This window comes from Salvia splendens, chromosome 14, assembly GCF_004379255.2.
Source record: "Salvia splendens isolate huo1 chromosome 14, SspV2, whole genome shotgun sequence".
Taxonomy (NCBI): Eukaryota; Viridiplantae; Streptophyta; class Magnoliopsida; order Lamiales; family Lamiaceae; genus Salvia; species Salvia splendens.
Genome location: NC_056045.1, coordinates 17490823 through 17562480, shown reverse-complemented (window position 1 = coordinate 17562480; position 71658 = coordinate 17490823). Strand labels below are relative to the sequence as shown.

The following is a 71658-nucleotide window of genomic DNA, read 5'->3' as shown; positions in this document are numbered from 1 at the left end:
GCAGGTGATGTCCTGTTTCTCTTCATGGTTGGAAACCGGATCATTCGGCTGGCCAGGAAGTGGTTCTGGTTGGGCAAAGTTAGGCTCCTCCTCTTCCTCTACTTGCTTCCTGAACTCAGTGCCTTCGAACTAAGGAAAACAAAAAACAACAAAGAGCTTATTTACAAGATTTAAACTAAAATTCTTAAACAAACCTTGAGACGTTGTGCTCATCTATGTGTTCTCTTGCTCTGGTAGTCTTCGACCCACTTCAGCAGGGAAAACGTTCGATCCACATAGACATGGACATCGATTCTGTACTGATGTTGCCCTGAGCTGTCTCTCAACTACAAATATAGAGAAGAAAATATTAACAGTATATACACCAAGGTGTCTTGCAACAAATGTAGGGTAAACACCATCATCCCCGGCAACGGAGCAATTTGAAAAGTGTGTCTTTTGCTCTCCTTCATTCTCATTTTCCGTTTATCGTTATGGATTCCTCAAGTTGGATTGTCAAGCTGATCAAGCTGGTCAGGGGCGTGCCTTCTACCTGCGAACACAGGTGAGTGGATCCAGTGGAGATTCAGATTGATCAACTTAACTTAATCCGCCTTGAGTGAGATGAACAGGGTGACGCGAAAGTGTTTTCAAAATCTTAACCCACAATACTATTAACTAGTATAGGGAAGTAAGGATCGATCCCATAGAGATGATGTGTTTGACATTGATTGCGGCACGAATGGGATGGCTGCTGCCACGCTTCACTACAGTGGGTTAAGTTGGAACACTTTACTTGAAAGACTAAACTAACTAAACTGAACTGTTCCATTTGCTAAACTGATTAAACCTACTTAATCAACTCATCCTATCATTTCCTTAAATGGACAAACAGAATAAAGCGATAACTGTCAGTCTCCTGCAAAACGTACGATAAAGCAACACTTCCTTAACAACTTCATCTTCTTCACAGAATCAACAAGAAAAACAGAGTAAAGCAGATCTGAACTATTACTAGTAAACATCACTCCTAAGAACTTAACTACGTTCACGTAAACAAGAAGCTAACCCATAATCATGCAGAAATCCAAACTCATCTATCAGATCAAAACGTCTTAACACATTTCATCCATAATTTTCCTTCACAATCAAACGACACATAAATCAAAGACTAAGATACATCAGATCAAACCGCAGCAAACATTTGAGCTAAGACATACATCGTGAATAGAAAATCAAACAGATCGGAGAGATTATGTATAACAACAGGAAATTCCAACGAGGAAATGAGATCATAATACTAAAATTATTGAATCTGAAAGTCATGAGTAGCAACAAAACATGGACCGAAAATAACTAAGAAAACAGGAAACTGTTTCATCTCTCCAAGTGTGTATGCAGTGGAATTAGGAGTGCGGAGTGTTGGGAGCTCCCATTTCAGCTCTGGAAGAGAGCTGAAAACTAATGAGTGTCATCCATTCCAAGCTGCCTCCTTCCTCGTTCTCTATTTACATTTATAGGAGGGCGTGAGGTCTTGATCCTTAGGGCATTTGTTCTCTGAAAAGTCTGCTTTACCCTTTGCCCTTGGGGATCTTTCTTGTGTGGTGCATTAGTCTTCTAACCAGGTACTCCCACTGCATGCCATTTGATCCAACTTGATCCATTTATGCAGCGAATTTAACTCCTTCCCCTCATCCATTCGTACGCCTAGTTGATCATCTTAGTTTCTGAAAATGGCGGACTTTCATACACACTTGGCTCAAAATTAATCGTTAGTCACAAAATTTGATGTAGTTTTATGATAGAACACATGCGTGAAACGAGCCTCATCAGGCACACTTATAAACTTCGTTATAAATTTCGTTGAAATATGCATCTCTCGATCTCACACTGAAATTCGCATACCTCGATGACTTCCCGAACTCTGCCACCACTAACGTCTTCCTAATGGCTGTTTGCGAGTCTTGGATGTGCGATTGGATCCACTTTCGCACGAACTCCGCCTCGTTCGTGCCGCTAGGAAGCCTGACATATCATGTTATGTTACATCTCGTGTTTCACTATACTATTTCTATTTCTATTTCTAAACTAATCTTTTGTTCCTATCTTGTCACATTTTAATCGGACACGTATTTTAAGAAATGTAATGGAAAGTGGGTTGAAAAGTTAATTGGAAAGTGGATCCTACTTTTAAATACTCCTTCTGTCCCACTCAAGATGTCTACCTTTTCTTTTTAGTTTATCCTATTTAAGATGTTCATTTTCTATATGAGGAAACAAATTTATCTCTCCTATCTCCTCGTTAAAACACCCAACTACCTTTCCTCTATTATATTACACTAAATAATTCTTTCTAAAACTCGCAACTACCTTTCCTCTCTTTACTATATTACACTATTAATTTTTCCTAAAACTCTGTGCCACTCAAGATTGTTGACATTTTGAGTGGGACGGGGGTATTATTAGTTTTGCTACTAAATATGGTAAAAATGTGAAATGCGACGAATTTTGTGGGACGAATGAAATTAGAAATATGAGACAAATTTTCAAGGACAGAGGGATTAGTACATACCATGGGTCGGTCAGGGTAAAGATGAATGGTGGCAAAATCCACTTGGGGAATGCGGTTGTTGGAGACGAAACCGGTGCCGATTCCGACGGGATTGTTTTGCTTCTTCTCGGGCGTAGAATCGCCGTAGAATCCTTCCAATCCGATGCTGAGGAGGTGCTTCTTGTCTATGGATTTCACATGAGCTGGCATTTCCGCCACCCACTCCTTTTCATCTTTATTTCTCGTCATTACTCTCCAAATCAAATGCAATCTATCATAAAAAGTCGAAAACTAACGACTCTCTCTCATATTCATAAATTCACAGAGGGCAACACTAGTTACAAGCAACATGTCCTTTTAATAAATACGTATTCATTATGCTTAATTAATGTCTCATTAATACGCAATCAATAATTAATTAATAGGAGTACTTGGATAATTTTTTTCTTAATTTTCTAATATATGTATTACAGTAAAATATATTGAGGGGCAGAGAGTGTGACTTGTAACGCTTTTCCAGAGAGGTCGGATGAGCAACGGGGTTCGTTCATGAGCTCCCTTGCAAGTATGGTCGAATCATCTTTGAAAGCTACGCCACTTACTGAATTCATTCTTGTTACCACTGCCAGCATATTTTAAGACCCAAAATGCAATTAATTATTGTAAACAGGTACTCCCTCTCCCTCTCCCTATGTCCACCATTTAAAACCATTTAAAAGAAGATCATTTCGAACATTGATTTTAAAAAATTGCTGGACTCAAATTATGGAGCGTAAAGGAAGAAAGTAAGTTTAAAATGAGACCTATTTATATACTCTCTCCGTTCCATAGTAATAGAGACATTTCTTTCCGTCACGAAGATTAAGAAAAATGTGTGTAGTATATTAAAGAAAAATATAATAAAGTATGACAAGGGAAATAGTAGAGAGAAGAAAGTAAGAGAAATACAAATAAGTGGGAAGAAATGTGTTGACTTTTACTAAAAAGGGAAATGACTCAACTACTATGGAATGTACCAAAATGACTCTACTACTATGGAACGGAAGGAGTATTAGTTTATAATGAATTGTGAGTGTAAAAATTAGTGGAAAGTGAGGTCCATAAACAAAAAGTGGAAAAAAGTGAACAATCAAAAATGACAAAATGGTTCTCTAAATGGTGGAAGAGGTGAGTATTTAATATGGAAGGAGAAAAAATGAATTTGATGGAGTTTACCTTAATATAATTTTTGAAGTAGCCTTTAACAATAGGATTAGTGAAAAACTCATCATCATTGTTCAATAAATGTCCTTGCTCCCTAGCCCATTGAACATATTGCTTTTTCCCTCCATAACCATCCCAATTGTTCACCAATGTCAAGATTAGATGAATCCCATGTTTGCTGGCTTCTGATACAACATAATCCAATCCCTACACAATACACTCATAAATATATATGGAAAAACAGATCTATAACGACTTTGGCCTGCTCTGATATTATATGGACAAAAATGTAGGTTTTCAACGATACCTTAAACATATCCTGGTTATATGAGCCGGGAGATGTTTGCAAGGGTTTAGCGCCTCCGTCGTTGAAAGCCCAAGTCCTTACGACGTTCATGCCATATTTCGAAGCCTTGGCAAAGGTTTCGGACACCTTCTCCCTCGTGGAAGGATCGGACGCCATGTACATTAACCAATAAGAATTGAAGCCATTCAAAAAAGAAGGCCTTTCCATTCTTGATGAATTTCTTACCTTTTGTCTTCATAAACTCACCGCCTCCAACTCCAACTCCTCTTGCCTCGCCACTTACAATGGCTGCAAATGCAAACACTAACACAAAACCCCAACTCTTTCTCCACATTTTGTAACAAAATGTTTTCTCTTTTTCTCATCAATACATGGGAAATTTGGTTTATTTATAAAAGGGAGTTGGATTGGTTATTATTGTTTGCAGCCTATTTTTCGTTGTAATTGCTTGTGGAGATCGTGTAATTATTTTTCTTTATATCTATCATCTATTATATTAAGGAATTTGATATTGCGAAGCCATCAAAATGGAATTTTGCATTTCCCACTCCTCGTCGTTCCATTAATTAACGTAATTAATATCTATTTCTAAACATATTATAAAGTTGTTTCCTTATATTTTGAACATATATTTATTTTGCAATATTACTCTATAATTATCTCCAGTAAAACTTCTAGTACTCCCTCCGTTCCTTATAATTTATCAATGTTTGACCCGGCACAGGTTTTAAGAAATGTAACAGAAAATGAATGGAAAAAGTAAATGATAGGTGGGTTCTATTTTTATATATTAGTTTTATAATAAAAATGTGAGTGAAAGAGCAGGTTTGCGTCAGGTGTCGTTCAAGCCCAGGTGTATCCTACTGATCAGGATAAAACAAGCCCCAGCTAATCCTGAACCTGGTATCAATAATCCTCAACCCACTTCTACTGGCTAGTATAGTGGACGTAGGGGTCGAATCCCACAGAGATGAATGCGTTTTGGGAATTGTGATGATATTCTGGAAAGGTTTGGTTAGCTACCACGCTTTGGGTTGAGACTTATCTAGGCTGGAATTTAAGGTGGTACTCTACTGACTAGGAGGCGGGAGAGATGTTAAACAGACGGTTGTGTACGTGTGAGTGGGGAACATGATGTTTCATAAATAAATGTAGAAGGTACGAGTTTACTATAAAAGGCTAAACAGAATATCAGAGGAAGAGAGATAGTTAGGTGACTAGACCTGCAGATCTGAAAAGTAACAGCTGAAAAGTAAGGATAAAAGTAAAAAGTTGTTAAAAAGCAAAAGTGGTCCCAAACTTGGATGGAGATGTTGTCTTCTTCAACATAAATCAAATCAGATCAGCAAAACCAGATTCATCACCATAAAAACACAGATTAACAACTTCAAGAACACAGATCTACAATTAAAACTTCGAATCAAAAGATCGAACACTGAAACTGCAATTATGCTTACTGGTCAACATGCAGGGTGGCGGAAATCACATAAACTGGGTTTCGCACTTAATTAATTCAGATCTAAAATCTAACCGCTATCTAGACTTGCAAACTCAGAGAAATTAACTTCAGAAGTTAAAACATGCGATTTCACACTGGAAATTACCGTAACAGCTAGATCTAAGCTATCTAGGCAGAAAGAAGCGAAATTAAACATGAACCAATGCTGGAAAACAACTTCATACTCAATAAAACGTTTGGATCACAACTAATACTTCAAAGTAAGCAATATTTAAAGTGCAACAAATCCAATCCTAAGAAAACAGAATGCGATTAACTAAGAAAGCAATAAAGATTGTTTGCCACTCCGGGTGATGAAACTGTTGACACTGCGAGACACGCTGACTGGAACGAGAGAATGGAACTCCGGCGAACTGATGATCTTCAAGTGACCATGGCTATAGCGAGGAACGAGAATTACGAAGGATAATGCTGAAGGAGTGATCTACCGAAGAGAGATTGCTAACTAAGCGTAGGAGTTAACTAATTAACTGATGATGATTCTCTCTCCAAGTGGCTTCCTTTTATAGGGAGGCCTCCCTTGATTTTTAGGGTAGACTTCAAACATGAAATGACTCTTTTGCCCCCTTGCTTGCGGCTGATCGTCCCAGCTATCCTTCTTCTCCATCTCGAGCCTTTTTTGGCATGCATACTGGTCAGGATAGCAACATCCTGACGCCCTTTTCGCCTGAAGTATCCGAAGCTTTGCCTACTGGCTAGAACACTCAACCTGCACACTTAAGCAACTGTTTTGCAGAATATATTCTAATTATGCACATTATACTGACCAGTAACCAAGGCCTAGAATACGACTTATCAAACTGCTCACACTTACCACATGCTTGTCCTCAAGCGTGAAGAACAAACAAAAATACGTAAGTCGAATTCTAGCCTGGTTACTCCCCTGACCGACTCTATCCTACCCTAGGCTCTAACTATGACGCAAAGAAAACACATAACAAAGACAAACACATAAAAGAAAACTAAAACATTTAGACACATTAACACAGTAATTGGGCTATATTTTCAACCATCCCTCCCCTCAGGATCAGGTGCAATCCGGCCTTAGACAGCCTTGAACTTCCGCCCCCCTTTTCTCTCCTAGTCAGTATATTCGCCCGTCAAGATCGCCCAAACTTTCAGCCAAACACTAGGTTAACTCAGTCACTCATACCTCTCCGGGAATGTTAGGACTATTCTCTCTAAACGCTAGACCACAGATGCTTCGGACTTAGATCTCACGTGCAGCTACTGGAGGGCTTTAAGGTTTGTAACGGGGTTATTGGTTGTAGTGTTTGGGGTGGATGTTCCTAAGGCTCTAAGGTTCAAAAATTTCCACTTTATTTGGTCCGTGGGAACTGTGTGTACTCGGGCTCTTGGCTGTCACCTCGGCTTGGCTGGACTTTTTCTGAAGTTGCTTCCCAACTGGTCAGTAGCGTCTTGTGGCTTCTCCACCCTTATTCCTTCTCATTCTTTTTGTGGTCAAGTGTTTTCGACCATTTTCTTTACATTTTTCTTCTTCCCTTCTTATTGTTTTTTTGGACCTGGAATGACTTCCTGGTCGATTTTTTTTCCTTGCTTCTCAATTCTTTCGCTCCAGTTGGTTTCTTTATTGTATGTCCTTAGGGCTGGCAATTTTCGACACGACACGATAATCTGACACGAATCCGCACGAAATTATTAGGTTGGGGTCAAGTCTTATTGGATATGTGTCCTTATCGGGTTGACCCATTAAGAACCCGATAATTTCGGGTTGGGTTCGGGTCGGATGCGGGTCGGATACGGGTAACCCATTAAGAAATAATATTATTATTTTTATTATTATTTAAAAAAATATATATTACTTTAATGTTTTAATTTTATATAAATTAGGTTTAAATAGTATAAAACGGATTTTAATTGTGTAAATTAGGTTAAAAAATTAAGGTTTAATCGTGTAATATCAGGTTTTAATCATGTAATATCAGGTTCGGGTTGTTATCGTGTCGTGTCAACCCATATTATATCGTGTCGATAACGGGTTCGTGTCGGGTGTGGGTCGTGTTCGGATTTGAAGGTAGCAGGTCGGGTTCGTGTTCGGATTTACAGTTTCCTTAACAGGTCGGGTTCAGGTTAGGCCTTATTGGGTTGGGTCATTATTAGGTTGACCCGATAATGACCCAATCCGCACGATTTGCCAGCCCTATATGTCCTTCTGGCCAGTTGCCTTCTTGCCTTATGCCTTGCACACACAATTCCAGGGGCTAGGGGTTATATATGGGTATGTGTATGGCTAGAAAGTGGGGTTCTAAGGGTTGGAAAATAAATATTTTTTTTTTGGGGGGGGGGTTTCCTACTGCCTTCAGTGTTGCTACACGCAGTCACTTCACCCTAGGCACCTTGTGGCAGCCACTCTTTTCTTTTATGAATTAGTGGAAAGTGGTTCCACTTAAGGCTTATAACTCACATTTTAAGAGGGCTTTCATGTTTGGCTCTGAGGATGGGCTTTTCTTTCATACTCGCATCATCTATCCTGGCTAGGAGGTACTAAGGGGGGTGGTTTCTGTTTTCCAGCATGTCGTATCTCCCTCAATTCCCCTCACCGTCAGCTCAGGACAGTTGAGTTTTAAGCCCAATCAACACACAAAAGAAAAAAACTAGACCTAACAAGACACTAACACAAGCACAAACACAAACCACACATATACACATACATCATACTGGCCATTGCGTCCCCCCTCCCACTTCACAAGTGTCTGCCCTCAGATAAGGCTGTGAAGTGGAAAAGGTAATGGCCAGTATGTTGACACACAGACAAAACAAGCACAACGACATACTAAAACTGAAAACTTCTCACACTTAGACTATAGAATAGGCTAAGTGGGAGAATGTAAAACCTAAACAGAAACCAACAAAACGAAATATGTATATACAACAAACTCCTCACACTTAGACTATATAATAGGCTAAGTGTGAGTTGACATGCATACGAAAAAGAAAACAGAAAACACAAACACATGCGCCAAAAATAGCAAACCCTTTTTACTTCTCACACTTAGACTATTGCGTAGGCTAAGTGTTATGAAAGGGGTTTGCTCACGTACTACACAGATTATACTACCTAAAAAAAACAGCAAAACACAATTAAAATACGAAAAACTAAAAACTGAAAATAAAAAGAAAACTAACTGGTCAGGTGGGGTGGTGGTCACTTGTTCCTCCTGCTCCTTCGCGGGGCAGGTTGTGGTGCAGGTGGTTCTTCCGGTTGTTCCTCCTCATTCTCGGACTGCTTGTTCCCAGATTCTGTCGACTCTTCGGCATCTCCTTCATCTTGTTTCGCTTCTTCTTTCTGCTCTGCTTCTTTCGTCTCGGGAGTTACTTCCTCTAATACTCGTGGTTCATTAGTTCGGCCTCCGTGGCCACTCGGTCCAGATTCACGGACCAACTTCCCGGTTCCCAACTCGTTCAAGATTCCTTCCATCACAGTTGCCAAACGGCTTAACTCCGCTCTTGCTTTTCGATTCTCTTCCGCCAATTCTTCCACTGCTTTTTCCAACCTCTCCTGCCTCTGCTCCTGCGCTGGTGTTCCCTGGGCTACTGTCGCTTTCCCTGTAGGCATAGCTTCTTCTCCCATTGCATAGAAACGTGGTGCGCCCTGCCTCATGTAAACGGTGTTTGTTCGGACGAACAAAGGTGTATCAAAGAGACCAGGAGGATCCACCATGATATGGTCGGATAAGTCTGCAGCCTCTGTGATGATGATATTGTTTCTGACGAACACTCCCAAGATATGGCAGAGAGTGAGGTTTCTCGCTGGGTGGGTGGCAATTAGATGGCATTGGTACGCTGTCCAGAATCCTAGATGTAATTTCCTTCTGCACTTTGCGCACCACAGAAGGTATAACTCTGTCATTTATGTTCTTACCGCGGAGTTCGACTGCCCCAACAAATTGAAGTCCAAGTGAAGCTGGACTAGGCGTAGGATTGGGTTATTGAAATGGATTGAGCGAGAGAGAGTAGATGCAAATTCTCCAGAGGCTGGGTGAGTTAACTCCTCCCATGCCTCCTGGGGCTCAAATTCCACATGTCTGCGGGGAATTCCCCACTCCCTACTTCTCCACTCAGGCCCTATGGCCTCCTCCAAACTGCACATTCCCAGATGCACGGTCCACTCAATCAGATTCATCCGTATCTCTCCGCCAAACAGCCTAAAACTGATAAATTCCTCATCTAGATCAATGGTGACCTTAAACCTAAAGGTCGTGAAAAACTCCTTCGCTAATCTAACTGGGACACTCAGATCTCCATTCTCCAACAACCATTCGAATCCTAACGCGTGCAAATAAGAGAGAAACTGCTCGCGGGCACCCAACTCATCTAAAGAAGGAATATGAAGTTCACTTCCTTACTCCCTTCATCCTTGCTATCGAAAACTTTTTGTAGCTCCTTCGAGTCGAAAAGCTTTATCTCCTCCACCAGATCATCAGTAAGGTCCACTGTCTAGCGCCGGTACCTCAGTCTCTCTACCGGAGGATGTACTAGCCTTCGATGATCGTGCGAAAGCTGTTGCTCACTGTACTCCTCGTCCTCCAGGGAAATATCGCTGTCCGATTCTGACTCTTCACTGGCAGCGTATTCGCTATCACTTTGTTCCCTCCGGTGTTCCTGGGCTCGCTGAACTGACTCAGTAATGACTATGCCAGTGTTCACTGTACGTGGCTTCTTGTTGCTGGGCTTCTTCTTCATAGGGGCCTTCCCCTTCCATTTTCTTTCTTCCTGATATCTAGCTCCCTCTCCGTCATCCTCATCTTTCTCTTCTTCGGGTTCCTTCTCAGCTTGTGTTGAAAATTGATCCTGGGCAGTAGGACTGGTCCCCTTGTGGCCTACTGACCTGGATGCGAGGTCCAGACCCTCAGCCATCCCGTCAGCCTCTTCACCTTGGCCACTCAGTGTTGGAGAGACCGCTTCGGTTTCCATTGCAGTATCCTCTAGGTCAGTAACAGGTAAAGACTCTTCCCCAGGTTTTGTGGGAGTGGTTCTCTCTTCTTCACTCAAGATCTCCACGGGATTTGCCTCCGTGTTCAGCTTCGCCTTGCTAGCTGCCCACTTTCCTAAGCATCGTTGAGATACCCTTTGCAGCTTTGGCCGACTAGCCTTAGGTTCGCCCTTCAACACCAACTTCCTCTTGACGGCCTTCGGTTTTGTCACCGGAGGTGCCACTGGGTTGGGTACTTCTGGTCTTGCTTCTGTTTCTTTTGCTTTCGTTTCCTGTTCTTCAATAGATGTATCACCCCTCTCTGCTTCTAGCTGGGGTGATTTCGGCATAATCTCTTCTTCGCTTGCTTGGCTTTCCGAGCGGTTTCCTTCTTTGGCTTCTTCACTCTCTCCTACTGCTCGTGATGCGAGGTCTAGCCCCTCAGCCACCACGGCAGTGTCATCTTCCATCCGATTGACATCATCTAAAATAGCCTGAAATTCCTCATCGGTCATTAGGCCCTGATTCTTGGCCGTCTCATTCAGATCTATCTCCCCTCTAGCCACTTCGTGATGGACGGTTTCTGCGACCGGCGTCTCCTCAGCTGCACTTCTTCCCTCTTGGCCTTGCTTCTCCTTCCTCAGCCTTTCCTTCCTTTCTTCTGGATCAGAATCGTAATAGGCCGCAATAGGGTTAACATCCATGGGCTCTGTCTCTTGGTGGCTCGGAGAGGGTTCCGAGGGTTCTGACGGTGCGGCTTCAGTGGGAGATTCCTCTTCTTGTGGAATCGTTGGGGAAGTCGGCATGGTAGATGGAGGTTGTGCCGTGGGCTGCGCGCTTGTCTCTGATGCGGTTACTGCCGGGCTTGCTCCGGTCACGCTCCCTTGTCCTCCGATTCAGCTGAAATTTGCCAACTCCGCTGCCCAATTTCTGGTCGGATCTTGCAGCCTAAGAAACTCCGCCATTGCGTCTAAAGAGATCATCGCTGGTGCTTGCGGAGCCGGCTCTGATGGTTGTGAGTTCGGCGGTGGTTGGGTGGACGGTGGTTCTTCTCGCGGCTGTTGTGTTTCTGGGACCTCTTCCCGGCAGTTTGAAGTGGGTTTGATTTTTGTTGCCCATGCCTTCTTTCCCATGGCTTAGATCTGTGAAATTCCGGGTATAATGTGGGGGTTGGTGTTTGTGGAGTGACGGTGGAAATTTTGCAGAGGGAAATTGTGAAGTGAAAAATGGGGGAGACGGCTGGTTATGGGTTGGAATAGGGCAGTTGTGGGTTTGCGACCGGTTATAGGAGGTTCCGAATCGCGTCATTTCGAGGGAGAGGTGGTTGAGAATACTGACTCCTGATTGATCGGCGTGTCCACTCTCTCTGCTCACGCGCCCCTTCCAGCCGCTGCAACCCTACAAAAGCTGCAAAAAGTCCACAAATTCAAATTCGTCCCTTAATGATTTCCACCTATATTTCCTAGATTAGAAATAAAGTAAAAATGACACTTAAATAAAATAGGAGTTTCACCAAAATGGTATTCTGATTGTCAGTACGTACTCCCAATTAATATTTGAGGTCCGGAAAATATTTTTGGTTTTTCTTAAAACTAACTAGCATGCAAAGGTTCAAATTAATTAACTACCACATATGTACCATATTTACATCTTCCTTAGGAAAATTGGAATTCTACTTTGCCAGCATATGTATATTACGCTAAAAGGAGCTAGCCCAGTGGAATTCCAATCCCCATCCTACCGGTCAGTATGAAACCTGAATATGTGGTTGCAGTGGGATCTCATCCACTACAGCCACATCACTATTGGCCCTAAAAACCTTCAGCCTATGCCCATACACAATAAAGGGTTCAGAGTTAGGAAGACTCCATGAAATCTCCACTGCTCCATTAGAACGGAGTGCGGTGATGACATAAGGCCCTGTCCATTTCGATTTGAGTTTTCCAGGCATGAGCTTCAACCTCGACTGGAAGAGTAGTACTTTCTGTCCAACATGAAGATCTTTGGTCCTCAGATTCCTGTCGTGCCACAATTTGGTTCGCTCTTTGTACCACATGGCTTAATCAAAGACTCCAATCTGAGTTCCTCTAAGTCCTGCAGCTGCAGCTTCCTTCCCTCTTCACAGGCTGTAGCATCCATATTCACTTGTTGTACTGCCTAGTATGCTCGGTGCTCAATACCCACTGGTAAGTGGCACATTTTTTCAAAAACGATTCGGTACGGGGACATTCCTATGGGGGTTTTGTAGGCTGTGCGATATGCCCATAGAGCATCCTCTAACCTCATACTCCAGTTCTTCCTGGAAGGATTTACGGTCTTCTCCAGAATCTTCTTTATCTCTCGGTTAGAGATCTCTGCCTGCCCGTTCGCTTGCGGGTGGTAGTGGCTTGATAGTCTGTGATGCACACCGTACCTCTTCATCAAGGCTTCGATGGTGCGGTTACAGAAGTGGGTGCCTTGATCGGATATTATGGCCCTTGGTACTCCGAATCGACTGAAAATGTTACTTTTGAGGAACTTGGCCACCTCCCTTGCTTCACACGCGCTTGTGGCCTTGGCTTCTACCCACTTGGAGACGTAATCCACTGCAACTAGGATATACAAATTATCATAGGACGAAGGAAAAGGACCCATGAAGTCTATTCCCCATATGTCGAATAACTCACAGACAATTATGGGTACCTGCGGCATTTCATCCCGGGCAGATATTCCTTCGGTCAGTTGACAACGTTCACAACTTCTGCAGAATTCGTATGCATCCTTGTTGAGGGTTGGCCAATAAAAACCGATATCCAGAATCTTCCTTGCCGTCTTCTTGGAACCAAAATGTCCTCTACATGCTAACGAATGGCAATGGATCAAGACATCCTGCTGCTCCCAGTCAGGAATGCACCTCCTTATCACTTGATCGGATCCCACTTTCCACAGATAGGGGTCATCCCAAAAGTAGTATTTTGCTTCACTCTTAATCTTCATTCTTTGGGCCTTGGTAATACTCGATACTTCTGGAAGCTCTCCAGTCACTAGGTAGTTGGCTAGGTCTGCATATCATGGTTCTTGCCCTACCTTTTCTTTCCCTCTTGCTGTATCGTACTGGCCAGTAAACTTCATCACTTCTTCCCAGTCAATTTTCCTGACCTCAAAAATCACCTCACATAAATGCTCCTCTGGATACTTGTCGTGCACCTCTTCGCTGTTTCCATCTTGCACTATTCTACTCAAATGGTCCGCCACCTTGTTCTCGACTCTTTTCTTATCTTCCACTTCCCAATCAAATTCTTGTAACAAGAGTACCCATCGGATCAAACGGGGTTTGGATTCTTTCTTGGCAATCAGATACTTAATCGATGCACGGTCAGTATATACGATGACCTTGGATCCCAACAAGTATGGCCGGAACTTCTCGAAAGAATACACCACTGCCATCATCTCCTTTTCAGTGGTATCGTAATTCCGCTGGGCTTGATTCAGAGTCTTAGATGCATAAAAAATTACGTACCTCTTCCTATTGATCTTCTGACCCAGTACGGCTCCCACTGCATAGTTGTTGGCGTCACACATTACTTCGAAAGGATAGTCCCAGTCAGGAGCACGTATGATAGGTGCGGATATCAGCTTTTCCTTGAGAATGTTGAAAGCAGCCTTGCATTGCTCATCAAAAATGAACTCCACTTCATTCTGAAGAAGTCGGGTAAGGGGTTAGGCGATCTTGGAGAAATCCTTGATAAATCTTCGATAAAATCCGGCGTGCCCCAGGAAGCCCCTTATCCCCTTCTGATCAGTAGGAAACGGCAATTTGGATATAACGTCCACCTTGGCTCGATCCACCTGGATTCCTCTCTCTGAGACCACGTGTCCTATAACAATCCCCTCGGTGACCATAAAATGACACTTCTCAAAGTTCAAAACCAAACTCTTTGCTTAACACCTTTCGAGAACTATGTCTAAGTGATGAAGGCATGAGTCGAAAGAATCTCCGTATACCGTAAAGTCATCCATAAATATCTCTATACAGTCCTCAATTAGATCGGAGAATATGCTCATCATACATCTTTGAAACGTACCTGGAGCGTTGCATAGGCCGAAAGGCATGCGTCTGTATGCATAGGTTCCGAATGGGCAAGTGAATGTAGTCTTGTCCTGGTCCTTAGGATCCACGTAAATTTGGAAATATCCGTTGTATCCATCCAAAAAGTAAAAGTACTTCTTACCAGCTAGTCTCTCCAACATTTGGTCGATGAAAGGCAAAGGGAAATGGTCCTTCCTCGTTGCATTGTTCAGCTTTCGGTAATCGATGCACATTCGCCAACCCGTGACTAGCCTCGTTGGGATCAGTTCATTCCTCTAATTTTGAACGACTTGGATTCCCGACTTCTTTAGAACCATGTGGATCGGGCTGACCCACTCACTGTCCGGCACTGAATAGATAATCCCTAGCGACAACAATTTCAAGATTTCCTTCAATATTTCTTCTCGCATGTTAGGGTTTACCTTCCTTTGAGCATCTCGATGCGCTTTTGCTCCTTCCTCCAGCCTAATATGGTGCATGCAGACGTCGGGGCTTATCCCACCAAATCTGTAAGACTCCATCCAATCGCTTTCTTGTTCTTGCTCAGCACAGTCAGTAGCCTCGCCTCTTGTTCCTTTGTAAGGCTGCTGCTGATGATCACTGGATATGAGTTCTCCTCTCCGAGGAAAGCATACTTCAGATTCGATGGCAGTTTCTTCAGCTCAACTTGGGGTGGAAGTGTGTCTTCGGGTAGAGGGTTTCTTTTAGCTTCTAATTCTTTTTCTAATTCTCCCCCTGGTGGTTCCTCTATACTAGCTGGTAGCTGAGCCCCTGCGGCTCCATTGAACTCTGATTTATGGCAAAATTCCTTGATCGCTCCTTCTATTTGTTCATCAGTCAACCCTTGGCTACTGATCAGATCGCACCATGAAGCAGCTTCTACGTCAGCCTGCTCATACACATCTAAAGCTTGAAGTTTCTCCTGCAATAGTTCGGTCTCAAGAAAATCTTGGACTAAGGGGTCAATCACATCAACATAGCATAAGTTTTCAGAATCAATAGGCTTCTTCATGGCCTCATTGATATCAAAAGTAAATTTCTCCCCATGGAAATCAATGCAAATTGTCCCCTCGGCCATGTCTACTATTGTCTTGGCCGTTCTAAAAAATGGTCTCCCTAACAATATGCCACTAGATTCCCTAGCCTCGGACTCACTCATTTTAATCACATAAAAGTCAGCAGGGTAGGTAAAATCATGCACTCTAACCAACACATTCTCTAAAACACCCTCGGGACTTATGCATGACCTATCAGCCAGTTGGATCAACACCCTAGTACTCGACAATCTAACTCCCTTCAATCAGTTATAGATTGACAATGACATAACATTTATAGATGCCCCCAGGTCACACATTGCATGCTCGACTTTTACATCTCCTACAGTTATGGGTAGAGTGAACATACCTGGGTCGGCTCTCTTGGGTGGTAGTTTTTCCTGCACAATCGCCGACGCTATCCCTTCCACCATGATCTTCCCATCCTCCTGGGCTTTCCCGGCTATGAACTCCTTAATGAATTTCCCAAGAGGGGGTAGCTTCACGGCTTAGAGGAATGGTATGGTGACATCCAATTTCCCAAAAATTGACAAGTAATCCACCGGGTTCTCCTTCTTTCTTTTTGTAACAAAGCGGAAAGGGAATGGTTTCTCCCCCTTTCTCTCCTCTACCGGTCCCTCAGCAACCTCCTTGGAATCTTCCTTGGGCAAATTCTGGAACTGAGCCTCCGTTCTGGATTCTACCTCTTGATGGGGTTCCTTCCTGACCAGTACGTTCTCGGGTTCACCTCCTCCACATGGCGTCTCCCCCCAAAAAAAGGGTCCTGCATCCGAGGTATGGATCTATTAAGATCTTCCACTGAGATGGTGTCGCCCCCTATCTTCGTTCCACTCGGCTCTCCACTGGGTTGTTTCGGTCGAGGTCCATCATAAATAGTTCCTGACCTCAATGTAACCTTACTCACATTCGCCTTTTCGGGTATTTGGACTGTAGACGGGAGTTTCCCTGCATTTCCTTTCAAATCACCCACCGAACTGGCCAGCTGGGCCAACTGCCTATTCATCATATCCATGTTCGCTTTATGTTCCTTCTGGGCATTTTGCATCCCCTGCACTACTTCGTTGTGGGATTGCAACTCGCCCTTGATACCTTGCTGCGACGCGAGCAATTCTCCCATCATGTCCTCCATGGATCGTCTGGTCCTGTTGGAATATTGTGACTGATTTGGGCCGTGGTGCTGGTTATACTGGGAACTTTGGTTGGGCTGGAAATTTTAGAAGTTTTGCTAGTTCTGGTTAGGTGGGTATTGGTTATACTGGCCAGGAGGGTTATACTGGTGTTGGTAATATTGGTTCTGGTTCTGGTTTTGGAAATGATTTTGGTTCTGATGGTGTTGGGGTGCTTGATTTGGCTGATTTTGGTAATTTTGGAAGTTTCTCTGGTGGGGTGGTATGTAGACAGGGTTTGGGTTTTGGTGTTGTGGGTTTTGGTTTTGGGATTGTTGGTTCCTTCCTGACCAGTTGAACTGGTGGTCCGGGTTTGCTTGCCCACGGTTGGGGTTTTGGTTCGAGTGGGGGTTATATTGGTTCTGACCTTGACCTTGGTTTTGATTTTGGTTCCCATCTCTCCATCGAAAATTTGGGTGATCCCTCCATGGTGCGCCCCGTTGTCTCCCCTGGATCCAATTCCCATTTGAGTTAAAATACCCGGCAGCATTAGCCTGCTCCATACTGACCGAGTCGTTTGGCTGATCATAGCTCGGTTCTTGGTTTCCCTGTTCTGCACCCTTGTAGTTCCCAACTGGGGAAGTCGGCGGTGTATTCTTCTCGATTGCGCTCAGGAGTGACTTCTTCATCTCATCCATCTTCAAATCCATCTTCTGTTCAAGCTTCTGCTCCTGGTCAGTAGACGAGGCACTTGCAACCCTTTCTCGGTTGTATCCATCCCTTGAATGGTCATACTCCTTCTTCGCACTCAGTAGTTTCCTTAGGACCCTCTTCGCTTTGCTGACTCATAGCTGCGTCAAGCTTCCTTCCGACGACGAATTGGCTAGGTCCTTGGTTGTTATGTTCATCCCCTCATAGAAGGTATGATGTATCTCAATGTCCGCCATGCGATGATTGAGACATGCATCTAAAAGGCACATATACCTCGCCCAATAATAGCTCAAAGGTTCATCGTACCCTTGCTACACACTAATTATTTCCCTTTTCAGCGCACTTGTCTTGGATGACGGGAAAAACTCACCTAGGAATACTGACTTGAAATCAGCCCAACTCTCAATGGAGTCGGGGGGCAGGCGCATGAACCAGGTGTTAGCCTCCCCTTTCAGTACGAACGGCAAGGCCTTTAGTCTATAATCATCCTCAGTCGCTCCTGCTGGCCTTCTCTGTGCCCTACAAATTTTACAAAACTCATGAAGGAACTCATACGGCCCTTCGTAACTCTTCCCGTAGTATGGTTCTCCCTCGGTATGTGCGTTCAGCGTCCCGATCTCAGGATCTTCTTCTCATTGAGCGGTCATCCTTCTCGGGTTTCCCTCTATCCTTGGTATCTCTTCTGGTATTGGTCCTTCTATGGAGTATTGCTCCTCGTCACTACTCGAACCTAAGTCAGACAAAGTTGTTGACAGGCCAGAACGAGTAGTCACGAGTATAGTCCCTTGCTGGAGTATCTTCGGTCCCCGATGGTCAGGAGCCGAGCTGCTGCTCATAAACTGAAACGAAAGGAAAAGAGAAAAATTATGCACAGTATATACGCCAAAGTATCACTCACAATAACAGTTAATAACGCCATTCATCCCCGGCAACGACGCCATTTGAAAGAGTAGATTTGCGTCAGGTGTCGTTCAAGCCTAGGTGTATCCTACTGATCAGGATAAAACAAGCCCCAGCTAATCTTGAACCTGGTATCAATAATCCTCAACCCACTTCTACTGGCTAGTATAGTGGACGTAAGGGTCGAATCCCACAGAGATGAATGCGTTTTGGGAATTGTGGTGATATTCTGAAAAGGTTTGGTTAGCTACCACGCTTTGGGTTGAGACTTATCTAGGTTGGAATTTAAGGTGGTACTCTATTGATTAGGATGCGGGAGAGATGTTAAACAGACGGCTGTGTACGTGTGAGTGGGGAACATGATGTTTCAGAAATAAATGTAGAAGGTACGAGTTTACTATAAAAGGCTAAACCGAATATCAGAGGAAAAGAGGTAGTTAGGTGACTAGACCAGCAGATCTGAAAAGTAACAGCTGAAAAGTAAGGACAAAAGTAAAAAAGTTGTTAAAAAGCAAAAGTGGTCCCAAACTTGGATAGAGATGTTGTCTTCTTCAACATAAATCAAATCAGATCAGCAAATCCAGATTCATCACCATAAAAACACAGATTAACAACTTCAAGAACACAGATCTACAATTAAAACTTCGAATCAAAAGATCGAACACTGAAACTGCAATTATCCTTACTGGTCAACATGCAGGGTGGGAGAAATCACGTAAACTGGGTTTTCGCACTTAACTAATTCAGATATAAAATCTAACAGCTATCTAGACTTGGAAACTCAGAGAAATTAACTACAGAAGTTAAAACATGCGATTCCACACTGGAAATTATCGTAACAGCTAGATCTAAGCTATCTAGGCAGAAAGAAGCGAAATTAAACATGAACCGATGCTGGAAAACAACTTCATACTCAATAAAACGTTTGGATCACAACTAATACTTCAAAGTAAGCAATATTTAAAGTGCAACAAATCCAATCCTAAGAAAACAGAATGCGATTAACTAAGAAAGCAATAAAGATTGTTTGCCACTCCGGGTGATGAAACTGTTGACACTGCGAGACACGCTGACTGGAACGAGAGAATGGAACTCCGGCGAACTGATGATCTTCAAGTGACAATGGCTGTGGCGAGGAACGAGAATTACGAAGGATAATGCTGAAGGAGTGATCTACCGAAGAGAGATTGCTAACTAAGCGTAGGAGTTAACTAACTAATTGATGATGATTCTCTCTCCAAGTGGCTTCCTTTTATAGGGAGGCCTCCCTTGATTTTTAGGGTAGACTTCAAACATGAAATGACTCTTTTACCCTCTTGCTTGCGGCTGATCGTCCCAGCTATCCTTCTTCTCCATCTCGAGCCTTTTTTGGCATGCATACTGGTCAGGATAGCAACATCCTGACGCCCTTTTCGCCTGAAGTATCCGAAGCTTTGCCTACTGGCTAGAACACTCAACCTGCACACTTAAGCAACTGTTTTGCAAAATATATTCCAATTATGCACATTATACTGACCAGTAACCAAGGCCAAGAATACGACTTAACAGTGAGTGAGAATGAGTTAGTGGAATGTGAGGTCCACTACCAAAATTAATCAAAGTGAAAATTGACAAATTTTTATGGATGGACAAAAATAAAAATAAGTGGCAAATTTTTAGCCATGGAGGGAGTATAACTTAAATACTTAATAACATTGGAGAATGGAGACTACTAAAATTCCTGTGATTTGGACATTAACATCGATAATTGTTTCTACTAATTTTAATTATGATAAACCGAACATAATCTTTCAATATACTACTCCCTCCGCTTCACTAAAGACGACTCACTTTCCTTTTTTATTTGTTCCAACCAAGATGACCCATTACTAAAAATAGAAACACTTTTATCTCTATTTATTCCCTCTCTTTTACTTTATTCTTTTCACTTCAACACTATTAAAACCCTAAATCAGTCACGCAAAAAGGAAGTCTTGAATGCGAGTTCTTTTGGCGGCAACGATAACACTTTAACACATTTTAATTATCTGTGGTATGCGAGTTCGTTACCATCTATACATATATAAAAAGGCGAGTTTTGACATTCTTTTGAAATATTTATAAGTTTTTAGGTTTAAATATGAATATTTATGAATTATGGGTGATTGAGTATAAAATAGATGATGATTGACGTTGTAATTATAAATTTTCAGTTATTATTCAGAAATTAATTATAAATTATTGCATGTATACAATGTAAAGTAACGACCAATCATCATGGTGGACTAAACAAATCTGCATTGAAACTCATTTATTCATGACTAAAGGCCCATTTTGGTCCTTAACATATTTCGATTTTTTTATTTTGGTCCAAAACATTATCTTTTGAATTATTTGATCCCTCACAAATAAAAACGGGCCACATTTGCTCAATTTTGGACAGTTCCGTAAAAAATTTTGACCGGATTAAGTTAATAAATATATTTTATTAATATCTAATATCTAATTAACCTAAAGCTAAGTGATTGTAATCCATGGAGACCTCTTGCAGAGAGGTCATACCGGCGAGCATTTTCAGCGAGTTCAACCTGGCGAGACTCGGGAGGGCGCCGGAGAGCTGGTTGTTTTGGACCTCCAAATTTTGGAGAGATGTGAGCTTTCCGGGGGATGGAGGCAGCGAGCCCTAGAGGCCAACATCATCTTTCCCCTTTACCACTTCTACCATACCTGTCGCCGCTGACCTCGCCCTCACAGCTGCCACCTCTGATGCCGACTTCTTCCCTAGTCTCCAACAAACCCAAGCCGTCGCCGAATTCCATCAATTTGTTCCACAAATGCCGCCACCACGGCAGATTCGTCTGCTCCGCGACGACGAGAATGTAGGCGATGAGGTTGTAGGGGCGGGCTGCATACTCGGCAGTGGAAAAGGTGTTGAGCCAGTGCCGCGTTTGCTTTTGCGGCTCGCGGATCTCCGCCACCCACTTCCCCAATCTTGCTGTCGGACGTCACTGTGGATTGGGGCCTTTTTTGGGGATGGAGGGGAAGAGATGATGGATGAACAAAGACTATATGTTTAGGACTAAAGTTCGCTTATGGAATACTGTGTGTGCTTTGTTCTAGGTCAAGCTTCTCAAACCAGAGAATCCGCTAGATCACAAGGTCTAGGAACTCGGAGGATCTCAGAAGTCTCAGTCATTGGACACACAAATTCCGCGTTCAAAACCCTCAACCCGCTATACTATGAATTAGTACAGGGAAGCAGGGATCGATCCCACGAAGATGGACGCGTAACAAAGCATTTAGAAGACTCTGGAAAAGTGAATGGCTGCTGCCACGCAAATTTGGGTTGAGGAAAACTATTACTAGACTCATGAACTAAATCTAACACTAGACCTAGGAAACTGTAAACATCATGCAGGCTGGGAACATATTCTTAACTCCAATCTCTCAAACAAATTTCCTTGACCTAGTAAACAACTACCTAAATTAGCTAGATATAAAGGACGCAAGCAGTGGGGACCATCTCCCCAAAAGAGTAAGGTACGGAAGAAAAGCTGCAAATAACAAACTATGAATTTAACTAACAACAAGCTGCATCTCGTTACTTGATTCAAATGCGGATATGAAGAAAACAGAGCAAATAACTAGATTCAAACAAGACATACAGGTTCGGACGTCGGAACCAGACAATTAACTGGAAACCAACAGATCTACTTCTACTAGACGAAGTGAACAAAAAACAGAAACGAAACATCAAACTCATGCACAATCAGACAACTATGCTTCAGATCCACACGTCGGATGATTAATCCACTCCGGATCCAAGCAATCCGAACCAAATTACGACCAAAATCAACTCCATGGATTCCGATTCAACAAATCTGCTCCGATCAACGACAATCCAACCACAATTTTACTCCATCTCAATAGATCAAGTGCGAAAAGCATCCATTCAAGTAAATAACTAAAAACTCAGAAACAAACATCATCTAAACTCGAAATCAACTCCATCATTACGGAAAACAGAAATTGCATGAATACGAAAAACGAAAATACAATAGTCAACAAGGCCGAGCTTCGAACAGCGAAGCTCGGTGAAATTCGCAGCAACAAACGAAATAAAAGCAGTAAATTGTATCTTCGTCCTACGTGAGGACGGTGTTACACGACAACCAAGCTGAAAGTGAAACCCCCAAAATCCCTCGAATTTTGAGACCTAAGTGTGTAGTGCGCGTGAGTGAACCGAGAGCCAAAAGAAAAAGATCCGAACTCCTTTACATTGCATGCTCTCTCCCTTTTATAGATGTGGGGGTGGTCTTCTAGAAGCCTTCGCAGAAATCTCTATTCTGCCCTTCAGCTTCACGACCTCCTCCGTCTAGTCATTTTCCTTCAATCTACTCACTTTTATCGCCACATTTCCTTCGCCAGACACTTGTCTTCCTTTTTTCCTGGACCTGGCGAAACTTTCTACACACCTGGCTAAAACAAATGTGTTAGACCTCGTAAATGCATGAATTCAACCCCCTAACCAATGCATGAAATTAGTCTTATCAAGGACAAAATAGGTAGAATACATTATTGTGTTAAAATTGTTAATCCAATCAAAATTAAGTTAATTGGCGTTGACCGTCAAAGTTTTGACGGAACCGTCCAAAATGGACCAAATGTGACCCGTTTTTATTTGTGAGGGACCGAATAATTCAAAAGATAATGTTTTGGACCAAAATAAAAAAATAGCAATATGTTAAGGACCAAAATGGGCCTTTAGTCTTTATTCATAATAAGAAACATATTATAACTTTTAATCCATGGCTAATAACAACAAAAATGAATAAGAAAAGTCAAATTTTGTAACCTCCATGGTCTTAATTTTATAATTTATGATAATTTAATTCCATAATTTATTATGGACTAATTTTGTGCCTATAAAAGGCAAAGAGTTGTGGATGAATCACACACCAACAAAAGCATTCTTCATTCTCTCTCAAGCTCTCTACATTTTATTGTACATTTTAGGAACATTGTATTAATCTATTTTTGGAGTTGCATCAAGTTCATCGGTGTTTAGCGGTTTTGAGATGTTATGTATGTTAGGAGGATTTCATCTTTGGGGATAATACGTCAATCCCAGAGCACTAACTGTAATGCAATTTGTCTTGCAGAAAGAGGAGTTTTCTCAACTAGACTTTTAGTTCAGTTTATTTATTTTTATTGTAATTTCCATTCATATATTGTTGTTTTTTTTCTTTTGATTGCAATAGTTAGTGTACCCGCATGTATATATGGTTCGAGAATTTTATTCCAATATTTCTTACAATTTTTACAGATGGAAGAATCGTAACATTCTTGACCCGAGACTTGCATAATATTTATTTTTATCTCTACACAATTTATTATTTTTGTATATTTATATTGTCACTGTTGCTATAATTACATTTAAGTGGTGTCAAAAAAAATATTTTCACTTATTGTGAATTAATGTCCTAAACCAATTAATTTAATGTTATTTTTGTTAGTTTATCAATTTAAATATTTTTATGGTTATAATTTTGATGTTTTGAATATTATGAGTTATTGATTCATTATTTTGCTAAAATTGCTATTTACATTTTTTTAGAGAGATATGAATGATTGTTTTAAACATATTTTTCAAAAGTGTCAACTCTTGATGCTCTCTTCTTCGTTGTCCAAATAATTGTGTTTGTCTTGGTTTCATTTTAAATAGTATATTTATTGAATTGTTATTTATAGTGTATTTTCTATTTTTAATCTTCATAGTTATATTATTTTTTATTTTAATTAATAAATTAATAATTTAAAATAGCATGATGAAAAAATATTCCGTCGTGCATCTCGCACGTGGGTTAACACTAGTAAGGAATAAAGTACGACTATAAAATTAAATATGATCTCCAGCTATTTGCCTGGATTTAAATTTCAAGAAAAAAATGACAAGGATATATTTAGAGTTTTACTTGCCTGGATTTAAATTTCAAGAAAAAAAAATGACAAGGATATATAAGACTTCTCAAATGAGTTGAATCAGCTCAGGCTTGCTTCGGGGCAGACAACTTGAGACCTGACCCAACCCAGGCCCATCACGAAACGGATTGGGGTCTATAAATTTGGATCCAGCTTAGCTTAGTGCAGACTAGGCCCACTTAGTAAGTGGGATGGCTTGAATGAGCTAAACATTTGTTTTCATGCATTTTTACATTTTTCGTACTCTCTTTCGTCCCATAAAAATAAAAATATTTTTTTTATTTTGGAATATCTATCCTCTTTCATTTTTGGAAACTTACTTTTCTGTAATAAGATGGATCTCATTCTCTACTGACAATACTATAATTATATTTTCTTTCTATCTCTCTCACTCTGCCAATTAAGTGCATTAATTCTCGTGTCATCCTAAATGTTAATATTGTTTTGGAACGGAGGAAATATATTTTAAAAAATTTATTATTTACTGTATTATAGATGAAAAAATATAGTTATATTTTTTACTTTAGTTGATATATATAGTTGCTGGATGATTTTCGTATTACATGACACATTATATTGCTATTTACTGAAAGTACGTACTCAAATGTATTTTATTGTAATTATTTATCACTTTCATTATGAATCATTGTAAGAGCATCCACAGTAAGAATAGTCCAGTCATAGCTCAATTATAGCCTAGCTACAAACTCTTCATGCCACATTATCAGCACTAAAAATCCTCCTGCCATATCATCAAAACAAGCAAATAGCCCAGCAATAGCCTAGTCACATCACTCAAAATTATATAAAACAAATAATTAACAATCACACAAAATACGAAATTAAATTTACGACACAGATACGGGAAAATTCAATTATATTATTAAAATTAAAAAAGTACATTAATTTTAAAAAATTACATTAATTAAAAAAAACCCACCTCCGTCTCACTCCTCGTCGCCTCCGTCGCCGCCGCCTACGTCGTCGTCGCCCCCCAACCGTGCCGCGGCGGCATTCAAATCGGCTCACATGCTCACGAGCATTGCGTGAAGAAAACTCTTCTCCTCGGGGTCAGCTTCCAATCGGCTAAGGTCTTGGCCATCTGAGCCTGCGTTTGTTGACGCGCGAAGAAGGCGAGATCGGCTGTCGACTGGCCAACAAGGTGGGATGCCGACTGGACCTCCTGGGACCTCCCGACGACCACCCCTCAATTCCCGTTGCGCCGCCTTTGACCAGTCGGGCGAGTTCGGCGAGCGAACGATGGAGGGGACGGGAGCTCCTAAGCACCCTCGGGGAGGTCGTTGGAACCGCCGCTGTTGCCGCTGTAATCACCGGTATAGTTCAGTCGCTGCTTCTTCGGCCAGCCAGCATCGACACCTGCCCGGAACCTCTCGGAGTCTGTCAGCACTTCATAGCAGTTCCAGTAGGTAAACTCCTTATAGAGCTCGTGCACAAGGAAGGCTTTCTCCGCTATCCTCCTGTAGTCCTCGTCAGTTTGGTCACTGCTCTGCATGCGGAGGGCGTTGGCGTACAAGCCCGAAAATCGGGAGACCCCAGCCCTGATTCGGTCCCACGCCTTTCGGCACTCCCCCCGGTTGCGTGGCCTCCCCTCCGGGCAAAATGCCTTGTAGGCTGCTGCTATTTTGGCCCACAAGTTGACGATCCACTGATTGTTCGAAGTGAGGGGATCATCGCAAACACTCACCCACGCCTTGGACAGCGCGACGTTCTCCGCATCCGTCCACTTCCTCCGTACCTGGCTGCCGTCATCAACCGGCTGCGACGACTGGACCACCCTTTTGCCCTTCCCCTTGCCCATCTTCTTTGGGCCGCCCCGACCCCGCCCTACTTCCCCCATTTGAACGGGAGTTTCCGGAACCCCGAGAAGATCAAACCTCAACTCCTCTAAGAAGAAAGTCTCAAATTGCGTGAACTGCGTCTCCGATGGGGTCGATGTGTGCGAAGAAGCAGTCGAAAAATCAAAACTGGGGCGATAGACATTGTCCCCCCCCCGGCGTCCCCTGCGGCACGGGCTGCATCGCCGGTACCCCCCTCCCGGCATCATCTGCATCCCGGGTGCCCACCCCGACATCATCAGCATTATTACCCTGGCATTGGACCCCCATCCACCTCCCACGGGTACCGAGGGAGTTTGAGACTCGCTCGTCACTTGAGTACCTTCGTTGTTGTTATCCATTTCGCGTTGTTGCTCTTGTACAGATGTTAAGATAGAGAGAATACTCGTTAAAACAAGCGGTGCAAATGAAAATGACGTGCAAATCGCGTATAAATAATGTTTCGAAAAAAAAATCTGCTCGCCGATCCGGAGCCTGCAATAGCTGCCAGCGGATCGGCGAGCGCATCGGCCAGCACTCGGAAATCGGCGTGCGCTCGCCGATTTTTTTCGCCGAAATTGGGCTGGCCGGTTACAATGGTTCGGCGAGAGGACCGGCTAGCGCCGGGGAATTGGCTAGCCGGTCCGCTCGCCGCCATTGTGGATGCTCTAACGTCCGTGTCTGTTTTTACTATTGATGAACAGTAAAAATTAATGTGAAAGGCCCATAGAGACGTCCCATTGTAGGAGTTTTAGCCTCGTGCATGAAATAAAAACAGATGATGATATGGCAAGGCCAAGGCTAGAGTGCGTCCCGTTCTCGATGCTCTTAGGGCATCCACAATGGGGAGCCCTAAGGCGCACCACGTCATCAGTTTTATCCTCCTACTCCCACCTGCATTGGGGCGCCCTAAGGCGCGCCCTATATGTTTTATTCCTATTGTTTTGTTAATTAATTTAAATGTTTTCAAATATATAATGAAAACTAATTTAAAAACACAACGAGTAACTAAAAACCGGCGAAGATTGCATTAATTACACAAATGTTACACGATTCAAGTTGGCTAATCTACGCAATTCACAACTTCTGGCGCAGCTCATCGATCAACCCCCGGAGATATTCAGCTTCGCCGGGGTCCGTACACTTCTTGAGGGCCTTGTGCGTCTGCAACAATGTCTTCGCCATCAAGGCTGTTACCAACGACTCATACGCGGCGGCCGTCGGGCTCGGGGCTGGGATCGGGACCGAGATCAGCGATGGCGCGGCGGCGGTCGAGGATGATGTCTGCGCCGCCTTCCCCTTGGCCTTCCCAGCCTTGACGCCTATGGGACGCAGGGAGGACATCGGTGTGGCGAAACTCTCTTCCTCCATGTACGTCCGGTTGAGGTCCACCGGACGAGTTCCGCTTTCGCTGCTCGTGTAACCACCAGCTTCGGTGGTCTTCGTCCTCTTTGTCGCCTCGTGCTTGAAGTCGCCGTACAGGGACTGGTACGACAACAGCGCTTTAGAGCGCACGTCGCTCCCCTGCTCCCTCGCGCACTTCTCGTACTCCGACGCGAACAGGTTGACTTGCTTCTTCACCTAATCCCAGTGCTTGCGGAGTTGCTCCCGTTGGCGCTTGTACGCGCTCGGCGGCTTCGCCGCATTGTAGCGCTCGACGATGCGCTCCCAGTACGCCACCTGCCTCTGGTTGTTTGCGAATATCGGGTCCTCCGATATATCCATCCAACACCTCGCCAATACGAGGGTTTCATCCGGCTGGTAGTTCGTACAGCCGGGGGCGTACTCTTCACAAGTTCCCGGAGGTGGCAACTTGTACGCGCGCTGCCGGTTCCGCTTCTTTTTGGCTGGGGCGGAAGTGGCTGCGGCCTCGGCGACGGCGCGGCGGGAGGGGGTGACGGGGTCGGTTTTGAGACGGATCCATGTCATCCAAACCGTACTGTTTCATACTGAATTCGGGATCGTACTGCGTGTTGGCGTCGAACGGCCGATATTCGTCGGGTTTGTACCCCGGCCAACGCGCCTCACCAAACATCGGACTATTTGGACTTGAATCCATTTCGTAGTAAATGTGAGTTTCGAGTGTGTAATCGTGAAATGAAATGTTACAAATGAAGGGTGGTAGGGGGTATTTTTACAAAAAATAAAAAACGCGTGCCGTCTTCCGCGCCCATCGTCCGTCGAGCCCACAATGGGGCGCCCGATGTCGTCCGCGCTTCTTCCGCGGGCAATGCATCGGGCGTGGGCTTAAGGCGCGGACGATGGCGGGCACCCACAATGGAGGCATCGTCCGCGCCCGAGGACCATGGCCGCCATCGGACACCCCATTGTGGGTGCCCTTATAAGCAGCGAGCAGCGAAGTAGACCTATGCATGCTAATAACTTTGATGATAGTACTATTAGGACCGTGATCAAATGCTAACTAATTTCCAATCAAGTATCCAGAACTTTCTCAATGATGTATGTTAAAATTATAACACAAGATTGTTGATATACTTGTATATTTGTGTTGCTCTTTAAATTTACATATTGTACTGATAAAGTTATGTTTTTATATTAATAATTTTAATATATAGAATTAAAAATTCTAAGTTCTGAATTAAAAAATAGTTTTATTTCAGCGCGACCCAATACTACGATGTTCTATGCCTGACAATTGATTATACCATATGGTATATATGCACATTAGATTATTACAATCCTATTTATTCTATGTTTAGCCCAGCCTAGACCACTATTAGCCCCACCCAAAATGATAATCCGTCGGTCCATGAAAAATAGATATAATTTTGAATGGCACTTGTTTTAATTTATAATTGGTAAAATAAGAAAGAGATATGAAAAAGTAAGAGAGAGTGAGGGAAAAAGGTATGAGAATGTGTTAGTGGATTGTGGGATCCATATTTAAAATGACATGTAGGATTAGTATTGGTTGAAATATTTCCTTTTTAAACTTAGTTTATTTTTCATGGACGGACCAAAACGATAAAACTTGTCTATTTTTCGTGGACGGAGAGAGTATAAAGATAGTGAACTTCAAAGATGACTGAAAAAATAAGTGTCTTCAACTAAAAGTTGAGAAGTTACACAACTTTCTCATCCAGAACCAGAACAATAAACAAACGCGTGACAGTTTCAGATCACAAAACAGTGATTATCCAATTAAATTAATTTGAACAGAGATCAGTTCAAAAAATTACTATCTTCTCTTTCAAGCCTTACCATCAACCTGAGCTATTCTACTGCCTGCTCTGCTATATTGACAACAAAATTTACAGTTAAACTAACCTTAACTAAGTTCTTCTACCTTAATTTCCACACCGTTTGCAGCATTGTATTCCATAACCTTTGTGGGGATACCAGTAGGGATTATGGTGCCGCTGTTATACCCATCCATAAGCAACTTCCCAATCTTTGATCTCCACTCAGATCCATCCTTCTCACTCCTCCTGTCGTGAAAAACCCGGTCATAGTAGTTGAGCATTGAGCCAAGACCAGTGTTTGGTATCCAACCATATTCCATCAACACCTTCGCTTCTCCCTCGCTCAAATCATCACCAACCTGTAAGTTATATTGGTTACAAGGAATTAACTACCATACCCGACCTGGGATAAATTATAAGCCAAAATAGAAAAATAATTTTTCTTGTATCTCAGTTGTCATGTAAATCACATTATGCCTAATATGAAAGAGAGCTAAATGCAAAGCAGAACTAAATCAAGCATTTTTAATCATAAAAGGTATGATTCGAAGGTAATCACCATCAGTGCTCGGTTCTCAATTAAAGTAGTCCTACTACAGCTGGTAAGCTTCATGACAGTTACTAGCCGTTTGATTTGCCAAGCTATAGGCAAGGAATCTACCAATTCAAAAAAGTATGTTGCATAACCATACTCGGGTCGTTCAAGCACTATCCTGTAGACATGAAAATATAAGCACATGAGACTACCGAGCTTTTTTTATAATAATAAGAATAATTGCACAAGTGTCACCTGTTGTGCCTTTCAAAGACAAAGATAAAAGATTGAAGGTCGCGGCACCATCCCCATTCAACAGGCCAATGTCGATGCTGTAGATAGTGAGCCTGCAAGACAATGAGTCAATCAAGTAATCACCAGAATCAAAAGAAAAATGATGTGCTCATGGTCTTGTATTAATGGTCAGCACAAGCCAAATTAAAGTGCAAGAAATACCTGCTCCACAAGTGAGAACAAACATTCCAAACAGTAACTGACCCTCTCACCCTTCGAGCAGCGCACTGGACCATACTTCAATAAAGATTCCCGCTGGGAGAAAAGCTGTCCAATTGATAAACTGATCAGACCTTCATTTAAAATACCACAAAATGCAATCTGATTGTACTAATTATTAATGGTTAATCTGCATCTTTATCAACTATGCTACTAGATATACATGAACAGATGAACTATGAGCAAGAATCAAAATAGATGACCGCCATAGAAAAGAATGAAGATCTTAGCAGCAATACTAGGAGGCTGGAAGAATACATTCATAATTCAGTATACAGACAAGGATTACAGATTTGGTATAGTCAAATCACATCATTACAGTAAGCCACCAACAGTGATGGACAGGGAGTCAGGGAAATTTATTAATCATTACTCCACTATTCAGCGAGTCTAGCATATGTTTGTTTCGAACATCTAGCCACTAGAGCTAGAAACAACAAAGCATATTTTAATGTGTAATACAAACCACTACCCAAATTCCAATAGCGACAATTATGAATACATTAATTAAACACCAACCATATACAGGAATTTATAGAGATTATAAGCTTTATGACTTCACGTGACCTATCAAAAAATTAATTTCAGCTCTAAAAAAAAACATAAGAATCCATGCTACTAGTGCTAGAAACTATAAATGTTTCATTTGATTCGAACAACTTGCCAGTAGTTATAAAGCATAGATTAATGTCTACAAACCGCTACCCAAATTCCAATACAGTATGACAATAATGATACATTTATGAATCACCATGGTTTCATGTGGTATAAAAATTGATTTAAGCTGTAAATTAAAAACACACATGCTCTTAATTTACCACTGCACTAACTCAGTAATAAATTTTTAACACTAACTATTGCCAGAATACATGATTTTTATAGAAATAGTAAGCTTTATGACTTCATGTGGCCTATCCTAAAACTGATTTCAGCTCTAAATTAAAAAACATAAGAATTCATGCTCTTAATTTACAACTGCCCTAAATCAGTCATAAATTTTTCACACACTGATAATACAGGACTTTTGTAGAAATTATAAGCTTTATGACCTTGTGTGGCCTATCATAAAATTGATTTCAGCTCTAAATTAAAATTAGACATGAGAATTCATGGTCTTAATTTACCACTGTCCACTGCACTAACTAGTCAGAAATTTTTCATAGACTGGTAGCTACCCAGAATAATAGAAATTGCAATTCTGCCTATTTTGTAGTACGAAAATGTTGAGCAAGCACGTGAATCTAGAACTCCATAAGGTATGCCTTTAACAAGCATCAAATGAAAGAATTACTCTTCACTTTAGCCCCCAATGAAACTGGGAATTTCATAGTTTTTCCCAAATGTATTCTAATAAACCTGGAATTAAACTTTCAACAAATGACATCTTCAATTCTCTCCAATCATTAAGTGATGGCAGTAATCTTTTAATTATTCCATTAACCACTTCGACGGGTTCAAGTTTCTTATGTTTTTCAACAAAAAACTATTCCATGACCATTCAGTGTACATCTTCGACTCCCTCCAAACATGCAGTATAAAGCCCTTAGCTCAGGCTCAGCACTTATCATACACAACAACGTTGCCTTCTCTATATCTAAAAACCACAATGAAGTTCTTTGTTCAATGAGCTAAGACAAAGTTGATGTGTTACATGAAAGTAAAAGAAAAAATGACATATCATGAGGAACAGTTGTTCATGGATTTTGTAACCATAAATGCCAACTTTTATGGCTAGCCTGCAAAATGTACATATAACAAATATCAAGAGAAAAAGATCCTCACAAATCAATTGTCCAACCTTTGTAATAACTTCTTCTAGCTCTCCAAAGCTGTCTTGCATGAATGAATCATCCAAAGCATCTTTGCTTTCTGGTTCACCATAAAGCTTAATTTCATCAACTGCAACACCTTTATCTATCAATACCTGTCAGTGATTAAACATATCAGCATGAAACCCAATTTCAGCATGAGAACAAGCAAATAACTGCCTACACCACCTGCAATAGTCCAGGGGCATCTTCTTCCATAGCAGTTTCAATTGAATCTCTGCAATTAGCACCAGGGAAAGAAAATAAACCAAAGTTATTTTAGGGTACGATTTCTGGATTACATATTCAATCCAAAGCTCTGAAAAACATACGTAGCAGTTTTTTTTCTTTTCCTTGGGCGGTTGATTTTCACTGAATGGGTAGGTTTTGATCGATCTAGCCAACAACCTGAAGCAGAATGCGTCATTTTGCTCATAGATATAGGACTTTGGGGTGTGTTCAAACTAGGAGCATTTCTCGATGACAACAGTTTCATTCTCTCTCTTAACAACATATGATCCAAGTCATCTACAAGTGTATCACCAGCAGTATGAACTTCAGCTTTAACTGGGACAAAGTTACTAGATGACATTTGACCCACAGTACTTGCAATAGAACTCTTAAAATCATCAGGATTTGGAGCTTCGACTTTAACATTTGCTAAGCTAGGTATATCCGGAGTTTGCACAATCCGACTATCACCAGATAGATAGCAAGATGCCTGTATACAGATTATGTTTAGACAAAATCATAAAAATAAAACTCAAACATAGTATTCAACACATTAAAATCTAAATGACTTCCTTGTCGATAATCATAATAAATGAGCATGTGAAATATGGAACAACAAACTCATTATGTCCCATATCTAATTCTCAATAACGAGAAAACCACCTTCAGCATTGGCGAGGACAATCCCAAGCATTCACTGCAGAAGAACAGAAGGAAGACAAAAAAGAAATCTTCATTAATAATATGCAACTGCAAGATGAAGATGATGTATAAATCTTCTACATACATTGGATACTAGGTTCTAGTAAGGAATAAGCTTCCAAAAGTTACATAGACTTAATCCCTAACACTATAAAGTAGCATAACCACACATGTTTTCTCCCCTGCAAACTTCCAAATGATAGTCATGCTATACTTTTCTTTTTCGCCCATTATGTTCTACATACATACAGTAGGAAATCGACCAATCTAGGGCTCAGCTTAAAAGAAAAAAACCGAACCTTGTTAGCAGCCTCCTTAATCGTTCTTTTAGAAACACATGATCCAGCTCATCCAAATGTTCATGTCTCATTTCGGCTTCAGAATTTGATTTGATATCAACATTGTTTTCACCATCTTCGATCTTCACTTCGATAGGACTTTCAATTTCAACAACAGAAGCAGCTTTCTCATATACTCCAGCAGCAGTAACATGACTTGATTTCACGCACTTATTTTCCGAATCGATTTCGTGTTTAAATCTCCCAGAATGGCCTGTAGGTTTTGAATTACTATGAACACAACAAAAATTTAGGAAAATGCAGCGAAGATAAGTAAGTGTGGAAATGGTGATTTACGAATTGCAGGGAATGGAGTTTGCTGAAGCTGGCGAGATTTCAATTCGGAGTCGATGGAGATGCAATGGGAGGCGAAAAGCAACTTGAGGCGCTGGTTGAGGGGCATGCGGTCGAAGTCATCGGCACCATTTCGGGAAAGGGTTTCCGATTGAGCCATAATCCTAAAAATCAAGTGAAGGACTCCGCAATTAGAATGCTGCTGCCATGGCAATAGAGTTGTTGTAGAAAAAAAGAAGAGGGGAAACAACCTAGGGATTGTAGAATCAATTGGGGATTGGCGGGGATATTCCTCAATTTAATTGCCTCTCTTAATTTCAGAAGCTTAATTTTAGTTTAAATAAAATTCAATTTTTTCCCTTACATACATTTATCTTAAAATTCTTTTTGATCTTGTGATCTTTCCCTAACATATTATTTTAGTACTTTTTAATCCCTTAAGTTATTAAATTGGTCAAATATTTTGACTTGTTAATTTTAACAGAAAATGATTATCTTAGACCAAAATAACGTATTTAGGATTATAAGTTATCAAAATAATATATAAGTGGACTTTAGTCTTTTAACCAAAATCATATGCGATGCATATATTTAAATTTAAATGCTATCTAAAATCCAAAATTTTCAGCCCGCTTGGTGGACGCAATTAAAATTTCATGAAATTGAATAGGAAAGAAATGAATTTGAATTTAATACTAATTTATTTATTTGGTAAAATTGAGTTGTTAATATAAAATTGAATTTGGAAAAAATTGTAAGCACCCTGCACACATACACGATGCACACCCATACACATACACAACACACAATACACACACTCACTGAATCCATACACGATGCACACACATACACAACACACACACTCACTGAATCTATTTATTGAAGTTAATTAATGAAACTATTGTGTGGAATGTGGCGTGATCTTAAGAGAGTAAAAACCGTGTGAGGATTGTGTAGATATTCTAAACTAGCCTTTCAATTTTTTCACATCTTTTGGTCACCTCCATCTATATATAAATATATATCAGTTTTAAATTGCAAATTGAGTAATTTAGGAGATAGAAAAGCCTACTAATACATTTTATAGATGAAATTGTGTGTAATAATCACCATTAACATTAACAGCCTAGCCTATGTTAATAGGAGCAAGTCAACTTGGAGTTGGAGCATTTAAAAGTTCGTTGTTTGGTTGTTCCTCCCTTGTGTCCACAGAATAAATAAAGCAGATGTAATTGTCAAGGCAAGCACAACCCTTATATTCCTTGATTCCCTCAACCCACAAACCGGGAATCAAAACCACGTGAAATCCCCATCTGCACACAACCTGTTCGACGAAATGTCTGTTTCCTGCGGAGCCGAATGGGCGGTCATGCTGGGCTGTATGCACTGGGCCTGGAAGCGCTGCTCCTACATCGGCTCCGACGACAGCGCCACGTGGCCCCCCGCCACCCCCGCCGACTTCGACCCCATCCCCCGCGCCTGCCGCACCATCCTCGCCGTCTACCAGCCCGGCCCCCGATGCTCTGGCGACGCCCACTGGGTCCACCCGGACCGGGTCGTCAAGCGGGCCCACTACGAGCAGACCCGCGGCCACGCGCCCCCGTACTTGATCTGCACGGATCACGAAAACCGCGAGATAGTCCTGGCCATCCGCGGCCTGAACCTGGCAAGCCAGAGCGACTACCGCGTGCTGCTCGACAACCGGCTCGGGATGCAGATGTTCGACGGCGGATACGTGCACAATGGGCTGCTGAAGTCCGCGTTGTGGGTGCTGAAAAGAGAGTCCGAGACGCTGAGGAGGCTGTGGGAGGAGAATGGGAAGGGGTACAAGATGGTGTTTGCGGGGCATTCTCTCGGGTCGGGCGTTGCGGCTCTGATGACCGTCATCGTCGCCAACCATGGCGACCAACTTGGCGGCGTTCCAAGGAGCTTGTTGAGGTGCTATGCGGTAGCCCCTGCCCGGTGCATGTCGCTCAACCTCGCCGTTAAATACGCCGATATCATACACTCGGTGGTGTTGCAGGTTTGTCTAAGCATAGTAGCTAAGCAATTGCAAGATCTGAGCATAGTAGCTCAGATCGGAATGTGGATGCGAAGAGCACATGTGGCGCATGTGCTCTCACAAATCTGGAATTGAAAATTTTTCTTTCCCAATTTGGGAAGTTAATTTCTATATTACAACCAAGGAAGAATTTCTCGCCTATATAGCTCATCTTCCATATGCTAAAAACATTTTGAATTTTTGAATTGATGCTCTCATTTTGGCATTGTCAGGATGATTTCTTGCCAAGAACACCAACTCCACTAGAAGATATTTTCAAATCTGTTTTCTGGTGAGTTTGGACTAGCAAACTAGTACTAATCCTTTAATATTATGAAATATTATTCGGTTTTTGCCTCTTAAAAAGAGTGAAATTTACCATCATTTAAACCAGGCCGTAATGCTTTGGACAGTTTGCCCTGCTTGTTATTTCTCGTATGCCTGAGGGATACGTTCATACCCGAAGGCAGAAAACTCAAAGACCAAAGACGACTGTATGCCCCTGGTCGTATGTATCATATCGTAGAAAGAAAGTTTTGCCGGTAAACTGCTATAGACGAACAAAACTTGTTTCAGCACAATTACATTGATTTATCTGACACTAATTCTACAATTCGCCATAACAGATGTGGAAGATTTCCTCCGGAGGTTAGAACAGCTATTCCCGTGGATGGAAGATTCGAGCATATCGTCTTGTCGTGCAACGCTACATCTGATCATGCTATTGTTTGGATAGAAAAAGAGGCAGAGAAGGCCTTGAAAGTAAGCATTTGCATCCTCTTCTCGTTTTCACTTCCGTTTCGAATTTTAATGATGTTTTCTCGTGATGCAGAATATGCAGGAGCTTAATACAGAGACCGTAACTACTCCGCCAGGGGTACAGAAATTCAACAGGAAGCTGACATTAGAAAAGGAGCACAAGGATGCGTTGGAGAGAGCCGTAAGTTTGAATATACCTCATGCTGAAACGTCATACGAAGAATCATATGGGAACAATGAAGAACAAGACGGGAAATTGGAAACTTGCATCAACAACACAGGAGATTCCTCGGAAAAGGGAAAACCTGTTTGTAAAGACGCGAGGACCAACTGGGACGAAGTTGTTGGGAGGCTTTTCAAGAAACACGAATCCGGGAAGATGCTCCTGAAAAGAGATGTCACTGACTCCATAAAATGCTCATCTACTATTTAACCATTTTCTGCAAATTTGTATCTATTTTTTATCACCATTCTTTTCTATAAACTAACTTGTAGCAATATTATACTGTGCATAGTATTGTAAAACACTATACATTATTATCTTATGGTATATATATTGCAACAACTGAAAAAGGAAGGTAAACTATATATTTTTAAAATCCTTTTGGGTCACAGATATATCATACCTGAATGTGGATGACCGTCCGCCTGTTTGAACTAGAAAAGTGTCGTCGTAATTGTCAAACCCCTTGCGTTAATTCAATATGCATCAACAATGCACGGTCCCGCACACATATGGCTCATACACGTCCACTGGCACATGAAGCTCAACTACAGAGACTACCAGCGTGTTGAGATCGCCATCACCAACTTCGACTACGGGATGAACTTCACACAGTGAGTCCACATCTCACACATGTCTTGTTTGAGTCATCTTCTACGACGACCTAGTCATGTAGGCCGGGGAGTTTGAAAATGTTCAATCCGAGACTCTTGAAGAAGGACAGGGATATGTTTGTTTACACTCGAACAGGGATGAGTGTTTCCAAGGAAGATTTACTTAAATGGGGATGAATGCCAACTTCCACCTCCTGCTGCTTATCCCATTTTACCTAATTCTGCACACAAATATTTCATCCCATTTTCAACATTTGCAGCTTTCATGGGTTTGCACATTACTGTTACAAATCAATAGAGATTTCTTAATGAAATTGAACAGTAGCAAATGAATAAAAGCAACAATAGCAATGACTCAGCTCATAACAAGTAGATTGCAGAAGGAAAGCAACAAGCTAGTCATCACTACTGAAAAGACTCCTGAACATATTCCCTATCTTATATCTGCAAGATTAAGAATGGAAAGCCCGACAATAATTTAAACTCAAAGAAAATGCCACAATAACTTGGTGCTATCTAACAACCACAATACACCAAATTAGGGTAATTTATGAGATTGATGATAAAAGGCTGACAAAAAAATAAAGAAGCATTTAATTTATAGAAATGAGACAGGGGATTTGCCAATACCCTCTCAGCCTCGGTCAGATCTGGAAAATCTAGCTCACCTAAACAGTTGATCAACGAAAATTACGTTCTGGTGAATCAATGAGATTGAAATCGAATGCGGACGACATCGAGCGGCAGAGTGAAGCTGATATATTCAAAAGAATGATTCACAAAATTAATGACACTGAAACTAAAAACTACATTTCAAAAAAAGAAAAAAACCGAAAACAGAGGAGAAAAACTTACAAATATTTGTACAAAATTGAAGACAATTAGCCCGATGAAGAATGAGGCAGGTGGACGGCGAGCAGATATCAGACAGCTAGTAAGATGGTTGGAAAAATCCCCCTTTAAAATGGATGTAAAATTGTGCAAATATTTTTCAATAATTTTTCATCCAGCACACAAATTTATACAACAATTTATAGCGGATACAAGTACATGAAGAAATCAGATATAAGAATGCAGAATTCATAAATACACCTTCTGCTAGGAATTTAACAATTACGGGAAAAATATGCATTTGTTCACCAATTGAAGATTCAGAGCTATGATAACATATTATGCCTTTGATCATCGGAACCTACAAGAAATGTGAAGCTTCCGGTCGCGGACTGTGCAATGATAACATATTATAAACTGCAGAAAGGTTGCGGACCAATTGAAATGCCTGTTCCTTTTTTACTAGACTAGCAATCAATCTTTTTTTTTTTTGGTCTCAGAGTACCCTTCACTTCAATCTATATATTCAGAGAAGTAATCAATCCATTGTTTTGTCAGAATTCAGAGTTATGAAGTAATGCTATTGCCTGTTCCTTTTACTGCACCTTTTCTAGTCTTGCCCAATAGTCTGTAACTCAAGGTAACAGACAAGTATTTTAAGGGAAATAAGAAAGGAAATAAAGGTGCTTGGTCTTGAACAAACACAGTTTCTTTCTTCATGTTTGAAATCGACTACTCAACAAAAATTACAACAAAAAATAATGGTTTCTATCTTCATACTTATACAGTTATACTACAATTGAAGTAGTGAATCTGGAATGGATTTCCACCTGTGACTGTGATCCTGAATTTAAAATTTTGAACATGAATTCAACTATCAAATTGCCCTTTCATTAAGTTGGTATACATAATTACACATTCAATCAGCTTGAAAGCAAAACAGAAAGAATGCATACTATTTGGTTCACTATACTCAAATATTTCAGCAGAAACTAAATTGCTGGTAAATGGCCTGTCTAACTAGATGTTTTATTGCCTTAACAAAATTGTACTAAAATTGAGGACATTACTAAAACACTTACAACAGTGTAGAGAGCTTTTCCAAACTTCGAAGTACCATGTGCAGTTTTGGATCAACATCATTTCTTGCAACAAACTCATGAACTGCATCTTTAACCTGAATCCAACTTCTACCAGAAACCTTTCCTTTCATTCTCTCTCTCATTTTGTTCCTTACGTTAACCACTCTATCCCATTCGTTCTTACTAGCATACATATTAGATATGAGCACCGAGGCTCCTCCTCTCTCTTTCAAAAGCTCGATCTTTCTTAAAACTGCTTCACCAAACTCCAACTCATTGTGAAGCCTACAACTACTCAGTAAAGATCCCAATACAGCCAGATTAGGCTCCATCGGCATGCTCTCAACAACACTATAAGCTCGTTTAATCATCCCAGCTCTTCCCAAGAGATCAACAATGCATCCATAGTGACGAAGGTCAGGCTTAATTTTGTACCTTCTCCACATCAACTCAAAAATGCACAAACCTTGGTCGAGCAGGCCAGAGTGTGCGCATGCTGAAAGAATCGCGACAAGGGTCACTGCATCGGGTGCAAGTTCGTGGAGTGGATCCATTTGATAGAACACACACAGTGCATCTAGTCCTCGGCCATGCATACCGTATGATGTGATAACGGCCGTCCAAGAATACAAATCCTTCTTCACATTCTGAATTTCATTGAAAACTCTAGTTGCGTTGCTTAAATCTCCACATTTTGCATAGGCGTCAATCAGGGAATTAGAAATAGAAACGTCAGTTTCGATCCATCCAGCCTTCTCTAATAAAGCGTGGAAGCATTTAGTAAGATTTGCATATCCTAGACCACCACAAGCTGATATTGCAGAGATGGTGGTGACAACATTTGGATGTGGTTGGCAGTCATCGGCCATCAAATCTTTGAAAACTCGAAGTGCTTCCATGTAATTGGAATGTGCGACGAGCCCGGATATCAAGCTCGTCCATGTAACGACATCTTTGTTCGACATTTCATCGAACACATTCCGTGCATCCATTGCCGAGTCCCGAATTGCATAGGCACTGAGTACGGAATTCTGAACAAACAAATTGTGATTGAAACCGAATTTCAGAGCATGGCAATGAACTTGTTTAACAAAAAACAGATCCAAACTAGGCCCACCAGCCTGGAGCAAGAATGTGAATGTATATGTGTCGGGGAGTATTCTTTCTCTAACCATTTTCGTGTAAAAATGCAGAGCAATCATGGGATCTAACCCGGAGAAGAATCTAATCAGGGTATTCCAGGAAAAAATATTGGGTCTTTCGATCCTACTGAAGATCTGAATTCCAAACTTAGAATTATCGATATGGTTACATTCTTCTGACTCGACCAAGCTCAAATAGATTATGCGACTCATGATGAAGGGGTTGCGGTGAAGACCCGTTACAAATACGTAAGCAACAAATTGCTTGAGATGATGAAGTGTTTTCATCCGTCCTTTCTCGAAAAGTTGCAACCTGGGGTGCCTTTGAAACAACTGGTTGTTTTGAACCCAGTTGGAAGAATCAGGTTGCGACGAACAACTGAATCTTCTCTGAAGACTTAGCAGCGGCAGGGATGATTCTGGTAGTTGCTTAAGAATAACAAATTGATTATTTGGGAAAAGATTTTTGAATGGCATTCCAAAGTTGGTAATTGATGATGCTCTAGAAATTTAGTGACTTTCGTGTTGAAAGATTTCCCCTGATTGCCTTCACCTCCGTTCCTTCAACTAATCAATGATTTAGAGTTAATTCAGTAAACAATAGAGCTCTAATTGCAATAACACAAAACAGAATACAAAATAACCCAAGCCCTAATTTGAGGTGAAGAACAGCAAACTAACTTGAATAGATAAGGGTGGCCCGGGTCGAGACCAACACCGCCCCAACATGGGTGGGTTGATCGAGATGCATGGGTCGCGCTGGGTCGGCGGGGTCGGCTGGGTCGGCGGGGACGAGCGTTTTGGGTGGGTCGCCAATCTTTTCCCCAATCTTTTCTAACGGCTAATACATGCTTTTCTGTTAAGATTTAAGGTAATTCCCCACGTAAATATTTTCCTTTTTGCTGCAGGATTATTTTTACTTAATTAAACATTAATATAAAATCAAATTTTCCTAAAAATCTGCAACTCTTTGAAATCAATATCTCACACGATTTCTGATTATTTTCAATCTCAATCCTCAAATCTCTCTATATATGCACAAATCAGTCACGCACAACGCACATATCAATATTTTCAAACACAAACCCTACTTCTACACTTCATAATTCAGCCTCCTCTACATCTCTAAACACATAAACAATTCAACGATCGTGTTTGCTACCACCATTTATATATTCCTTTGTTTAATCAAGGTATTGTTCTAACTTTCATCTTCTTTTTGAATTTAGAAATATAATGATGGTCATGGTCATTAACTCGATGAAAAGCATATTTTGTTTTTGTACGGTGATGGTGGATTTGCATGGCTCTGTAATTGCTTCCTGGGCAATTTCGTGGACTATTTTATGCATCTATGGGTGGATTTTCCCACCAACTGTGATTCAGTTAATCTTAACTGCAAACTATTATAATTACATAATTAGGTGGCTGGAAATTTTCCACATGTAAGGTTTTGACTATTTTGTTCTAGAGATTAAAGTTTTCAATGCATGAAAATCATTAATGTTATTTAACAGTTAATTTTAAATTTAGGTCGGACCCTACAAATGATTGCAACGTGTACCACTTTATCTACCTATAGGTTATATGTGTTGAAACTTGAGTCTAGATGAGGAGTTAATTGTATTTTTTTTATGCAACTTTATTTTTCCTACTTTTTGTATAAAACTATACATCATGTAATATTTTATTGAATTGTAGATCCATGTATATTGTATAATTAAATTGAATTGTAGATCCATGTATATTGTATAATTAATAACAGCCGATACATCATAACATGTATATTGTTTTTTTTTATCACGATAGTAATGAATGGTTAATGGGTAGGATGGAGGGGGAGGATGAGGATGAGGGGGGTTATGATTTTATCTTCCAAAATGAGTCTCTCAGATGGAGAGATGTTGGTAGAGCTTCTGGTGTGTTGGAGCCATCTCACAATACTAGAGGCAACACAAATACTCGAGATCATGCCTCAAGTTCCAAGTCTACTCGTATTCTTGTGGATGAAGATGAAGAGAATGAAGATATAAACTTGGTTGGAGCAGAGTTTGATGAAGGAGAAGATGACTATCATCTAAGTGGATGATATATAACTTTCTTTTGACATTTTTAGACAATGGTTTCAATTATTTATTTTGTGTTTTACTTATGACTTATGAATTGTTTTGATATTTTGATAATTTCTATTTTCCACTTTATCTCTATTCACATGAATTACGTCTACATTTATATTATTTGATATATTATAAACATTAGAGTAATATATTTATTTGATTTAATATTAAAAGGCAAAAAAATTAGCCTAGATTAGTGGGTCTCTCGACCCAGTCGACTCGTCGACCCGCGACCAGAATTTTCACCTTATCGACCTGGTGCGACCCTCGACCCGACCCGAACAACACTGGTTGAGTGAAATGGGATCAATTTTTTCTTTAATATCGCATCTTTCACACAATTTTTTGTTGTATTTAACCTACACCAAATCATGCATCTTCTTATTTTCAAATCTATTTCTCTTTTTTGAATGAATCTATCACACAAAAATAATTATATCTTGTTAATATTAGAACAGAAAAATTCAAGAAATATTTTAAAAGTAACTAAATTACTTACTTGCTCGAAAACACTTCAATTGCGCTCACACCCGGATGCACTACAAGTTAAGCTCAAGATATTGATAGCAAGTCTTTGCAACTTCGGAGCATCATGACCATACTTCTTCGACCATTGAACTGCAAAACAGAATAATTTAATAGTGAATATTTGATTATCAATTATGGTAGATTCATTCAAAAAAAGATATAATTATTTTTGTGTGATAGATTCATTCAAAAAAAGAGAAATAGGTTTGAAAATAAGAAGATGCATGATTTGGTGTATGTAAAATACAACAAAATATTGTGTGAAAGACACGATATTAAAGATAAAATTGATCTCATTTCATTCAACGACATTGATGAGTGTAACTAGTGGTTGGTTGGGGAATTAGGATGATGCTGAAGTTGTTAGCGCCGACAATAATTTGGTTTTTTTATGGCGATACACTTAACTGAAACTGCTTATGAGGCTTCGGGAATTGGAGAGCCTACAACGTATACTAGGACCAAAAAAAGAAAGGAGTCTTCCACGTCATCGAGTTTTGTTCAAGGTTCTAAGAAAGACACAAGGACCACAACCACATCAAGGAAAAGAAAAATTGTTGCTTGTGGCTTGAGCAAGGAGAAGAGGAAGAAGAATTTGAAGGCAATGAGGATGACTATGTTGCGCTTGATGATGGGGATGAGGAGTTAAGACACTTGACTATAGACATTGCATTTTACTTTGCGTTTTCATTATTGAGTGGAGACCTTAATTTTAAACATAGAATTGTTTTACTTTATGTTTCAACTACTAATTTTTATTTGGGATATTATATTTTCTAAACTTTTGCATCTTATGTTATGTATTACTCCCTCCGTCCCAGTTTAAGAGTGCATTTTAGTTAAGGCACGGGTTTTAAGAAAAGAGTTAGAGTGTGTAATAAATTAAGTTGTTGGAGTGTGTAATAAATTAAGTTGTTGGAGTGGCAGGTGGGATCCTTTTGACTTTTTGGATGTAAAAGGTGTTTGTTTTGGTTTATTTTTATGAAAATAATGGCATTGAGTGTAAATTTCATGAATAATGAGGTTAAATTTTATGTCCAAATATGGTAAATTTCAAATGAGACTCTTAGAGTGGGACAGACTTAAATTGCAAAATGGGACTCTTAAACAGTATATTTTACTGTTTTATTTATCTATGCATCGACCGCCATAATACCACTGTGTCGACCGCCATATGCTGCCATTAATAACACTAATTATGATACGTCTACTCATATCAATATTTAACTCCATGTTTCAAACATGATATTCATAATCTCATACCGTCCATTTATAATATCATTTTCAGTCAAAGCCTTGAATCACTATTTCTTTCGGTCACGCACCATTTTCGTTCCCCGACTACTTTTTGTGGTTTATTCACCTTCATAATATCACCCACATATTCCATATCAATTTATCAATACAAAGGGTGTTGCAATAAGTAAATTCTTTAAACGTCCAAGGTATTTATCATGACTTACAAATATGTGTAAATTAGAACTACACAATAGAAAAGTTTCTCCAAAATTACTCTTATTAGCTAACATACCTTTATTTCTTCTTTTAACTTTTAGAGCTTTTAAAATTCACTGCATTACACTATCTTTAAATAATAAACTGCTTTTTCTCAGAGCAACCTAGGGGTCAATCCCTATACCACAAGAAACCTCTTGGTGTCTAGTTTAATTTTTTTTTTAAAGTAATCCCCAAAACTCCAAGGGATTAGGGAGTTGGGGCAATTTCATTTCAGCCTGCCAGTTTGTGTGACAGTTTCTGCCGTCTGTTTTGCGGGAATTTTTAAAATAGCAAACATTGATGATATAAGTCGAAATTTTAAAGGGGTCTTCCTAAGACATGATAATATCTAAAGAAAAGGATTCTTTTGAAAGACAAGGAATGGCTCATTCTAAATTAGCAAATAAGAAACTTCCGGGCTATGAAACAGATCTTTTATAATAGGATTTTCAACACATTGGGATGGCTGAATCTGACCAGTACAGTAGGGAAAGAACAATACTAAGTACAAGTTACTTAATATTTGTGTGTCATTGAGTAATTCCCTCAAACACTTCATGCTCAACAGAAACACAATATAGTTGTGTATATTTTGGATCTAATCTTAAACCTAAGCAAGGAAGATTCCCCCTTTTTTTTCCTAATTCACACACTCTCTTTAAAAATTTAGATCAACAATCATCTTCTCCATGGTTCTTTACAACCCCATAACACAAGCTTCAATTTCTTCTTACTTTTTAAGTTCTAACCAAAATCATATTTACACGCATCAATTGCAATTTTAAACTCAATTAAATACATGAAACTAAATTCTCTATTTGATCCCAAGGTTTTAGACCGAGCTTCATGTATAAGAAAAATTAAACAATTGAAGCATAATCTTAAATTATTCAGCCGACACCTATTTCAATTTGAGAATTGGTTTTTACACACCTTTGTTAATGTGTTCTTCCTCCAAGGACTAATTCTATAGCTAATTCAAACCAATATGACAAAATCCATCAAGAACAAGAATAAAAAGGCCATTGTTCGGTTCTTCCCCTCTCCAAACAAATATAGAAATTTCTTTTATCTGCCTATCTATTTCATGTGCTTAGAAGATGACATAATAACAAAAGGGACAGAAAACTTACAATTTCTTTTTTAAAAAATCAAATATGAGAAATTGGTTCTTCAAGCTTGAAGCCACTAAAATTGAGGTGTGGTGTTGGACGCAGGCGAATAGAGTAAAGCGACGATTCAGGGCAGCGGCTGAACACCGGCGGGGCAGCGGCGCCTGAAGTCAGGGATGTTCTATTTTGCTCTATTGTTTTCTCTTATTTTTTTCCTGTACCGGAGTAAGATAGTAGTGATTTTAGTAGGGAAGTTAATCGGATCCGTCCAACAAGTTTAGAGCTTTGGGCCAATACTATTCGGATTATACGTTCATCGGGTGCGGATTAATTGATTTATGCTTTTATCAAGTTATTATAAATATTCACCGCTAATCCTATATATTCAGGTTCGGACTAGCCCATCAGATTGTAGTGCATAATAATGAAAAATAGTTAAATTTGTATAAGGAAAATGGATTTATTCAGATTAATGTGCATAAAACTATTAAAAATGAAAACTAATCCAATTCATTGATTCTTGTCCTCTAATGGTCTATATTTGTGCCATATAGAATTAATTTAAACATTAAAAAATTGAAAAGGGTAGAAAAGTAAGTTGACATGTTGAGGAGTTATTCTCATTCCATAATTCATGCATCCCATGATTTGGTAGTTATTTTGTATTGATTTGTCTTCCTTTCTTAATTTTAAATATTTTAGTTGATTATCTTATTTATTTTGCAGCATCTTTATGCACAAATATTGTTTAAATTAAGCATCTTTTATTAATTAGCTTGATTGTATCGAACATGGTATAATAATGTCATAAACAGTATAATAATGTACGAAAAAGATATAATAATGTACGTAAGAAATAGCTTAATGTATGCAGCGCGTTGAATCCATACCATTTGGATTTAGCAATCCATTGGGTTAGGTTGTAGTACCGAATCACTAAAGAAACATTTACCAAGGGTAGGGAGATAAATCATTTCCCATAGGGTTTATTAATCTACTGGGCTAGGGCATATTAACAACGCTTGCCTATAATTTCTGTTTTTATTGTAAGTTTTTGATGTACGTAAATGGTATAATAATGTATGAAAACAGTATTATAATGTACGTAAGAAGTAGTTTAATGTCTTGCAGCACGTTGAATCCATACCATTGGGGTTTAGCAATCCATTGGGTTAGGTTGTAGTACCAACTCACTAAAGAAATCTTCACCAAGGGTAGAGAGATAAATCCTTTCCCATAGGGTATAGTAATCCATTGGGCTAGGACATATTACCAACACCTGCCTATAATGTGCGTAAGAAGTAGTTTAATATCGTATTGTAATGTATGAACCCTACACATTAATGTACAGATACTACTACACCAAACAGTAAATAATTGAACCCTATGAGAACGGCTCTAACTCCTTGCCCTTAGTGAATGTTGTGTTATTGGTTGGTACTACACCCTAGCCTTATGGATTACTAAACCCTTGGGGAATTGATGGATCCGCGAATTTCTGATGTTTGTAAATGCTGGTAGAGAATGAAGATTATGACACGAAGAATTTACGTGGTTCGATTTACTGAAGTAAATCTACGTCCACGGGAAAAAGGGAGGGCAAGATTGTATTGCTTGATCTGTTTTCTACAGCTTACAAATACAAACTTGCTATTTGCTATATGGTGTTTTATCTCTAGAGAGCTTAACCTCCTCATATCAGATCTAAGTTCCATTTATATCTTGGACTAAGATCGTGGCTTGCATCACCACCCTAAGTCGTGGATGTCGTGTAGGTCATGGCCTAAGATCGTGGATGTAGCGTAGGTCATGGCCTACGATCGTGGCCTGAGTTGACACCACGTGGTAGTGGGTGCGTTGGACATCCTATATGGGTCCACTAACTCCTTGTTCGGTCGAATACTGAGACCGAACTGCTTTGGTTGCCGATCTGAGAGTAGAGCTTGATGCCGACCTGAGAGCAGAGCTTGATTGGTTGGCTTTTACCGAGCTGTAGGCTGAGGCCGAACTCTTTGGTAATGCCGAACTCATACTCCTGCTTGGGCTTTGGGCTGATGGGCCGTCATTGCTGTTGGGCTTGTTTAGTACGCACCCCATCACTACCCCCCCCGAAAAGCGAAGTGAATCACTTCGGCATTCTGGAAAAGGGTACGAGGGAGGCTGAAGTCAGGGGACGTGCCCTGCGCGTGACTGCATTAAATGCGGCATTAAATGCGACAGTAAAATCCGGCCGTCGAATCCTGAAAAGGTGGGATATGAAACGGTGCGATGATTTGAAATCTTTTCCAAATCTGATAAATACCGCCTTTCTTCATCATTTGAACACCTTTGCTATTGGCTTCTTCTGCACTCTCTATCTTTTGCGTGAAAAATTTCCTTCCGCTTTCAAAAATTTCCTCAGGATTTCTTCAAACTTTCAAAGAGTAAGAACCATGTCTGCTTCTTCTTCGTCTGAGTCTGGTAGCGGTAGAAAAGGGGGTAAGGGGTCTTCTAGCCGGAAAGAATCCGGAGAGAAGACCGTAGAGTATTTTCACAGTATCTTGAGTAAGGATACTGTGATATCCCTTTACGAAAAATACTCTTTTCCTGGGGGGAAGGCGGTGGTTCCTGACGATGATCATAGGGCTAACGACCCGCCGGAGGGTTATGCCACCGTTTACGAAGCCTGCTTAGAATGCGGGCTTCGTTTCCCTCTTCCCCCACCTTTTGTAGAGCTTCTTGATTTTTTTCAACTCCCTTTAGGTCAGGTGACTCCGAATTCTTGGAGGCACTTGTCGGCTTTTGCTGCCGAACTCCGTAGGTTAGATAAGGATCTGTCTCTGCGGGCAATCCTTAATTTTTTCCAATTTAAAAGGAAGGGATCTTGGTTTTACTTGATCCCCTTACAGCCTTTTAGGGCATTCTGCAAAACCAAGTGGCCGAAATGGCAAAACCGCTTCTTTTTTTATAATAGGACAGCGGCTCCGGGCTTCCCCTGGAGAGGGCCGAAGTCCGTGATTCCTCACCCTCGGTTAGAACCATTGGCCGAGCTCGATGACGAGCTCAACAAGATTCCCATAGTTAGGAAACAATACACGGAGTCTGAGCTCGTCAAGGGCGACGTCGTGTTCGACATCTCGTCTTCGGACGAAGAGGCCGAGGGTGAGGATTTCTCTTTACCTTCATGTTCTACTGCTTTAACGAAGAAAACTAACCTTGCTTTCTTGCTTTTTGGCAGTGTACATGCTGAACAAGGCTACCCGAAAATCTTCGGAGTCCAAGGAGCCGGAGAGGCCGAAAACCGCCAGCTCGGCGTCTGATGCCGAGAGGACTCCGAAAAGGCAAAAAACCTCTTCGGATCCGAAGAAGCCGGAGTCAACTTCGGCAAAGGGGAGGGGGAGGGCCCAGAAGCCCCCGAGAGCGCCAGAGAAAGACGTGGTCTTGGCGCCTCCTTCGGAACATATCTGTGAGCCGTTTTTATGGCCCACGGACTTCGCCGAGGTGAATTCTCTTCTTGATTTTCTGGCCTTGCTTTTTTTTTCTGTATTTTTTGTGGTCCCTTTGTTGACTTTTTTCTTTATTCATTTTCAGAGGAACGATATGCTCTCCAAGCTCGTCGCCGTCGAACTCTCCAAAGCGTCCAATGACTATGCCGAGATGCAGAGGAAGTTGGCAGCTGCTTGTCATCGGGCCGAACAGGCTGAGGCTAACTTTGAGAAGGCCAGAGCTGCTAGGATTTCGGCCCAGGATGAAGCTCAGTTTGCCAAAAACCAGCTTGTCATCCAGCGAGAGCAGGCGAAGCGGAGCGATGCTGCTGCCGTGGTTGCCCAAGGGGAGGCTCTCCGTGTTTACACGGAGAAACTCTTTTTGAGCAGCCAGTTCTCGGCCTTTGTCGGTAGCCTGGTAAGGCTAATTGCCGATAAGGGCGAGCAGGGGGCCGACGTCGTGCTGCCTCTGTACAGCCGAGAGATAGCAGCTCGGCTTCAGAATCTGCCGCTCCTTGAGGAGCTCGCTTCATCTTCGGTCCTGCTTTCTGCAGACCGAGTCCGGAGTTGTCGAGCTGATCGGGACGAGAACCTGGAGGCTATCTTTGCCTCCGTGGGACCCGTTTCACCCGCTTCGACTTACAACGGAGAGGGTGAGGCCGAGCCGCTGGAGCGGGAGGCCGAAGTCGATCAGGCCGGGCATCCGGAGAAGGAGGCCGATCAGGAGGCGGAGGCGATGCCGGCAGGAGGCGAGGCCGAGGCTGAGGTAGCCCAGGAGAAGGAAGCTGTACCAGACCGAGGAGCCGGAGACGAAGCAGGCGGAGTATGATTTCGTCTCCCTTCTCTTAGTCTAGTTTCTTCCTTGTAAAATGGCCTTGAAGCCCTAGTGTAAAAAATTTTCCTTGTGAATGAAAAATCCTCTACATTTGTCTTCGTATAGCTTTTCGTACTCGCCTTTATTCCTGTTGTATTTTACTATCTGCTCGGTATAGCTGCCGAACTAATATAGCTGCTTTGTACCCAAGGAGATGGAGATACTTCACTGGAAACGGCTGTACTCTTCGGCTTTGGACGAAGCTGAGAGAAGAGCTATAGCCGATCAGACGAAGAATGACGAGCTTCTGGCTCGTTTAGTGAAGCTGGAGGCCGATATCAAGGACTTAGAGTCCGATAAGAAAGATCTGGAGGCCGAGCTGAATACGGCCATTGCTGAGAGGACTGCGTATGAGGATTACATCCGTGTGCGCGGGGGAATGACCATATCAGAAGTTCAGGAACGAGTTGACGAACTGTGGGAGGAGTATAATGTACTCCGGAGGAACAATGCGCTGGAGAGCTCGGCTTGCCAACAAGTCGTGAAATCATTGCGGCGCTGGGCTTCTCGGTATGACATTGTTCTTGCCCGGCGTCCCTCAATTGAGAGATTCCTCCGGCATATCGCGCCAACAGATGCTCGCACTCCAGATCAAACCTCTGGTTCCCTTGTTCAAAATCCTACTCCCAGCCAACAACGAACTCCGGAACAGCCGGAAACGTCAAGACGAGAACGGGCTCAGGAGCAACCGGAATCGTCAAGACGGGGACGGACTGAAATTCGCCGAGGAGTTGTGACTATGAGCGAGCAAGATCAGCAGATGCTTATTGCAGAGACTCTTCATCGCCGAGGTGTTAGGACTTCTCGGGCTCGGGGAAGAGGCGTTGGGTCGAGGATAGCATCTCGTCGACCTGCTTATTCTTCATCTGCTCGGAACAACCGAACTCGGCTTCCAGAGGATTTTGCAGATAGGTGGCTTAACTTCAGCAACCCTGGACAGTAGAATAGTCCTTTGTAATAGCGTAACGCCATTTTGTAGGGTAGCGGAGTTGTATGCCGAACAAGATTTGATAAATGAAATTTTGTTTTCGCTTCTAACACTGTATTTACAGCTTAGCGAAAAAATTTCATCGTACTTGTCCTCGGTCTTATGAAGTAAACTTCTTTGACCGGACTTGGTCCTTGGTCTGATGAAATAAACATCTTTGACCGGACTCGTCTTTGGTCTGATGAAATAAACATCTTAGACCGGACTCGTCTTTGGTCTGATGAAATAAACATCTTTGACCGGACTCGTCTTTGGTCTGATGAAATAAACATCTTCGACCGGACTCGTCTTTGGTCTGATGAAATAAACATCTTTGACCGGACTTGGTTTGTGTTCTAATTTGGCGATTTTTGTCGCCGGGATCGAACTTTCCCTTGTCCTAATTCGGCGAGTTTTATCGCGTGGATCGGACTTTCCCAGTTAACCGAAGTGGTCTTATGCAGTAAACCTCTTTGACTAGACATGGTCGTCCCCGGTCTTATGAGGTAAACTTCTTTGACCGAACTTGGTCGTCCTAATTCGGCGAGGTTTATCGCGTGGATCGGACTTTCCGTTATTGCAGTTCGTTTCAGACGAAGTGCTTGTTAAGCTGAATTGCGGTCTTGTATCCTCCTTGGAAGCTTGGACTCACAATCGTTGGCTTATTGCAGTTCGTTTCAGACGGACTGCTTGTTAAGCTGAATTGTGGTCTTATATCCTCCTTGGAAGCTTGGACTCACAATAGTCTTTAATAATCGATCTAAAAAGGGGATCAGTCTTTAAAGAACGATATACCTTGGTACCATTTGTAAGAGACGACAAGCACATAGAGACAAAACACATAGGGAAAAAATGAAAAAGACGAAGGAAAAAAACTTTAAACCTTTTTTTAAAACGACAAGTAAAAGGTACAAGTAAAAAACAAACAAATAAAAACACATACCCCTATGACCGTACTAGACACGAGACGGACTGACCGGACTTGGTCTCTTACAAGTGGAACTTCTTGAGGTTGGAGACGTGCCATGTTCGGGGTACTTGTTCTCCTGACATGTGAGTCAATTTATAAGACCCTTTGCCGAGGACTTCGGACACCCGATATGGACCCTCCCATGTGGGTTCGAGTTTGCCCAGCTTTTCTGCTCGGCTTACTTCGTTGTTTCTCAAGACGAGATCTCCCACTTGAAATTGAAGCTTTTTCACCCTTTGGTTATAATACCGGGCTACTTGCTCCTTATACTTGGCTGCTTTTATGCACGCCAATTCTCTTCTTTCTTCGGCGAGATCTAGTTCTGCTCTCAGTCCGTCGTCATTCATTTCTGAGGAGAAATTTAGGGTTCGGGGACTGGGTACGCCGATCTCCACCGGAATTACGGCTTCAGTGCCGTACACCAGGCTATACGGAGTTTCACCGTTGGAGGTTTTGGGTGTAGTTCGGTAGGACCATAGGACTTGAGGGAGATTTTCTACCCATTGTCCTTTGGCTTGTTCTAACCGAGCTTTTAACCCTTTCACCAGAATCCGGTTCGTTACTTCCGTTTGTCCGTTTGCTTGGGGATGGGAGACCGAAGTGAACCGCTGTTGAATGTTCAGCTCTTGGCACCAATTCTTGAACGTCTTGGTGAACTGAGTCCCATTATCCGAGATGAGGATGTGGGGTATGCCAAATCGGCACACTATGTTCTTCCAGACGAAGTCCAATGCCTTTGAGCTCGTTATCGTAGCTAATGGTTCAGCCTCCACCCACTTCGTGAAGTAGTCCACGGCAACGATAAGGAATTTCATTTGCCGAGGAGCTTGAGGAAGTGGTCCCACTATGTCTATGCCCCATTGCATGAAAGGCCAAGGGCTTTGCATAGTGTATAGATCGGTCTGCGGCATCCTTGGGACATTTGCATGAATTTGGCACTTCGTACACTTCTTGACGAGCTGCACTGCCTCTTGTACCATGGTTGGCCAATAATATCCCCATCTCAGAACTTTTTTAGCTAAAGCTCTGGCTCCGATGTGGCTACCGCACGATCCTTCATGAACTTCTCTGAGGATGTAGTCCGTCTCTTCTGGTCCTACGCACCGCAATAACGGCTGGAGGTAAGACTTTCTAAAGAGGACTCCTTCATGAAGTTCGTACCGAAGAGCTCGGCACGTGATCTTCCGAGCTTCTCTCTTATCCTCGGGCAATTGTCCTTGATCCAGATACTGCAAGATCGGCGTCATCCAGTTCGGCGAGCTGGATACAGAATGTACCTCGGCTTCATCAATGCTTCGATGCATTAATTCTTCCGCCTTTGAGCTCGGATCTGAGGCCAACTTACTTAAGGTATCTGCTCGGCTATTTTCCGCTCTGGGAATGCGGATTATCCGAAAATAGGAGAAACTTCGGCTGATGCTTTGCGCTTTGTCCAAATACTTCTTCATTCTCTCGTCACGGGCTTCACTTGTACCCAACATGTGATTTACTATGACTTGTGAATCATAGAATTTTACGACACAGAGAATTTTACGTGGCTTCGATTTACTGAGGTAAATCTACGTCCACGGGGAGAAATGGGGGCAGGTTTGTATTGCTTGATCTGCCAATTACAGCTTACAACACAGACTTGCTATATGATTATTTCTCTAGAGAGATTCTAACCCTTTTCTACCAGATCTAAGTTCTATTTATACATTGAACTAAGATCGTGGCTTACATCATCACTCTAGGTCGTGGAGGTCGTGTAGGTCATGGCCTAAGATCGTGGCCTGAGTTGACGCCACGTGGTAGTGGGTGTGTTGGAAGTTGTGGAAATCCTGCATGGGTCCACTAACTCCTTGTTCGGTCGAAAACTGAGACCGAACTGCTTTGGTTGCCGATCTGAGAGTAGAGCTTGATGCCGACCTATGAGCAGAGCTTGATTGGTTGGCTTTTGCCGAGCTGTAGGCTGAGGCCGAACTCTTACTGAGACCGAACTGCTTTGGTTGCCGATCTGAGAGTAGAGCTTGATGCCGACCTAAGAGCAGAGCTTGATTGGTTGGCTTTTACCGAGCTGTAGGCTGAGGCCGAACTCTTTGGTAATGCCGAACTCATACTCTTCCTTGGGCTTTGGGCTGATGGGCCGTCACTGCTGTTGGGCTTGTTTAGTTCGTACCCCATCACTACCCCCCCCGAAAGACGAAGTGAATCACTTCGGCGAAGCGAGTCACTTCGGCATTCTGGATAAAGGTACGGGGGAGGCTGACGTCAGGGGACGTGCCTTGCATGTGACTGCATTAAATGCGACAGTAAAATCCGGCCGTTGAATCCTGAAAAGGTGGGATTCGAAACGGTGCGACGATTTTGAAATCTTCGCCGAATCTGATAAATATGCTCTTTCTTCCTCATTTGAACACCTTTGCTGTTGCGTCTTCTATACTCTCTCTTTCTCGAGAAATTTTCTTCCGCTTTCAAGAGCTTCTTCAGACTTTCTTCACTTTCAAAAAGTAAGAAAAATGTCTTCTTCTTCTTCTTCGGTGTCGGGTAGCGGTAGGAAAGGGGATAAGGGGTCTTCTAGCCGGAAAGAATCCGGGGAGAAGACCGTAGAGTATTTTCACAGTATCTTGAGTAAGGATACTGTGATATCCCTTCACGAGAAATATTTTTTACCTGGGGGGAAGGCGGTGGTTCCCGACGATGATCATAGGGCTAACGACCCGCCGGAGGGTTATGCCACCGTTTACGAAGCCTGCTTAGAATGCGGGCTTCGTTTTCCTCTTCCCCCACCTTTTGTAGAGCTTCTTGATTTTTTTCAACTCCCTTTAGGTCAGGTGACTCCGAACTCTTGGAGGCACTTATCGGCTTTTGCTGCCGAACTGCGTAGGCTAGATAAGGATCTGTCTCTGAGGGCAATCCTTAATTTTTTCCAGTTTAAAAGGAAGGGATCTTGGTTTTACTTGATCCCCTTACAGCCTTTTAGGGCCTTCTGCAAAACCAAGTGGCCGAAATGGCAAAACCGTTTCTTTTTTTATAATAGGACTTCGGCTCCGGGCTTTCCTTGGAGAAGGCCGAAGTCCGTGATTCCCCATCCTCGGTTAGAACCGTTGGCCGAGCTCGAGGGCGAGCTCAATAAGATTCCTATGATTAGGAAACAGTATTCGGAAACTGAGCTCGTCAAGGGCGACCTCGTGTTCAATATCTCGTCTTCGGACGAAGAGGCCGAGGGTGAGGATTTCTCTTTATCTTTATGCTCTACTGCTTTAACGAAGAAAACTAACCTTGTTTTCTTGCTTTTTGGCAGTGTTCATGCTGAATAAGGCTATCCGAAAGTCCTCCGAGCTTGAGGAGCCGGAGAAAGAGAAGGCTACCAGCTCGGCGCCTGATGCCGAGAAGAATCCGAAGAGGCAAAAGACCTCTTCGGGTCCAAAGAAGCCGGAGTCGACTTCGGCAAGTAGGAAGGGGAGGACCCAGAAGCCCCCGAGAGCGCCAGAGAAAGACGTGGTCTTGGCGCCTCCTTCGGAGCATATCTGTGAGCCATTTTTATGGCCCACGGACTTCGCCGAGGTGAATTGTCTTCTTGATTCTTTGGCTTGGCTTCTGTCCTGTATTTTTGGTGCCCTCTGTTGACTTTTTTCCTTATCCATTTTCAGAGGAACGATATGCTCTCCAAGCTCGTCGCCGTCGAACTCTCCAAAGCGTCCAATGACTATGCCGAGATGCAGAGGAAGTTGGCGGCTGCTTGTCATCGGGCCGAACAGGCTGAGGCTAAATTTGAGAAGGCCAGAGCTGCTAGGATTTCGGCCCAGGATGAAGCTCAGTTTGCCAAAAACCAGCTCGTCATCCAGCGAGAGCAGGCGAAGCGGAGCGATGCTGCTGCCGTGGTTGCCCAAGGGGAGGCTCTCCGTGTTTACACGGAGAAACTCTTTTTGAGCAGCCAGTTCTCGGCCTTTGTCGGTAGCCTGGTAAGGCTAATTGCCGATAAGGGCGAGCAGGGGGCCGATGTCGTGCTGCCTCTGTACAGCCGAGAGATAGCAGCTCGGCTTCAGAATCTGCCGCTCCTTGAGGAGCTCGCTTCATCCTCGGTCCTGCTTTCTGCAGACCGAGTCCGGAGTTGTCGAGCTGATCGGGACGAGAACCTGGAGGCTATCTTTGCCTCCGTGGGACCCGTTTCACCCGCTTCGACTTACAACGGAGAGGGTGAGGCCGAGCCGCTGGAGCGGGAGGCCGAAGTCGAGCGGGCCGGGCATCCGGAGAAGGAAGCCGATCAGGAGACGCAGTAGATCGGCTACGGTGGCGCCGAGCAGGCTGAGGAGAGCAAGGAGGCAGAGGCTGAAGCTGAAGCAGATAAGGAGAAGGAAGCTGAACCTCACCGAGAAGGTGGAGACGAAGCTAGCGAAGTATGATTTCGTCTCCCTTCTCTTAGTTTAGTTTCTTCCTTTATGTAAAATGGCCTTGAAGCCCTCCTTGTATAGAAAAATTTTTTTCTTATGAATGAAAAAATTCTTCTTTCTGCTCTTGTGTCTTCGTATAGCCTTTCGTACTCTCTTACTCCTGTTGTGGTTTACTACCTGCTCGGTAAGCTGAAATGCCGAACTGACGTAGCTGCTTTGTATTCTTAACTCTCAAGGAGCTGGAGGTACTTCACTGGAAACGGCTGTACTCTTCGGCTTTAGACGAAGCTGAGAAAAGAGCTATAGCCGATCAGACGAAGAATGACGAGCTTCTGGCTCGTTTAGTGAAGCTGGAGGCCGATAATAAGGACTTAGAGTCCGATAAGAATGATCTGGAGGCCGAGCTGAATACGACCATTGCTGAGAGGACTGCGTACGAGGATTACATCCGTGTGCGCGGGGGAATGACCATATCAGATGTTCAGAGTCGAGTTGACGAACTGTGGGAGGAATATAATGTACTCCGGAGGAACAATGCGCTGGAGAGCTCGGCTTGCCAACAAGTCGTGACATCATTGCGGCGCTGGGCTTCTCGGTACAACATTGTTCTTTCTCGGCGCCCCTCCATAGAAAGATTCCTTCGGCATATCGCGCCAACAGATGCTCGCACTCCAGATCAAACCTCTGGTTCCCTTGTTCAAAATCCTACTCCCAGCCAACAACGAACTCCGGAACAGCCGGAAACGTCAAGACGAGAACGGGCTCAGGAGCAACCGGAATCGTCAAGACAGGGACGGACTGAAATTCGCCGAGGAGTTGTGACTATGAGCGAGCAAGATCAGCAGATGCTTATTGCAGAGACTCTTCATCGCCGAGGTGTTAGGACTTCTCGAGCTCGGGGAAGAGGCGTTGGGTCGAGGATAGCATCTCGTCGACCTGCTTATTCTTCATCTGCTCGGAACAACCGAACTCGGCTTCCAGAGGATTTTGCAGATAGGTGGCTTAACTTCAGCAACCCTGGACAGTAGAATAGTCCTTTGTAATAGCGTAACGCCATTTTGTAGGGTAGCGGAGTTGTGTGCCGAACAAGATTTGAAAATGAAATTTTGTTTTTGTTTTCGCTTCTAACACTGTGTATTTACAGCTTAGCGAAAAAATTTCATCGTACTTGTCCTCGGTCTTATGAAGTAAACTTCTTTGACCGGACTTGTCTTTGGTCTGATGAAATAAACATCTTTGACCGGACTCGTCTTTGGTCTGATGAAATAAACATCTTTGACCGGACTCGTCTTTGGTCTGATGAAATAAACATCTTTGACCGGACTCGTCTTTGGTCTGATGAAATAAACATCTTTGACCGGACTCGTCTTTGGTCTGATGAAATAAACATCTTTGACCGGACTCGTCTTTGGTCTGTGTTCTAATTTGGCGATTTTTGTCGCCGGGATCGAACTTTCCCTTGTCCTAATTCGGCGAGTTTTATCGCGTGGATCGGACTTTCCCAGTTAACCGAAGTGGTCTTATGCAGTAAACCTCTTTGACTAGACATGGTCGTCCTCGGTCTTATGAGGTAAACTGCTTTGACCGAACTTGGTCGTCCTAATTCGGCGAGTTTTATCGCGTGGATTGGACTTTCCCTTGTCCTAATTCAGGCAAGTTTTATCGCGAGAATCGGACTTTTGTTGCAGTTCGTTTCAGACGAAGTGCTTGATTCTTAAGCAGAATTGTGGTCTTGTATCCTCTTTAGAAGCTTTGACACACAATCGTGGGCTTGTTGCAGCTCGTTTCAGACGAACTGCTTGTTTAAGCTGAATTGTGGTCTTGTATCCTCTTTAGCTTTGACGCACAATCGTGGGCTTGTTGCAGCTCGTTTCGGACGAACCGCTTGTTTAAGCTGAATTGTGGTCTTGTATCCTCTTTAGAAGCTTTGACGCACAATCGTTGGCTTGTTGCAGCTCGTTTCGGACGAACTGCTTGTTTAAGCTGAATTGTGGTCTTGTATCCTCTTTAGAAGCTTTGACGCACAATCGTGGGCTTGTTGCAGCTCGTTTCGGACGAACCGCTTGTTTAAGCTGAATTGTGGTCTTGTATCTTCTGTAGAAGCTTTGACTCACAATCGTTTAGCTTGTATATGTTCTAAGAAGGGGATCAGCCTTCGAAGAACAAGATACCTCAGTAACATTTGTAAGAGACGACACGCACATAGACAGACAAGACGCATATAGACAAATAAAAAGCACATAGAGACGAACAAAAACCAAGCAAACCAAAGAAAGCACATTGACCGGACTGTCTCTTACAAATGGAACTTTTTGAGGTTGGAAACGTACCATGTTCGGGGTACTTGTGCTCTTGACACGTGAGTCAATTTGTAAGACCCTTTGCCGAGGACTTCTGACACCCGATATGGAACTTCCCATGTGGGTTCGAGTTCGCCCAGCTTTTCTGCTCGGCTTACTTCGTTGTTTCTCAAGATGAGATCTCCCACTTGAAATTGCAGCTTTTTTTCACCCTTTGGTTATAATACCGGGCTACTTGCTCCTTGTACTTGGCTGCTTTTATGCAGGCCAATTCTCTTCTTTCTTCGGCCAGATGTAGTTCGGCTCTTAGTCCGTCACCATTCATTTCTGAGGAGAAATTGAGTTCGGGGACTGGATATGCCGATCTCAACCGGAATCACGGCTTCAGTGCCGTACACCATCGAGTTCGGCTCCGGTGTGACTTCGGTCATTTCGCCGGCCTCTGATTCCGGCTGCTGTGATGGCTATGCTTGATGGTGCCGAACTGATTGCTCGGCACTTTTAAGCGCAATCTGCGAACACACTTGCTCTTTTTCGATCACCTCGGATGACCGCTATCTCTCCTTTAGTGGAGAAGGTGTTCGGCGAGGATGCCTCTGATCGCTATGACCGGGCTTCTTTTTGTCTTCTCTAGATGAGCTGTCTAAAGACCGTTTTCGACGGTCTGCCTCATCGGCACGAGAAAACTTGTCCGCAATGTCCCACATCTCTTGAGCTGTTTGCGGACCGCACTCCACGAGCTTTCTGTAGAGAGCTCCGGGCAGGATTCCATTTTGGAATGCCGAAATGACAAGTAGATCATTGAGATTATCTACCTGTAGGCATTCCTTATGGAATCTCGTCAGGAAGTCGCTGATCTTTTCGTCGCGACCTTGACGTATAGAAAGCAGCTGAGCCGAAGTATTTCGGGCTTCCGCTTTCTGAAAGAACCTCCTGTGGAAAGCATCCATCAGATCTCGGTAGGATCTAATGCTGCCTTGAGGAAGGCTGTCGAACCACCTTCTGGCGTTCCCGATGAGCAGCTCGGGGAACAGCTTGCACATATGGACCTCATTGAGACCTTGGTTCGCCATATTATACTGATAGCGTCCCAGGAAGTCATGAGGATCCACGAGTCCGTCATAGGTTATCGACGGAGTTCGGTAGTTCTGTGGAAGGGGAGTTCGGGTAATATCGTCCGAGAACGGAGTCCTCAATGCTCCGTACATGGCGAACCCGACATTTCTTCGGTATGGAGGAGATGGAGTTCTCCTGTGATTCCGGTACCGAGGATTCTTTCTTCTGGAAGACATGACACTACTGCGGTAGTGACTGTCTCGTATGGAGGGAGAGGGAGAATCCGCCGTTTTTGTCCCCGGCTGCTTTTGGCTTTTTTGCAGGAAGGTTAAGAATTCCTCCTGCTTTTCCGCCAAAAACAGCTTGACAGCCTCGTTCAAATCGGGCTGCTGGGAAGACTCGGTGTGACGGCTTTTGGAGCGGCTTGTTCCTCCACCATGAGAACTGGTGGTGGATTTATCCCTAGGCTGTTTTCCCGACCTATGGGATGGATTGGCTTCCTCCTGGTTCTCACGGGCAGGAATACGGGTACTCTGCGATCTGGTATGCATTTTTTGGGTTGAAAAAAAAATGGTCAAAAATTCGCTTTATCACAAATTTGGTTCTCTGGTTCCCACAGACGGCGCCAGTGATGAATCGGCGAATTTTCGATGATGATAAATGCTCGTAAAAATAAATTACGACACAGAGAATTTTACGTGGTTCGATTTACTGAGGTAAATCTACGTCCACGGGGAGAAATGGGGGCAGGTTTGTATTGCTTGATCTGCCAATTACAGCTTACAACACAGACTTGCTATATGATTATTTCTCTAGAGAGATTCTAACCCTTTTCTACCAGATCTAAGTTCTATTTATACATTGAACTAAGATCGTGGCTTACATCATCACTCTAGGTCGTGGAGGTCGTGTAGGTCATGGCCTAAGATCGTGGCCTGAGTTGACGCCACGTGGTAGTGGGTGTGTTGGAAGTTGTGGAAATCCTGCATGGGTCCACTAACTCCTTGTTCGGTCGAAAACTGAGACCGAACTGCTTTGGTTGCCGATCTGAGAGTAGAGCTTGATGCCGACCTATGAGCAGAGCTTGATTGGTTGGCTTTTGCCGAGCTGTAGGCTGAGGCCGAACTCTTACTGAGACCGAACTGCTTTGGTTGCCGATCTGAGAGTAGAGCTTGATGCCGACCTAAGAGCAGAGCTTGATTGGTTGGCTTTTACCGAGCTGTAGGCTGAGGCCGAACTCTTTGGTAATGCCGAACTCATACTCTTCCTTGGGCTTTGGGCTGATGGGCCGTCACTGCTGTTGGGCTTGTTTAGTTCGTACCCCATCACTGCGTACTAAACAAGCCCAACAGCAATGACGGCCCATCAGCCCAAAGCCCAAGCAGGAGTATGAGTTCGGCATTACCAAAGAGTTCGGCCTCAGCCTACAGCTCGGTAAAAGCCAACCTATCAAGCTCTGCTCTCAGGTCGGCATCAAGCTCTACTCTCAGATCGGCAACCAAAGCAGGAGTATGAGTTCGGCATTACCAAAGAGTTCGGCCTCAGCCTACAGCTCGGTAAAAGCCAACCAATCAAGCTCTGCTCTCAGGTCGGCATCAAGCTCTACTCTCAGATCGGCAACCAAAGCAGTTCGGTCTCAGTATTCGACCGAACAAGGAGTTAGTGGACCCATATAGGATGTCCAACGCACCCACTACCACGTGGTGTCAACTCAGGCCACGATCGTAGGCCATGACCTACGCTACATCCACGATCTTAGGCCATGACCTACACGACATCCACGACTTAGGGTGGTGATGCAAGCCACGATCTTAGTCCAAGATATAAATGGAACTTAGATCTGATATGAGGAGGTTAAGCTCTCTAGAGATAAAACACCATATAGCAAATAGCAAGTTTGTATTTGTAAGCTGTAGAAAACAGATCAAGCAATACAATCTTGCCCTCCCTTTTTCCCGTGGACGTAGATTTACTTCAGTAAATCGAACCACGTAAATTCTTCGTGTCATAATCTTCATTCTCTACCAGCATTTACAAACATCAGAAATTCGCGGATCCATCACTGGCGCCGTCTGTGGGAAGCAGAGAACAAAATTTGTGATAAAGCGAATTTTTGATCCATTTTTTTTCCACCCAAAAAATGCATACCAGATCGCAGAGTACCCGTATTCCTGCCCGTGAGAACCAGGAGGAAGCCAATCCATCCCATAGGTCTGGAAAACAGCCTAGGGATAAATCCACCACCAGTTCTCATGGCGAAGGAACAGGCCGCTCCAAAAATCGTCCCACTGAGTCTTCCCAGCAGCCTGATTTGAATGAGGCTGTCAAGCTGTTCTTGGCTGAGAAGCAGGATGAGTTCTTAGCCTTCCTGCAAAAGAGCCAAGAGCCGAAGACGAAAGCGGAGGATTCTCCTTCCTCATCCAGACATGAAAGTCACTACCGCAGTAGTGCCGTGTCTTCCAGGAAGAAGAATCCTCAACCCCGACATACTCCTGCTTTGGTTGCCGATCTGAGAGTAGAGCTTGATGCCGACCTGAGAGCAGAGCTTGATAGGTTGGCTTTTACCGAGCTGTAGGCTGAGGCCGAACTCTTTGGTAATGCCGAACTCATACTCCTGCTTGGGCTTTGGGCTGATGGGCCGTCATTGCTGTTGGGCTTGTTTAGTACGCACCCCATCAGGAATGTATATAACTTCTGCCCCTCATCAAACAAATTATAATCTACATTACTCAGTAGGTGACATATACATTAAAATACAATTTTCGTACATGACATACTACAACACAATAATTATGTAGCATATCTTTGAACATCTTTAATGTCACTCTATGTGCTAATGCAATGGGCATGTCGTTGTCCAAGCTGTCCTCATAATAGATTCTTGTACTCGTTGAACCTATTCAGAAACACATACAATGCAGTATCAATTAATGTACATATACGGCTAAATAAATGAGAAATATTTACTTGTGCAGATTCTTGACGTGGCTTGAAATTCAGATTGTCCTTTTTGGATCGGACTTGAGAAAAAAATAAATCAAATTCACTTTACAAAACCATGGCCCAGAAATGATTCAAATTTCCCTCCATTTCCGTTAGTGGTCACATATTTTATCGACATTAAGATTTAAAAAATAGTTTGACTTTGTAAATAAAATTTATAGAGAAAAGTTAATGAATGTGAGTGAAGGGAGCTAATAGAATATGAGAATCCACTTATAACAAGAGAATGATAGAGAAGACTCTTCTCTACAATATAATGAAACGGCTCAATTATCTTAGGACGAAGGGAGTACGTGTGATTCTCATGGCAATTGCCAAGAGGTGATTGTGGCCAATACCCAAGGCAAGACAATTTATCCCCGACGAGACTGTAGCTTGTGCTTCACTATCTAACCATACCATACAAATAGATAGATATTATACAAAATGAAATATTCCAAGTGAGATAATAATTTGTACTCCCTCCGTCCCACATAATTTGGGACACTTTGACCGGGCACGAGTTTTAAGAAATGTAATGAAAAGTGAGTTGAAAAAGTTAGTGGAATGTGGGTCCTACTTTTATATATTAGTTTTATAATTAAATGTGAGTATGAATGGGTTAGTGGAATATGGGGTCCACTACCAAAAATGGTAAAAGTGAAATGAGTCAAATTATGTGGGACGTTCCGAAATGGAAAACTGTGTCAAATTATGTGGGACGGAGGGAGTATTACATTTCTAGATGTAGCTATTATACTCGTGGTTTTCAAAGAAGCAACTAGATCCTGATGTGAGAATTAGAAAGCTATTAATCAGAGAGCCATTTAATGGCTGGGTATTATAGTACTGGACTTGACAATATTGTTATTTATGGCCCTTCCAATTGTACGTTGCACCTTTGGCCCAAATTAACCAAATTGCACAGTTTAAATTCCTCCATCATGATTATGATAGCTGTTGGGATGGTGACTAGATGCATAGTTGGAATTAAGAATGAACAACACCTTAGGACTCAATAGAGTTGGGACTTGTATGGAAGCTTTGATCCTAGATGCATAAGTTATAAGTAGTTGCTGTTGTAGAAAAATGATTGTTAACTATGATACAAAGATACACTAACCGGGCAATACAACCCAATGAAAAATGGAGAAATTAAACGGAATAAACTGAATTGAAATTACAAAGAAGAATTCGAAACAATAAACCGTAAAGGTGTAAGCCGAGTCGAGGAGTCCTCTTTCTGCAAGACAAGATACGCCCCAGTAGTGCTCTCGGTTTGGCGTGTCGTCCCCAAAGATAAAACGGCCTCGTCTTGTTCGTTGCAGCACCGCAGACGGAACAAGCTCCGGCGAACTAGATGATTGCGAGGGCAGAGCTTCGACGGGAAGACAATGCAGAGAGGGGGAGAGAGCCATGCAAATGTGTTGTGTGTCTAATCTTTTTATGCAATGCATGAAGTGACTGCCTATTTATAGGCCAAGTCCACCCGCATGAGCATTGATGGAGTCAACAGCCATCATGTGTGCCATGATGGTTTGACTGTAACCGCCTGGGGTTACTGACTGGTGCACTAGCCAGTGGGAGATGAAGAGACACGACGCACCTGGACATGCTACATGACGGGATACACCATGGACCGTCGGGGTCCATCGGGGACTTTTTGACTCCCGTTGTGAGTCGGGGTCCAGCGGGGACCTTTTGTCTGAGTTGGGGTCCAGCAGGGACCTTTTGTCTCCCGTTGTGCGTCTGGGTCCAGCGGGAACCTTTTGTCTCCCGTCATGCGCCGAGGTCCAGCGGGACCATGACGTGGACTAGGACCCGTCGGGGATATCTTGGAGTTTGGGGTGGTCTAAAAAGAACAAGCGGGGTTCGAACCACGCTCAACTACCAGCTCCAAAGAACAACCCAAAAACCACCCAAAGACCAATTGCCAAGATCCAAGGCACAAGGCACCAGGCATCCGGTGCATGGGCACGGGTCACGGGACACGGGTCATGGTGCACGGTGCACGGTGTGTGGGTCGCAGGCGGGCGGCGGTGGCGCGCGTGTGGGCTCTGTCACCCGTCTTATTCCATGAAAATTATTACACATGATAATTCATCTAATTAAATACTTCATCAAAGAAGTCTATCATCCCCGATGTGGGATAATTAACACATAGTTAATTAATCCCTTAGTCTTTTCACATAGCTCATTTCAAGCTTTATTGTGACCAACTTTAATATATTATTTCTCACTCACCGGGAATCGGATTTTAGAAAATGAATATACTGCGGTCATCTACTCGGAACGTAGATCGATATTATTGTATTTAATTTCACAAAATTAAATATCTTGTAACATTTACTATTAGTCAAAAATCATTTGACCAAGCACGATTCCAACAATCCCCCACATGAGTGGAAATTGCCAAATGCATATGTATGCAGACACAAGCTCAACCCTCAAGAGGTATGTAAGCATAAGGATAGGTAGTTTTTGGCTTTGAACCATCCATAGTCAACACCATCGGATACACAGGCGGACTAGTAGCGCGATGCTTTGAACTATTCCTCCACGGCGTGCACCGAGACAATGATGTTAACACTTAAACACCTCAACCTCATCCGTTCTCACGTTTTGTGTCCATTTCAGGCCTTGGATACCACTTTGGATTCATAAGTGTATTGTTTGAAGCGGCCCCACTTCACACTTACATAGGTGATTTCTCGTTAAGTATCTTGCCATACTTTGTCTCCTTGAGAATTTCATCTCAACGAGATCCTTTTAGGGATCATTAAAAGTCATAGACTTAACCTCACCACCAGACAAGTTTTTTCAACACTCTATTGCTCTCTAGGGAATAGATATAGATGAGTGTTTCACACGAACTCTCATAGCTTAGTTTTCCCATTGAACCAAGTTCTTGGGATCTCCAGTCATCATGGTTGGGTTACCACTATGACAATTCTTTAGTTTGTGGAATTCAAACTCATTCCCTCTAGCAATTTATTCATTTGATCACGATTTAACCCTTTGGTTAGCGGATCCGCTAGATTATCCAATGACTTTACGTAGTCAATTGTAATCACCCCTGTTGTGATTAAATGTATCACAGTATTATGTCGTCGACGAATGTGTCGAGACTTACCATTGTACAAGCCACTGTTTGCCCTCCCAATAGCGGTTTGGCTATCACAGTGAATTAACACTGGAGGCACGGGCTTTGACCAACATGGAATATCTTCAAGGAAGTTTTTTTAAGCCATTCGGCTTCTTCCGCGGCTTTATCTAAAGCTATGAATTCAGATTCCATAGTGGATCGGGCTATACATGTCTGTTTCGTGGATTTCCATGAGACAACACCACCCCCAATAGTAAAGGCATATCCACTTGTTGAAAGTGAGTCTTTGTTATCGGATATCCAATTTGCATCGCAGTACCCTTCAAGTACCGGGGGGTATCTCGAAAAGTGTAGCCCATGATTTTGAGTATACTTGAGATATCTCAAAACTCTTACAAGAGCTTTCCAATGCTCTTTGATTGGATTGCTCGTAAAACGGATCAACTTGTTCACGGCGCAAGCAATGTCAAGTCTAGTTCAATTAGTCAAATGCATAATGCACTCATTGCCCCGTGCATAATCTTCTTATGCAGCGGGCTTGCCCTTGTTCTTGCTCAAGTGAACTTTGAGCTCTATAGGCGTCTTAGCCGGGATGCCATCATAGGCGTTGAATCTCTTTAGTACTTTCTCAATATAATGAGATCGTGTCAAGATGATTCCTTTGAATTAGAATTTTTCATTCCAAAAATCACATCAGCTAGACCCATATCTTTCATGTTAAAGTTTCTCTTTAACATGGTTTTCGTATAGTTAATCATTTAGGTGTTACTACTCATGATTAACATATTGTCAACGTAGAGACACACTATAACGTATACATTATCAGTGTTCTTAATGTAGACACATTTGAAACATTCGTTGATTTTAAATCCATTTGATAACATCACATTATCAAATTTCAAGTGTCATTGCAATGACGCTTGTTTCAATCCATAGAGGGATTTAACCGGTTTGCAAACCTTTCTCTCTTGTCCAGGTACTACAAAACTTTTAGGTTATTCCATATAGATTTCATATTAAATCACCATTTAAACTTGTCAACTGTTCCAACGGCCTTAAACTTGATTTTAAGGACTCATTTGCATCCTAAAGGTTTAGCACCTTCAGGTAGATCAACCAACACCAAAGTGTGGTTTAGCAAAATTGAATCAATTTCGCTTTGAACAGTTTATCTTTAATGCAGCCTATCTGGGCCAGCAAAGGCTACTTTTATTAATGTTAGTTATTCATCCAACATAAAAGCATTATAGTCAGGACCAAATGTCTTTGGTGTACTGACCCTACTACCACGTCTTAGTATTGTATCGTTTGGATCGGGCCTTGTTCGCTTGTGCGATTCTGGCTCTTCATCCGCTGATTAAGAACTAGTGGCTTCATCCTCAATTCTCGTCTCGGAATTGAGTGCAATATTTTCCTTATCTTTGCGAGGAAATATATTTTTCAAGAAACATAACATTTCTTGACTCGATTGTTGTTCCCACGGTCACAGTCGGTATTTCAGACTTGTGGACAACAAATCGATATGCACTACTATTAAGTGCATACCTAATAAAGATTCAATCAACCGTTTTAGGACTAATTGTAACTTCTTTGGGCAGAGGAACCGTCACCTTTACCAAACACCCCCACACTTTGAGGTATTTGTAGGATGACTTCCTTCTCTTCCACAACTCATAAGGAGTGACATCCTTACTTTTGAGTGGGATTTTGTTTAGGATGTAGTTGACTGTCAAAACAGTTTTCACCCACATGTTCTGGGGCATCCCTGAACTAATCAATAACGCATTCGTCATCTATTTAAGATTTTGATTCTTGCGTTCTGCAACACGATTAGATTGTGGTGAATATGGAGCAGTCGTTTGATGAGTTATACCACATGCCTTGCATAATTCGTCAAACAGGGCTACGTATTTGCCTCCTCTATCACTTCGAATCATTTTGATTTACAATCCAAGTTGATTCTCGACTTTGTTCTTATAATTTTTGAACACTTCAATTGCTTCATCTTTACTTCTTAAAAAATAAAGATAGCAACATCTTGTGCAATCATCTATGAATGTGATAAAGTATTTTATACCACTTCTAGTTTGCACAAATTTTAAATCACATACATTGGTGTGAATTAATTCAAGGGGTTTCGTGTTCCGTTCAACAGAATGAAACGGTAATCTAGTCACTTTTCACCTCAAGACAAATATCACATTTATTTTTGGTATAGACTTCTTTTGTCTTTAGTAAATTCAAGTTTACTAAACTTTTATAGCATTAGGATTCACATGTCCTAATCTATAATGCTACAAATAGGAAGAAGTATTTGCATTTTCATTATTAGCCAATGGCCTTTCAAACACGGCGAATAGCTGATACACTTAGTTTTAAAAAGGACCATCGGTTACATAACATTTTCCGATGGATTTTTCAAACTTATATACAAAGAACTTATCGGATTCAAATACAAGGTAAAAACCCCTATTTACAAGTATTGATCCAGAAACTATGTCCTTGCGTATGTCCGAGACATGTAGCACTTTCTTAGAGTGATTTTCACATCGGACGTCATCTTGAGGACCATATCTCCTAAGTCGACACATTTGGACGAGGCTTGGTTCCCCATGTTGAGCTTTCTCCCCTCAACAGTCTTGTAAGTGTAGAACTTACTTCTATCGACACAATAAACCGTAAAGATGTAAGCCGAGTAAAGGAGTCCTCTTTCTACAAGACGAGATACGCCCCAGTAGTGCTCTCGGTTTGGCGTGTCGTCCCCAAAGATAAAACGGCTTCATCTTGTTTGTTGCAGCACCGCAGACGGAACAAGCTCCGGCAAACTAGATGATGGCGAGGGCAGAGCTTCGACGGGAAGACAATGCAGAGAGAGGGAGAGAGCTATGCAAATGTGTTGTGTGTCTAATCTTTTTATGCAATGCATGAAGTGACTGCCTATTTATAGGCCAAGTCCACCCGCAAGAGCATTGATGGAGTCAACATCCATCATGTGTGCCATGATGGTTTAACTGTAACCGCCGGGGGTTACTGACTGGTGCACTAGCCAGTGGGAGCTGAAGAGACACGACGCACCTGGACATGCTACATGACGGGATACACCATGGACCGTCGGGGTCCATCGGGGACCTTTCGTCTCCCGTTATGCGTCGGGGTCCAGCTGGGACCTTTTGACTGAGTCGGGGTCCAGCGGGGCCCTTTTGTGTCCCGTTATGCATCGGGGTCCAGCGGGAACCTTTTGTCTCCCGTCATGCGTCGAGGTCCAGCGGGACCATTGCTGGGGTTTGGTGACCCTTGCACAGCGGAAGACATGCATTCACAAATAAATCATACATATGGATCTATTTGACTGATTATGGGATTAACTGATTCACATGTAAAACATTGAATTGCATACAAGAACGCACAAAAATCATGCTTAAGGAATTAAAATCCTAATTCATGATATTCTACGGTTTAGGATTACCGATCTGATTCTCCAAAGAATCGACGATTGCTTGCGCCTTCTCCAAGTAATGTTCTTTGTACTCAACCACGAATCTTCTAATCTGTATCCCGAGCTCAGATAATGACCTTTGGGTGGGCAAATCTTGTCATAATCGAAAAAGGCTTGACTAGAAAGAAGACAGAATATCAGTTTTCTCAAAAACCGATTTTTCATCCACTCCCACTAGGGAGCACGAAAATTAAGAGTCAAATCCCTCCCTTTTGTCTTCTATTTAGTCTCCTTTATATAGAGTTATGATGGGCCAGATTAGGGATCCATGGAGGTTGGACTTGGGCCAAACCTGTTGGACTTTTACTAATTAAATTGAGCCCAAATTTAATACAAGTCCAATAGAATATTATTATCATCCACTATAGAATAATAATATTGACTGCCCGTCCAATCCCAAATTACGAGTAATCCAGGCTTTACCTCTTTAATTTATTATTTCTCGTGTTTAAGATATAAATATCCATTAATTAATTTAAGTCTGCTATTTGACTTTAATTAATTAATATCTTTTTCCAAGAGTTGTCTAGTTCAAAATCTTTATTTATTATTCTGGAATAAATTCCAACCGGCCGGGTTTATGAATAATAAAACCTTTTTCGAACACCTTTTGAGGATATTATCAAACTGGACTCACCCAGCACACGATTCATTGCAATAACAATACTAGCACCTCTAGACATAGATCACCACTACCCAAGATATCAGGATTCTTGGATTGTGAAAAGTCCGCACCATTTGATAAATCAAAGTATTGCATAATCAATATCGTATGCTCAATGTTATATCAACAATGATTAAGAAATAACAATCACCGAGACCTCGTCTTTCAGTAAATAGCAAGAAAGACTTATCTCAACTGTTAGATCCTTCAGTGCTATACCACACCGGTGTCGTTTATTTCCTAAGGTAAGGAAACATGCGGACTGACACTGCAACCTTTCACGATAGGTAGCCAAATCCTATCTAGGTTGTGAAATTCTATTTCTCTTCTGCAAAGGACCGACTGCGTCACCTTCTGTGAACGTCGTTCACGACCAGTCTACTATGCAGAAGAATTAGACTTATTTGCTTCTTATACATTTAAATATTTGAGAAACATCTTATAAATGCATAAACAAACACCAATGCGATAAAATTATTTCTTCTCGCCTTGGGTTAAAAGTGGATTGTAGAGTTTATTGTATACAAGCAATTCTATCCGTGCAACATGCTCGAAATGTGCTTTTCAGTATACCAATCCTAACAATCTCCCACTTATACTCAAAATCATGCTTTCGAGTATACCCACTGCCAAAACTCTCCCACTTATACTCTAAGCAGGTCTCGAACCATGATACATCGAACTAACATACTTTTCACCTCATGTGTAAATCATGTTACCATATAGGCATTTTGTGAAAAGTTCTGCCAGGTTGTTCTCTGATGATATCTTGGAAACCATAACTTCTTGCTGCGCACTTAATCCTTAATTAATTTCATACTTCATCTCTATGTGATTGCTTAGCTTTATCAGATCGTGTTTCCCTCGAGTTAGACGTATGACTAGAGTAATTATAACAAAATATAATACTCATACACATACTCGGAATCACGGTCAAAGCTATTAGGAAATTACTGAGATGAACAACTACCTTAGTAGTTTCCGATGAAACCACACTTGTAATTTTTATGATAGAGTCTATGATTTGATCAACACTCCTTCATGTCTCAGTATTCAACTCCTAGAGTGAACACATAGTCAGAGGATGACTCGATCACCGATCAATTATAAAATCGAGTCGATGTAACCTAAAGGACATAACATGGATATCTGGTAAACTAGAGCATACCGTTTAGTCTTCTTCAAGTACTATAGTATATTCTTTACCCAATCCAATGTCCTTGGCCATGGTTAAAATGATATCATGCTTCTATGCCAACGGCAAAACTAATATCTAACTTAATACACATCATAGCATACATGAGACTTCCGATTATGGAACTTGTCTCATTCTTCTTGATCTCATTCAATGTCGAAAAACACTTGACTAGAGACAAAATAATTCCGTCTAGAAAAAAGAAAAACCTTTTCTTGGAATTTTCAATGCTAAAGTGTCTAAGTATTGTGTAGATGTAGGATTCTTTAAGAAAACATACATTCTTTTTCTAGCAATCTAATGACATAGATGCTTAGAATGTAACTAGATTATCTTAAATCCATCATCCTTAAACTGGGTAGACGACCAGTTTGCTACGCTAGATAACCCTCTTAGTTGTTTATCAACTTTTATAGATGTTATCATCGTAGAGTACCAAGAATACCAAATATAGTGCACTTTCAACTTTCTTGCCCTGTATTACATAACCATTAAGATGTTCCATGCAGATG

General features: G+C 42.1%; 3 protein-coding genes and 1 pseudogene across 12 annotated transcripts; 1 reads left to right on the top strand and 3 right to left on the bottom strand.

Annotated features, from left to right (window-relative positions):
• LOC121764273 overlaps positions 1-9181 on the bottom strand; it is a 16176-nt pseudogene extending 6995 nt beyond the window's left edge.
• A 20088-nt stretch (positions 9182-29269) lies between these two features.
• LOC121764816 lies at positions 29270-34093 on the bottom strand. 3 transcript variants are annotated; one of them, XM_042160845.1, is made up of 11 exons: positions 34005-34093; positions 33757-33917; positions 33421-33673; positions 33083-33116; positions 32521-32909; positions 32378-32426; positions 32179-32304; positions 30324-30428; positions 30123-30214; positions 29892-30045; positions 29270-29691 (listed from the first exon to the last, which is right to left on the bottom strand). In XM_042160845.1, the coding sequence occupies exons 2-11, from the start codon at positions 33911-33913 to the stop codon at positions 29419-29421; spliced, it is 1632 nt and encodes a 543-aa protein (XP_042016779.1). In that variant the 5' UTR covers positions 33914-33917; positions 34005-34093; the 3' UTR covers positions 29270-29418. The 3 variants fall into 3 exon arrangements, with proteins under 3 accessions (XP_042016779.1, XP_042016780.1, XP_042016778.1); XM_042160846.1 differs by having other exon boundaries at positions 29270-29337; positions 29542-29691; positions 33757-34039; XM_042160844.1 differs by having other exon boundaries at positions 33757-34038.
• Positions 34094-34671: 578 nt separating this feature from the next.
• LOC121764996 lies at positions 34672-37152 on the top strand. The gene is made up of 5 exons (XM_042161027.1): positions 34672-35776; positions 36028-36086; positions 36208-36336; positions 36421-36556; positions 36627-37152. The coding sequence occupies exons 1-5, from the start codon at positions 35090-35092 to the stop codon at positions 36984-36986; spliced, it is 1371 nt and encodes a 456-aa protein (XP_042016961.1). The 5' UTR covers positions 34672-35089; the 3' UTR covers positions 36987-37152.
• On the bottom strand, positions 36617-46004 carry LOC121764995 (putative pentatricopeptide repeat-containing protein At3g28640). 8 transcript variants are annotated; one of them, XR_006042678.1, is made up of 9 exons: positions 45721-45999; positions 43062-43180; positions 41127-41301; positions 39304-41012; positions 38246-38321; positions 38021-38144; positions 37180-37611; positions 36859-36938; positions 36617-36756 (listed from the first exon to the last, which is right to left on the bottom strand). XR_006042678.1 is itself a non-coding variant. In XM_042161024.1 (7 exons), exons 4-7 carry the CDS (start codon positions 40920-40922, stop codon positions 37786-37788), a joined length of 1830 nt encoding a protein of 609 aa, XP_042016958.1. In that variant the 5' UTR covers positions 40923-41012; positions 41127-41301; positions 43062-43180; positions 45721-46000; the 3' UTR covers positions 37771-37785. The 8 variants fall into 8 exon arrangements, 3 of the variants coding, with proteins under 3 accessions (XP_042016958.1, XP_042016959.1, XP_042016960.1); XR_006042676.1 differs by having other exon boundaries at positions 37180-37671; positions 38059-38144; XR_006042677.1 differs by having other exon boundaries at positions 38059-38144; positions 45721-45998.
• Between the last annotated feature and the right edge of the window lie 25654 nt (positions 46005-71658).

Bases quoted from the DNA above. Each gene is read 5' to 3' on its own strand.
- LOC121764996 (XM_042161027.1), top strand. From the start codon at position 35,090: ATGTCTGTTTCCTGCGGAGCCGAATGGGCGGTCATGCTGGGCTGTATG. The intron at 35,777-36,027 runs GTTTGTCTAAGC...TGGCATTGTCAG, and splicing joins TACACTCGGTGGTGTTGCAG to GATGATTTCTTGCCAAGAAC. The intron at 36,337-36,420 runs GTAAACTGCTAT...TCGCCATAACAG, and splicing joins GTAGAAAGAAAGTTTTGCCG to ATGTGGAAGATTTCCTCCGG.
- LOC121764995 (XM_042161024.1), bottom strand. From the start codon at position 40,922: ATGCCATTCAAAAATCTTTTCCCAAATAATCAATTTGTTATTCTTAAG. The intron at 38,322-39,303 runs GTAAGTGTTTTA...CCATCTTACTAG, and splicing joins GAAAAGCTCTCTACACTGTT to CTGTCTGATATCTGCTCGCC. The intron at 37,835-38,058 runs GTGAGCTAGATT...TTAATCTTGCAG, and splicing joins TTCGTTGATCAACTGTTTAG to ATATAAGATAGGGAATATGT.
- LOC121764816 (XM_042160845.1), bottom strand. From the start codon at position 33,913: ATGGCTCAATCGGAAACCCTTTCCCGAAATGGTGCCGATGACTTCGAC. The intron at 32,427-32,520 runs GTATGTTTTTCA...TGCTAATTGCAG, and splicing joins AAAAGAAAAAAAACTGCTAC to AGATTCAATTGAAACTGCTA. The intron at 32,305-32,377 runs GTGGTGTAGGCA...AATCACTGACAG, and splicing joins ATGCCCCTGGACTATTGCAG to GTATTGATAGATAAAGGTGT.